The sequence below is a fragment of the Oncorhynchus kisutch genome, linkage group LG22, assembly GCF_002021735.2.
Source record: "Oncorhynchus kisutch isolate 150728-3 linkage group LG22, Okis_V2, whole genome shotgun sequence".
NCBI classification, from domain to species: domain Eukaryota; kingdom Metazoa; phylum Chordata; class Actinopteri; order Salmoniformes; family Salmonidae; genus Oncorhynchus; species Oncorhynchus kisutch.
Genome location: NC_034195.2, coordinates 45,561,460 through 45,633,548, shown reverse-complemented (window position 1 = coordinate 45,633,548; position 72,089 = coordinate 45,561,460). Strand labels below are relative to the sequence as shown.

The following is a 72,089-nucleotide window of genomic DNA, read 5'->3' as shown; positions in this document are numbered from 1 at the left end:
CAAACTGCCATGAATTACTTAGTAAAACAGATTGGATGAAGTCATATTTTATTACAATAGTTTTTATCGGTTTAATGAAGACGAAAGACATAACTTAATCAACTTTTTATTTAGTTTTGTCTTTTAGTTTTTTTAGGGGGGATTACAGGTACAAATAAAACAATCAAAGAAATGCATACAAAGATAACCCTAACCCACGTTGACATTCCTTCTGTCACTTTGCCCCAGGAGCATTTAACTGCAAGGCAGTCCGATGTCATATGAAGGAATGCGCCTACCTAAATCAGGGGACACAGTGAAGAGTTGGGTGTTGGGGCCAATTTCATTGTAAAATGTTTAGTTGGTGTTAAATACAGTCTGTGTACAAATTTCAAATGTATAAAATGATGGTTTGGATTACTGGATACCAAGGTCAGATTCTTCCATATTATGTTCTAGTTAAGACATGGTTCATATTAAATTAGATCTGTGGACCATACCTTTTTAATGACTAGCTCAGAATATGAGTTTTCCAAAAGTTGTTTTTGTATTATAGAGATCAGTCCTTTGGGGAGCCCAGATAATTTATAAATCCCATTATTGGATGTTTCGGTAGTTGTGTTTCCCAAGGAACTCCTTAGGCCAGCATAGCTGATCTAAATTGTAAATATAGAAAAAAAGGAATTACCTGGTAATGTGTATGTATCTTTAAAATCTTGGAAGATTCTCAAACCATTAATTTCCATGATATCGGTAAGGGTAAAGTTTCCACATTTCGACCATTAGGGAGATGAGAAAGTCCGCCCTCCAGATTGCAAGGCATTATTGGGAAATATTGTAGCATGGGCATGCCATTTTGATTCCCAATATATATTGTTTTTCAATTTTGTGCCAAATAGAAATTGTGTGAAGAATTATAGGCCCAAGGCGTAGTTGACATTGTTTAAAGTATACATCAGTAAACACCAACTCTTTCCAGAGCAATAGGAGTCACCATGTTTCTCTCTATACTCAGCCAGGGGGCAGAAGAATCAGGTCTAAACCAATATAGGATGGGCTGAAATGCTAGTCCCTGGAAATACAATTTAAAGTTTGGTACGGATGGTCCTCCTATGTGTTTCCCTCTTTGTAAATGTGTTCATTTCTATTGAGGTCGGCTTGAATTGATATGAGCGTTCTGTTAATGTTTCTGTTAAAATGGGAAATTATTTGTTTTCCATACATTGTCTAGATACTGTACTAGAATATCGTCTTCATATTATGAAATTATGTAATCAATAGATTTGAGGGAAATTGGTGTTATTTCCTTCAGTTGACAAATTGTCTGGGCCAGGGGTTCCATGGATAATAAAAATAGCAAAGGTGAATTGCCTTGGATTGCCTTGCACACTGCTTCTAGTGATTGTGAACCGAGCCTGTTATAACTATGGCTGAGGGATTGGCATGTAGTATTTGAATCATATTAATGAAATTGGAGACAATTCCCATATGTTCCAAGTCAGACCAGAGATATGACCATTCTAGCATATCAAAACGTGTTCTGCCTTGAGAGATAATACAGCCCAAGGAGCTGTTGTTTCTGATATGTAATTGTTGTCGGAGGTTATCCGAGGAAATACGCTATTTAACAAACCCTCTTTGGTCCGTGTGGACCAATTTAGGTAAGTAAGTCTCGAGATGGGACAACAGTGAGAGAACTGGGTGGTGTCCTTTCCTTTTTTTAAATAAAATAAAAGCGAAATTAGTCCTGTATTCACATCTCTCCCTGTATTAAAAATTTGGAGCAATAGTGAGCCTAATTGATTCCAAAATGTTTACTAAACCTCAGAAGGAATACCGTCCCATCCAGGTGATTTGTCTTTATTCATGCTATCCAATGCCCTTTTTAGATAATTAAGAGAGATTTGGGCTCCCAGTGAGGTGGCTTCCCCTGTTTTAGAAAGGACTTAGTCTGGCTTGGTGTGGATTTACAATCAGAGGTGTACAGTTTTTTACAGAAGCAGTTATAACCAGTTTTAGGAGGGCATGTCATTTTTTGAATAGTCACCCCCCATTGCCCCTCCTTCTCCTTCTCGCCATTCTATTGTATTGATTTATTCTAATTATAATCTCAAAATGGTATGTACCCGACAGTTGAAGTCAGAAGTTTACATACACCTTGGCAGCCAAATACATTTCAACTCAGTTTTTCACAATTCCTGACATTTAATCCTAGTAAAAATTCCCTGTCTTGGGTCAGTTAGGGTCACCACTTTATTTTAAGAATGTGAAATGTCAGAATAATAGTAGAGATAATGATTTCTTTCAGCTTTTATTTCTTTCATCACATTCCCAATGGGTCAGAAGTTTACATACACTCAATTAGTATTTGGTAGCATTGCCTTTAAATTGTTTAACCTGGGTCAAACGTTTCAGGTAGCCTTCCACAAGCTTCCCATAATAAGTTGGGTGAATTTTGGCCCATTCCTCCTGACAGAGCTGGTGTAACTGAGTCAGGTTTGTAGGCCTCCTTGCTCGCACACGCTTTTTCACTTCTGCCCACAAATTTTCTACAGGTTTGAGGTCAGGGCTTTGTGATGACCACTCCAATACCTTGACATTGTTGTCCTTAAGCCAATTTGCCACAACTTTGGAAATATGCTTGGGGTCATTGTCCATTTGGAAGACCCATTTGCGACCAAGTTTCAACTTCCTGACTGATGTCTTGAGATGTTGCTTCAATATATCCACATAATTTTCCTTCCCATGAAGCCATCTATTTTGTGAAGTGCACCAGTCCCTCCTGCAGCAAAGCACCCCTACAACATGATGCTGCCACCCCCGTTCTTCACGGTTGGGATGGTGTTCTTCGGCTTGTAAGCGTCCCCCTTTTTCCTCTAAACATAACAATGCTCATTATGGCCAAACAGTTCTATTTTTGTTTCATTAGACCAGAGGACATTTCCCCAAAAAGTACAATCTTTGTTCCCATGTGCAGTTGCAAACCGTAGTCTGGCTTTTCTATGGCGGTTTTGGAGCAGTGGCTTCTTCCTTGCTGAGTGGTCTTTCAGGTTATGTCGATATAGGACTCAATTTACTGTGGATATAGATACTTTTGTACCTGTTTCCTCCAGCATCTTCACAAGGTCCTTTGCTGTTGTTCTGGGATTGATTTGCACCAAAGTACATTCGCACCAAAGTACATTCATCTCCAGGAGACAGAACGTGTCTCCTTCCTCAGCGATATGATGGCTGCGTTGTTCCATGGTGTTTATACTGGCAGACTATTGTTTGTACAGATGAATGGGATACCTTCAGGCGTTTGGAAATTGCTCCCAAGGATGAACCAGACTTGTGGAGGTCTACAATTCTTATTTTTTTGATTTTCCCATGATGTCAAGCAAAGAGGCACTGAGTCTGAAGGTAGGCCTTGAAATACATCCACAGGTATACCTCCAATTGACTCAAATGATGTCAATTAGCCTATCAGAAGCTTCTAAAGCCATGACATAATTTTCTGGAATTTTCCAAGCTGTTTAAAGGCACAGTCAACAATTGATGGAACATTTACTTGTGTCATGCACAAAGTAGGTGTCTTAACCAACTTGCCAAAACATAGTTTGTTTACTAGAAATTTGTGGAATGGTTGAAAGACAAGTTTTAATGACTACAACCTAAGTGTATGTAAACTTCCAACATCAACTGTATATCAGTCCACTGAAACCAAGACATCTTATCAGTCTACTCTGGCCTACTTGGAGTAGGCTATACAGTGAACGTAATTTACAATGGCAAGAAGACAAAGTCGAATGGATGCACATGTTGCATTACCATTGTTACAAAATCTGAATGAAAAGGACTCCGATAGTGGGGAAGAAATTAATCATGACATCTCTGATGATTATTCTTCTGATTCGGAGCCTCAGTCTGAACCAACACGTCCGAGGCCTACACTCAAAAAGACAGAACAGTGCGCACTGAGCAGGTGCCTGCACCACCACCAAATTAAACGAACAAGCCAATGACAATGTAGATTATCAGCACAAAATTTAATCACTGAGAGAGATTCTACATCTCAAGAAAAATACGACATCAGCAACACACTCACCAGCTTAAGAAGTTTATGTGACATGGACATGCTCCAACTGATGCCAATGCGTGAGTAAGCACACCATGTAAGCACACCATGTAAGCACACCATGTAAGCACAAACTGATAATAATTGACATTTCTTTTACTGCTGTCATTTGTTTTTACATGGCCTATTGCCTCCAGTAACATAAACTCCTGAAAATGATATTGTGTTCTTTGAAGTATAGATTTTTTGGTGTTCCAAATGCTATCTAACACCTTCGGAAACACAGCCAAATAATTATTTTTGCGATAGGTCATGGTCGGCGGCGAGGGTGGACTATCCCAGGACGCAAGGGGGAGGAACTAAGATATTTATGGAGTGGGGTCCACGTCCCGAGCCGGAGCCGCCACCATGGACAGATGCCCACCCGGACCCTCCCTATGGTTTTGAGGTGCGTCCGGGAGTCCGCACCTTGGGGGGGGGGGGTGTGTTCTGTCACGCCTTGGTCTTAGTATTTTGTGTTTTCTTTAATTATTTGTTCAGGCCAGGGTGTGACATGGGTTTATTGTGTTGTCGTATTGGGGGTTTTGTAGGCATTGGGATTGTGGCTGATTAGGGGTGTGTCTAGCATAGGCTTGGCTGCCTGAGGCGGTTCTCAATCAGAGTCAGGTGATTCTCGTTGTCTCTGATTGGGAACCATATTTCGGTAGCCTGGATTTCACTGTGTGTTTGTGGGTGATTGTTCCTGTCTCTGTGTAGGTTCACCAGATAGGCTGTAATAGGTTTTCGCGTTCCGTTTGTTGTTTTGTTTATATATAGTTATTTCATGTATCGCTATTTTTTCATTAAAGAACATGAGTAACCACCACGCTGCATTTCGGTCCGACTCTCCTTCAACAGACGAACGCCGTTACAGAATCACCCACCACACCCGGACCGAGCGGCGTGGTAACAGGCAGCGACAGCAGGAGCAGCGAAAGGAGGAATGGACATGGGAGGACGTTATGGACAGCAGGAGTATGGAGTATACGACGTGGGAGGAAATAGACAGGTGGGCGGTCGACCCAGAGAGAGTGCCGGAGCCCGCCTGGGATTCGCTGGAGCAGTGCGAAGAGGGCTATAGGAGAATGGAGTCGAAGAGAAAGACACGGCGGCGCAGAAAGAAACCCGAAAGTCAGCCCCAGAAATGTATTAGGGGGGGGCTCAGGGAGAGAGTGGCAGAGTCAGGAGTCAGACCTGAGCCAACTCTCCCTGTTAATCGTGAGGAGCAGCGATCAAAGGACTTCTGGACTTGGGAAGAGATATTGGACGGAAAAGGACCCTGGGCACAGCCTGGTGAATATGGAGGCGGCTAAAGCGGAGAGGCGCTGGTATGAAGAGGCAGCACGGCGACGCGGATGGAAGCCTGAGCGTCACCCCCAAAAAATTATTGGGGGGGGGGCTCACAGGGAGTATGGCGATGCCAGGTAGGAGACCTGCGCAAACTCCCTGTGCTTACCGGGGGGCTAAAAAGACCGGGCAGGCACCATGTTATGCTGTGGAGCGCACGGTGTCTCCAGTGCGCCTGCACGGTCCGGTCTATCCAGAGCCACCTCCACACACCAGTCCTCCGGTAGCAGCTCCCCGCACCAGGCTTCCTGTGCGTGTCCTCGATCCAGTACCACCAGTTCCAGCACCACGCACCAGGCCTTCAGTGCGCCTCGCCTGTTCAGCACAGCCAGAGCCTTCCTTCCCTCTAGCGCTGCCGGAGCCTCCCGCCTGTTCAGCACAGCCAGAGCCATCCTTCTCTCTAGCGCTGTCAGAGCCTCCCGCCTGTTCAGCGCAGCCAGCGTTTTCCTCCTCTCCTGCGCTGTCGGAGTCTCCCGCCTGTTCAGCGCTTCCAGAGCCTTCCTCCTCTACAGCGCTGCCGGAGCCTCCTGCCTGTTCAACGCCAGTCTACATGGAGCAGCCAGAGCTGTCAGCCTGCATGGAGCAGCCTGAGCTGTCAGTCTGCATGGAGCAGCCAGAGCTGCCAGTCTGCATGGAGCAGCCAGAGTTGTCAGCCTGCATGGAGCAGCCTGAGCTGTCAGTCTGTATGGAGCAGCCAGAGCTGCCAGTCTGCATGGAGCAGCCTGAGATGTCAGTCTGCATGGAGCAGCCTGACCCGCCAGTTTGCATGGAGCAGCCAGAGAAGTCAGTCTGCACAAAGCTACCAGTCTGCATGGAGCAGCCAGAGCTGTCAATCTGCATGGAGCAGCCAGAGTTGCCAATCTACATGGATCAGCCAGAGCTGTCAGTCTGCATGGAGCAGCCAGAGCAGCTAGATCTGCTAGTCAGCCATGATCTTCCAGATCTGCCAGTCAACCAGACTCTTCCAGATCTGCCAGTCAACCAGACTCTTCCAGATCCGCCAGCCAGCCAGGATCTGCCGGAGCCAACTACCTGCCTGAGCTTCATCTCAGTACTGGGCTTCCTCTCAGTACTGGGCTTCCCCTCAGTACCGGGCTTCCCCTCAGTACCGGGCTTCCCCTCAGTCCTGGGCTTCCCCTCAGTCCCGGGCTTCCCCTCAGTCCCGGGCTGTCCCTCAGTCCCGAGCTGCCCCTCAGTCCCGAGCTTCCCCTCAGTCCCGAGCTGCCTCAGTCCCGAGCTGCCCCTCAGTCACGAGCTGCCCCTCAGTCCAGTGGGGTTCTGGGTGAGGACTACGAGGTCATGGTCGGCGGCGAGGGTGGACTATCCCAGGACGCAAGGGGGAGGAACTAAGATATTTATGGAGTGGGGTCCACGTCCCGAGCCGGAGCCGCCACCATGGACAGACGCCCACCCGGACCCTCCCTATGGTTTTGAGGTGCGCCCGGGAGTCCGCACCTACCGGAGGTTTTCGCGTTCCGTTTGTTGTTTTGTTTATATATAGTTATTTCATGTATCGCTATTTTTTCATTAAAGAACATGAGTAACCACCACGCTGCATTTCGGTCCGACTCTCCTTCAACAGACGAATGCCGTTACAGATAGCATATAGAAAATGTATTAATTACATTGTTAGAATGTTGCAGTCAGAATGACTGAAGGGCGGTTCCTCGAGGCCCAGCGGTTCTTGTGTTAACAACACTTCCAAATCTTCGTTAATTGTGATTTATTCAACCCAGATACAAATGCAGTTGGATTATTTTTTATAAAACCTTTGGTGGCATCCCATAGAATCCGGGGGTCATTGACTGAATATTTATTGATCATTATGAATGAATTTAGTTAAATTTCAAATTTATCACAGAATGTAGGATTTTTGTTGTAATGAAACATTGAAACACCATCTTGTGGCTCTTTTAGGGGATTCTGAAATTTGAAGCTGTCACTTAGGAAGCAGGGTGGTCAGAATCATATGTTGAATTCAAATGATTTATGCCTGTTTGAGTAGAGAGTGTACTCTTTCACTTTAGGATGTGCTCACCAGGCATCAATGAGGTTGTAATATGCTGTAATATGTATATGCTAGAGAGCCTTGGTTGTGTGTGTATTGTAGTTGGTCTTATTAGATGTGTCCCGCATGTCCAAAATGGCATTCATGTCTGTCCCAATACCCAGATGGAATTCAGTTCATTCTAACAGTATGCTGTTCAGAGAATCAAAAACACATAGGATCATATGAAGCGTATACATTAATAAAGGCAATTTTCTTTCCATTATGGATACATTTAAGGAAAGTGATTCTACCTTTTTGGTCTTTGCCTTTACCCAAGATGGTAATTTTGAGTTTCTTATTATGATTACACCTTTAGTTTTGTTTGGGGCTGATGAAAAAGCAGCCAGTTTGTACAAATGGTTCTCTATGCTATGTGAGCCTTTGTGGAGCAGGTGTGTTTCTTGGAGCATTGCTATATTAACATGGTTTCTTGATAGGATATCAAGACAGCTGGAACATTTAATAGGTTAGTTTAGGCCTTCCAAGAGAGAATAGCTAGCGTTGCCATTGTTTTTATTTTTTAACAATGTATTATTAATAATGTAATAATTATCTTTAGTGTTAATAAGCCCATGGATTAAGTAAGATGGAGCTGACAGACATGGCAGCAACTTTGCAGTATTTAAAAAAATGATTTTTTGTTATTTCTTACATTATTAGCCCAGAATGTTTTTTTTTGTTATATTACATACAGCCGGAAATAACTTTTGGATATCAGATCAGTGGTAATTCACCAGCATTCTGACCAGAAATACGACTTTCCCGAATTGTATCCTTTGTTCGTACCCCCAAGGCAATTGGACTTATCCCAGAGGCTGCTTCAAGATGCCGCCGGTGGAGAAGAGGTATTCTGAGTGGACTTCCACTGCTTCCGAGTATATTAACTGGCGTGGCAGGTAGCCTAGTGGTTAGAGTGTTGGACTAGTAACCGAAATGTTGCAAGATCAAATCTGTTGTTCTGTCCCTGAACAAGGCAGTTAATCCACTGTTCCTAGGTTGTCATTGAAAATAAGAATTAACTGACTTAGTTAAATACATAAAAAAAAATACTTTATGTTAATGTTAGTCTCTGGACAATAAAGTAGACAAGCTCAGCGCGAGGATCATGTTTCGGAGAACGCATGACTCCACCTTCGCCTCTCCCGAGCCCGTTGGGGAATTGTAGCGATAAGAGAAGATTGGAAATCAGGGAGAAAAAAGGGGGATAAAATACAAAAAGAAGAATATTAATAGATATACTGTCCCCATCCATACAGCCAGCTGGGTTCTTAGTACATTGTGCAGACAGGAATAAAGAAGAAATGCGGAGGTGTATGTTTCATGATTAACTACTCATGGTGTGATTGTGGTGTGATTGTGATAATGTACAGGAAGTCCATTCGTTCACCTGATCTAGAATACCTCACAATCAAATGCCGACCGTATTACCTCCCAAGATAATTCTCTTCGGTTATAGTCACAGCCTTCTATATTCCCCCTCAAGCCAATACCACGATGGCCCTCAATGAACTTTGTGCAAACTTGAAACCACATATAGAAACTTGCACCTGTTTGAACTTGTTACCTTTGCCTCTTATACAGGTAACAAGTTCAAACAGGTGCAGTTAATACAGGTAATGAGTGGAGAACAGGAGGGATTCTTAAACAAAAACTAACAGTTCTGTGAGAGCCGGAATTCTTACTGGTTGGTAGGTGATCAAATACTTATGTCATGCAATAAAATGCAAATTAATTACTTAAAAATCATATAATGGGATTTTCTGGATTATTGTTTTAGATTCAGTCTCTCACAGTTGAAGTGTACCTATGATAAAAATTACAGACCTCTACATGCTTTGTAATTAGGAAAACCTGCAAAATTGGCAGTGTATCAAATACTTGTTCTCCCCACTGTCTGTGGCAGGGAATCCAGACAATCACAGACTACAAAGGGAAAACCATCCACATCACAGACACCGACATCTTGCTCCAGGACAAGCTAAACACCTTCTTCGCCCACTTTGAGGATAACACAGTGCCACCAACGTGGCCCGCTCCCGAGGTCTTTGGGCTCTCGTTCTACATGGCCGATTTGAGAAAGACATTTAAGCGCGTCCTCAGAGCAAGAACAGACCAGCATGTTCAGACCAGCCGTCTGGAGTGTTAATGAACATATTACATCTCTCCCTATCCAAGTTTGCTTCAAGATGTCCACCATTGTTTCCTGTACCCAAGGAAGCAAAGGTAACTGAGCTAAATGACTATTGCCCCATAGCACTCACTTCTGTCATCATGAAGTGCTTTGAGAGGCTAATTACTAAGGATCATATCACCTCCACCTTACCTGATACCCTAGACCCACTTCGATTTGCATACCGCCCCAATAGATCCACAGACGATGTACATACATATGAACCACGCTGTTATGTTCCCTAAAGACAAACCTAATTAGAAATACTAGTTGCTAACCGCTAGCTAGCTTAGTGGTAGGTGATAGCTCGCCTTCCATTTCATCCAATTCTTTCCAATGTGTCAAGTAATTATCTTTTTGTTTTCTCATGATTTGGTTGGGTCTAATTGTATTGCTGTCCTGGGACTCTGTAGGGTGTGTTTGTGTTTGTGAACAGAGCCCCAGGACCAGCTTGCTTAGGGGACTCTTCTCCAGGTTCATCTCTCTGTAGGTGATGGCTTTGTTATGGAAGGTTTGGGAATCGTTTCTTTTTAGGTGGTTATAGAATTTAATGGCTCTTTCCTGGATTTTGATATTTAGTGGGTATCGGCCTAATTCTGCTCTGCATGCATTATTTGGTGTTCTACGTTGTACACAGAGGATATTTTTGCAGAATTCTGCATGCAGAGTCTCAATTAGGTGTTTGTCCCATTTTGTGAAGTCTTGGTTGGTGAGCGGACCCCAGACCTCACAACCATAAAGGGCAATGGGCTCTATGACCGATTCAATAATTTTTAGCCAGATCCTAATTGGCATGTTGAATTTTATGTTCCTTTTGATGGCATAGAATGCCCTTCTTGCCTTGTCTCTCAGATCGTTCACAGCTTTGTGGAAGTTTCCTGTGGCCCTGATGTTTAGGCCAAGGTATGTATAGTTTTTTGTGTGCTCTGTGTGCTTTGTATCTGTGGTCCTGGCGACTGGACCTTTTTTGGAACACCATTATTTTGGTCTTGAGATTTACTGTCAGGGCCCAGGTCTGACAGAATCTGTGCAGAAAATCTAGGTGCTGCTGTAGGCCCTCCTTGGTTGGTGACAGAAGCACCAGATCATCAGCAAACAGTAGACATTTGACTTCAGATTCTAGTAGGGTGAGGCCGGGTGCTGCAGACTTTTCTAGTGCCCGCGTCAATTCATTGATAAATATGTTGAAGAGGGTGGGGCTTAAGCTGCATCCCTGTCTCACCCCACGGCCCTGTGGGAAGAAATGTGTGTGTTTTTTGCCAATTTTAACTTGTTGTTTGTGTACATGGATTTTAGAATGTCGTATGTTTTACCTCCAACACCACTTTCCATCAATTTGTATAGCAGACCCTCATGCCAAATTGAGTCGAAGGCTTTTTTGAAGTTTGTTTTAGTTTGTTTAGTTGTCAATTAGGGTGTGCAGGGTGAATACATGGTCTGTTGTACGGTAATTTGGTAAAAAGCCAATTTGACATTTGCTCAGTACATTGTTTTCATTGAGGAAATGTACGAGTCTGCTGTTAATGATAATGCAGAGGATTTTCCCAAGGTTACTGTTGACACATATCCCACGGTAGTTATTGGGGTCAAATTTGTCTCCACTTTTGTGGATTGGGGTGATCAGTCCTTGGTTCCAAATATTGGGGAAGATGCCAGAGCTAAGGATGATGTTAAAGAGTTTTAGTATTGCCAATTGGAATTTGTTGTCTGTATATTTTATCATTTCATTGAGGATACCATCAACACCACAGGCCTTTTTGGGTTGGAGGTAATTGGAGAATCCAGTGGGTTCGGGTAGTCTTTAATATTTGATTCTAAGATTTGTATTTGATCATGTATATGTTTTTGCTCTTTATTCTTTGTTATAGAGCCAAAAAGATTGGAGAAGTGGTTTACCCATACATCTCCATTTTGGATAGATAATTATTTGTGTTTGTTTAGTGTTTTCCAATTTTCACAGAAGTGGTTAGAGTCTATGGATTCTTCAATTACATTGAGCTGATTTCTGACGTGCTGTTCCTTCTTTTTCCGTAGTGTATTTCTGTATTGTTTTAGTGATTCACCATAGTGAATGCGTAGACTCAGGTTTTCTGGGTCTCTATAATCTCTCTCTCTCTCTCTCTCTCTCTCTCTCTCTCTCTCTCTCTCTCTCTCTCTCTCTCTCTCTCTATCTATCTATCTATCTATCTATCTATGTTTTTAGTTAGCCTAGTTAGACAGAAATGATATGAAACATCTAACATTTTCTACAGTGAATGATGAATTTGGAATGTATAAATCTCAAGTGAGGTTTGGGTAAGACTATGGTTCCAATCATCATTTTGGTTCCAATCATCATTTTTAAGAGCAAATTAGGCTACCTGCTCAGGACATTACACACGTCTATGGATAAAAAAAAAGAAATCAATAGTTAACAACCTCATGACTCATAATACTGCTCAATGCCCAACATCCTGTTGTGAAACCAAATGTTCTTCATTTCTAGTGGTAATTTCTGATGGTGTGCTCAATCAAAAACGCGCTGCACATCTGTACAAGGTTGTAAAATCAGAAGATTATATTGTTAACTCTCCAGATAGGTCTACTAGCGTAGCCTAGCAAACGTGAGTAACAACATGTAAGACGTCACACAACAATGACACATTTGCATTACATGCTACTCTACAACTAGTGTTTGATAAGGTATTGTCTAGTTGTAGTAAATATTTTGCCACCAGATTGCTTTATCATTGTATGATACTCATGTTAAATCATATCTGGCATTCAGTCACAAGTTTTCCCTGTGAAAACACTCAAAAGGTAGCTTACTTAGAGAATAAGTGTTTTCTACGAGGCTAGACAATATGACAACACCCATCAAGTTACTTTTGTTTATAATTGTTTTGAATGAAGTACCTCTAGAGAGATCAGCTATCGTCACTACGCAAATTCATGTTAGTACGTTTTGCCAGTTCCACCTTATTTCAGTGCTCCAATTGATGGTGAGATCAAAGCACCTGATTGTTAAGGTGCTGAAGTCTAGTAAAACGTATCACTACATTACAATCACGCTGCTAAAGACGTGTCAAGACAAGGTGTGGTGTGTGGACCACTGTTTCTCAGTACAAGAACGAGGCCACTGGGAGTATGTAACCCACATCAGCAATAATAGGAGGTGAAAGTTCAATGATTCATGTTGGAATGACACTGAACTGTATTGAGTCATGTATTCAGATGGCGTTTAGTCACACGAAAGCCAGGCTGTCAGAGACAATAGGGCTGACCGTGGAGGGATCAGATGACTGGGGCGAGAGAGATCGCCATGTTCCCCTCAGACTCTCATCTTAGCGACATGATGCTTAACTCGGGGCCAGAGTACTGATGGCTCGCTTGTCATGTCATCCCACCTCCCCTCCCTTCCCTTCCCCTCTCTGTTCTCATCACGCCAACGCAGCCAGGGCCATCCATGCCTCTCCTCTCCACACAAGGTCTTCTCTTTCAAGAGCGATCCATCTCAGTCACACACACACTTTCTCTGTAGTCTATCCCTTCTTCTTTCACTTCTTCTCATCCTTTTCACAATGGGTCAGTTTCCCACTCTCCAGACTCTACCGTTACCCTCCCTCCCTTCCATCCCTCCCCCACCCTCTACCTGTCTCTTCCCTTCCCAGCACTTCCGAGGGGGGCCGCCGTAGTCTCCATTTCAGCCTCCTGCCCAGAAAAATAAATATTGGGAGGCGGTCTGAAAGGTCTTTCACAGGAGTATTACAGCACAGCCTGGCGCTCTGATAAGCCTCTGGTTACAACCTCTCGGGACGGGGCTGGCCAGGACCCTGCTCCCCACCTGGGGGCCAACGCATTCTCTCCTGGCCGCGGGGAAGGGCTCCATAAAGGGCAAGATGTGGAACACAAGTCTATTGGTGCAGGCTATTAGTAACCTTAAACCAGCTGACCTGTGACTAAGGACCTGTACTGATTCCCACACAAACAGAGGAGAGAGGGGGCGGAGGGATAAAAACAGTTTACATTTATAAAGACCTTTGTCACACATTCAGAGAGTGGATAATGCCTGTTTTGTTAATGTATGTGCTGTCATTGGAGCGAGGGAGCAGAGTATTCAAAACCTGGCTTTCAGGACTTTCTTTTACTCCCTCTCACTGCCTGCACTGACTCCTCGGCTGCCGACACACCCACACACACCTACACACCCCCGCCAAACACACGCCCACATACCTGGCTCAATGAATCAGTTGAGTGGGGACGAGGACTTGTAAGAGGGAGAGTTTCACACGCTTGTGCAAGAACCATCTCCATACAGTACATTCCAGGCTGTGAGAGAAAATGATCTTCTTTCCGATATGAACAGCCTTACTACTATAATATTAGTTTTGTATTGGAATGAATATAACGTTGTAAAGTCTCCACATTAAGTCTCCATGAGCCCGTTCCCCCTAATTAAGGTGCCACCAACCTCTTATGATGCCACTTGTTTGAAATTCTAGTGATTGGTCCAAATCATTCCTGTCACTTTAAGTATGTGGTCATGTGAGTAGGAAGTGGAGAGCGAAATGGCTTTGATGGGGGAATTAATGGATCTGTTATTATGATATATTATATTGACAAGATAGTCGAGTGACCGTTCTAACAAACAAAATACATGTCCTCTAAGATGGAAGGCAGGCAGGAGGAGTCGAGATCAGGTACACGTGTGAAAAACAGGCACAAATCCATTCATGTTTTTTTCAAAGTTGCCGAAATGTCACATGCGTGTAATTATATCAGTACATTCGTAACAACCTAAACATTACGAAACTTATATTAGATCAAATAAGCCTCACTTAGCAAATTAACAATTGCATTTTTTGTTGACCAAATTCAACACTCTCTCATTGACCTCCATACAAAATGTTCATGGTCAGATTTTGGGTGGAGTAACCCCTCTCGCTTTGCCTCTTCCACTCTGACTGCTCTCACATAAGTACTTCCTATCATCACCAATGGTAAGATTGGTGGTAAGTGGTAAGATTGATTTCTCCCCTGGACAATTCCATACGAGATTGGCCTAAAGACATTCATGTTTTGGATCTTCCTGAAATGGAATCTATAGAATGATCCTTTGGGGGAAGGATGTTTGGCATACCTTTGAAATCTGTATTCAAAATTATTATTGAGAAATACCTACTGTAATTCAAGTTAGGAATTTTGTGACATTTTGGCCTTACGCAGGATTTCTTTAAGACAATACAACAATGTACATGCTATAAAGTCAGTCTTCTCATTTGAAACCTTACCGTGTGCTCTGAAATATGAATAGTGCTTAGAATGAAGGTACAATTTCCGTACATTCATTTATGGATAATAACAAATATAAACTGTAAATATCTCAAAACATACCCTTTTAGATTTGGTTCATTTTTAGACATATTGTTTTAAACAATACATCACTTCCTGAAAATACAGTATCATTTTTGGGTTGGAAACGACAGCTTATGTCGCTTATGCCCAGGGCTTGTGACATCCGAAAAGTGTAATTAATAGTCAATAAATGAGAAATATATATTTTTAAATTGTCTCATGAACATGCCATAGTGTTGAACATGGGCCCAATCTCACTGCTTTGACTTTGAGATATGTGTGTTGTTATAGTTGTTCTTTCACTAACTTCTTTCTCCTCTGTTTTATCCCACTATTGATTCAGTGGAACATGTGACCTGTCTTCTCTTATGAAAATGTCTCACTCAACCTGCCGAAGGGCCTTCTTCGCCATGATATGGCACCACCGCACTATACAGGTTATGCCACACCCTTTGTGTGCGTGTTGTTCTAGTTGTGTGTATCTCTACGGCTTCTACTTCCAACACCGTGTACACCCAGGGTGTTAAGGTGGACATAGTCGAGTCGTTTATGTTCCTGGGGGTCCATATAAAAAGCTGGACTAGGGCACGAATACACTTCCTTACATGTTTTATGTGGGTTAAAGTAAAATCAAATCCAAGTCAAATTTTCTTGGTCACATACACATGGTTAGCAGATGTTAATGTGAGTGTAGCGGAATTCTTGTGCTTCTAGATCAGACTATGCAGTAATATCTAACAAGTAATCTAACAAATTCATAACAACTATCTTATACACACAAATACACAGAAATGTAAAGGGATGAATAGAATATGTACATACAAATATATGGATGAACGATGGTCGTGCAGCATAGGCAAGATGCAGTAGGTGGTATAGAGTACAGTATATACATATGAGATGAGTAATGTATGGTATGTAAACATGATATAAAGTGGCATTGTTTAAAGTGGCTAGTGATACATTTATTAAGTCCATTTATTTCAGTGAACAGAGATTTGAGTCTGTATATTGGCAGCAGCCTCTCTATGTTAATTATGGCTGTTTAACAGTCTGATGGCCTTGAGATAGAAGATGTTTTTCAGTCTTTCGGTCCCAGCTTTGATGCACCAGTACTGACCTCGCCTTCTGGATGATAGTGGGGTGAACAGAGTGGCTCGGGTGGTTGTTGTCCTTGATGATCTTTTTGGCCTTCCTGTGACATTGGGTGCTGTAGGTGTCCTGGAGGGCAGGTAGTTTGCCCACGGTAATGCGTTGTGCAGACCTCACTACCCTCTGGAAAGCCTTACGGTTGTGGGCGGAGCAGTTGCTCTACCAGGCGGTGATACAGTCCGACAGGATGCTCTCTATTGTGCATCTGTAAAGGAGTGTTTTAGATGACAAGCCAAATTTCTTCAGCCTCATGCGGTTGAACTTACTTTTATTTGTGACCTTATTTAATGTTTGATTTTTGAGGCATCAAATCTGGCTCACATCCAACAGTCTTTCTCTAAGACATGAAAAGCTGGCAGCACTATAACCAAAAGCAAGTCTGTAAGCATTTTGAAAAGGTTAATCTTGTCAGCTGGAGTTCACCCTATATTCACATTAGCTATTAGAGCAGACATCATTTACGGAATGTCTTTACAATTATTAGCCATTATTGGAGCAGGTCAGGACGAGTCCCTCAAGTAAATTATCCATCAATTCTCAGCAGTTACAATGGACATTAAGAATTGAAGAATAAATCGAAGTTATACTTCATTTCTTCACCCCCAGTCTCTATGGGGGTGCCACAGGGTTCAATTCTTGGACCGACTCTCTTCTCTGTATACATCAATGAGGTCGCTCTTGCTGCTGGTGAGTCCCTGATCCACCTCTACGCAGACGACACCATTCTGTATACTTCCGGCCCTTCTTTGGACACTGTGTTAACAACCCTCCAGGCAAGCTTCAATGCCATACAACTCTCCTTCCGTGGCCTCCAATTGCTCTTAAATACAAGTAAAACTAAATGCATGCTCTTCAACCGATCGCTACCTGCACCTACCCGCCTGTCCAACATCACTACTCTGGACGGCTCTGACTTAGAATACGTGGACAACTACAAATACTTAGGTGTCTGGTTAGATTGTAAACTCTCCTTCCAGACCCATATCAAACATCTCCAATCCAAAGTTAAATCTAGAATTGGCTTCCTATTTCGCAACAAAGCATCCTTCACTCATGCTGCCAAACATACCCTTGTAAAACTGACCATCCTACCAATCCTCGACTTTGGCGATGTCATTTACAAAATAGCCTCCAATACCCTACTCAACAAATTGGATGCAGTCTATCACAGTGCAATCCGTTTTATCACCAAAGCCCCATATACTACCCACCATTGCGACCTGTACGCTCTCGTTGGCTGGCCCTCGCTTCATACTCGTCGCCAAACCCACTGGCTCCATGTCATCTACAAGACCCTGCTAGGTAAAGTCCCCCCTTATCTCAGCTCGCTGGTCACCATAGCATCTCCCACCTGTAGCACACGCTCCAGCAGGTATATCTCTCTAGTCACCCCCAAAACCAATTCTTTCTTTGGCCGCCTCTCCTTCCAGTTCTCTGCTGCCAATGACTGGAACGAACTACAAAAATCTCTGAAACTGGAAACACTTATCTCCCTCACTAGCTTTAAGCACCAACTGTCAGAGCAGCTCACAGATTACTGCACCTGTACATAGCCCACCTATAATTTAGCCCAAACAACTACCTCTTTCCCAACTGTATTTAATTTTAATTTATTTATTTATTTTGCTCCTTTGCACCCCATTATTTTTTATTTCTACTTTGCTCATTCTTCCATTGCTAAACTACCATTCCAGTATTTTACTTGCTATATTGTATTTACTTTGCCATCATGGCCTTTTTTGCCTTTACCTCCCTTCTCACCTCATTTGCTCACATTGTATATAGACTTGTTTATACTGCATTATTGACTGTATGTTTGTTTTTACTCCATGTGTAACTCTGTGTCGTTTTATCTGTCGAACTGCTTTGCTTTATCTTGGCCAGGTCGCAATTGTAAATGAGAACTTGTTCTCAACTTGCCTACCTGGTTAAATAAAGGTAAAATAAATAAAAAAAACGTGCTGGCTGTCTCCATACGTATTAATGTAATTTTCTCAAGTACAGTGAAAGGCCTTTCTTGCAAGCTTTAAACCCAACAATGCAGTAATCAATATCAATATGGTAAAATAACATAAGGTAGAACAAAAACATATAAGAAATAACAACACAAGAAGTGAGTAAGCTATATACAGGGTCAGTTCCAATACCATATTTACAATGTGCAGGAATACTGTAGGGATAGGGATAAATAGGTGTGCATGTTAAGTGTATGTGTGTAGAGTCCTGTGAGCGTGCGCAGAGGGAGTGCAAAAATAAAATACAACGGGCCATCTCAGAAAGTCCATGTACAAATGTTAGCTATTTAGCAGTCTTATGGCTTGGGGATGGAAGCTGTTCAGGAGCCTGTTGGTGTTAGACTTGATGCACCTGTACCGCTTGATGTACGGAAGCAGAGAGAACAGTCTATGGCTTGGTTGACTGGAGTCTTTAACGGTTTTCCGGGTCTTCCTTTTACACCGCCTGATTTCGAGGTCCAGGGAGCTCGGCCCCAATGATGTACTAGGCTGTCCGCACCACCCTCTGTAGTAGAGGTCGACCGATTAACCGGAATGGCCGATTAATTAGGGCCGATTTCAAGTTTTCATAACAATCGGAAATCGGTATTTTTGGACCCTTTGCCGATATTTATTATTATAATAATTTTTTTACACCTTTATTTAATCTTTATTTAACTAGGCAAGTCAGTTAAGGACACATTCTTATTTTCAATGACGGCCTGGGAACGGTGGGTTAACTGCCTCGTTCAGGGGCAGAACGACAGATTTTCACCTTGTCAGCTCAGGGGATCCAATCTTGCAACCTTACAGTTAACTAGTCCAACGCAATAACGACCTGCCTCTTGTTGCACTCCACAAGGAGTGACTGCCTGTTACGTGAATGCAGTAAGTCAAGGTAAGTTGCTAGCTAGCATTAAACTTATCTTATAAAAAACAACCAATCAATCATAATCACGAGTTAACTACACATGGTTGATGATATTACAAGGTATTATCTAGCGTGTCATACGTTGAATATAATCTGACTGAGCATACAAGCATCTAAGTATCTGACTGAGCGGTGGTAGGCAGAAGCAGGCGAGTAAACATCCATTCAATCAGCACTTTCGTGCATTTTGCCAGCAGCTCTTTGTTGTGCGTCAAGCATTGCGCTGTTTATGACTTCAAGCCAATCAACTCCGGAGATGAGGCTGGTGTAACCGAAGTGAAATGGCTAGCTAGTTAGTGCGCGCTAATAGCGTTTCAAACTTCACTCGCTCTGAGCCTTGGTGTGGTTGTTTCCCTTGCTCTGCATGGGTAACGCTGCTTCGAGGGTGGTTGTTGTCGTTGTGTTGCTGGTTCGAGCCCAGGGAGGATCGAGGAGAGGGACGGAAGCTATACTGTTACACTGGCAATACTAAAGTGCCTATAAGAACATCCAATCGTCAAAGGTTAATGAAATACAAATGGTATAGAGAGAAATAGTCCTATAATTCCTATAATAATTACAACCTAAAACTTATTACCTGGGAATATTGAAGACTCATGTTAAAAGGAACCACCAGCTTTCATATGTTCTCATATTCTGAGCAAGGAACTTAAACGTTAGCTTTGTTACATGGCTGAAATTGCACTTTTACTTTCTTCTCCAACACTTTGTTTTTGCATTATTTAAACCAAATTGAACATGTTTCATTATTTATTTGAAGCTACATTGATTTTATTGATGTATTATATTAAGTTAAAATAAGTGTTCATTCAGTATTGTTGTAATTGTCATTATTACAAAAAAAAAATAAAAAAATTGGCCGATTAATCGGTATCGGCTTTTTTGGTCCTTCAATAATCGGTATTGGTATCGACGTTGAAAAATCATAATCGATCGACCTCTACTCTGTAGCGCCATGTGATCTAGGGCGATGCTGTTTCTATACCAAGCATCGATACAGCCAGTCAAGATGCTCTCAATGGTGCAGCTGTAGAACAATTTCAGGATTTGAGGTCCCATACCAAACCTTTTCAACCTCCTGAGGGGGATGTGGCGCTGTGGCACCTTCTTCACAACTATGCATGTTTTTGGACCATTTATAGTGATTTGCACATGGAGGAACTTGAAGCTCTCGATCCACTCCACTGCAGCCCCCCCAATCCTGTTTCCTGTTTCCTGTAGTCCACAATCAGCTTGTTGGTCTTACTGAAGTTGAGGGAGAGGTTGTTAAGATTACTGCTGTGTTTCAGCCCCTACAGACCATACGCTAGAATTTAGTAAGAGTTGAGCTCGTATTATTGTGCATTTTGTATTGATTTCTTCATCTGCAATCAGGTTCATACAGTACACTACATGTTACTCCATAAAGAGTGAACCATCCATCCCTATGTCCTCCTAACCAGCCTTAATAAAAACAGTAGAAAATTCATGGTTCCTTCCTGCAGCGATTTGTGCAGCTGGTGTCGGTCTGTCTGTGTGTGTGTTTGTTCCATCTGTATGTTTGTGCGTCCATGCCGTCCATGTATGTCCGTGTGCATAGAGTGTGGGAAAGCAGCAGCTCCTACCCTGACTGTGTAGTATAATACTGCACAGAGCCCTATAGGTCGAAGTGGATCCTCCAGTCATGTTTACTGAACCCAGGGGGAGTCTTCTTCCTCCCAGGGTATTTATGGAGGTATGGTCCCCTGTCTGGGAGCTTCTGCTGGGTCAACTCATATCCTGTACAGAAGTGACCTGGCCCTCGCATTCACCAGGGTGACTGGGCTACGGTCAGATCCTATAGCAGATCCCAGACACAAGCTAGTCTACTGTAGCAGTCTACTCACATTCATTTCTGTATAGCAGTTCAAGCCCCACTGCGGTGCTACATATATTTACAGTAGAAGTGCCCATCCAAGAAGGCTCAAGGTCATTGGCCACAGATAAAATTATGGTAAATCACGTTATATCCCCCATAGCTTTGATTGGACTGATCATGTCATCGTCATATTTTCTAAATCTTAGCTAGCAAGCTAAATAAGCAGTCATCATGACTTACGTCAACAATCTACTGGCAAATCCTTTTCTATCCTTGTCATAGTTTACAATTGGCTCATTTATCCCCCTCCTCTCCCCTGTAACTATTCCCCAGGTTGTTGCTGTAAATGAGAAAGTGTTCTCAGTCAACTTACCTGGTAAAATAACAGATAAAAATAATAATAAAAATATATATATTCTATAGCTAGAGGACTCCTGATATCTCCAGGAGTGATAAGTATATATTTTTTGGTCCTAATCTGTTGTAGCTTTGGTAACTGTGTGTTTTCTATACCTGTTTGCACCTCTCCTTTTAGGCTTTACAGATTCTCCCCACCCCTTGGCTGCAATCCTTCTAATTTAGTGAACCCTGCGTGCATAACCCATATGGAATTCCGGGTCTCTGGGCAGCGTATGGAACTACCGATCTGCAGTCAAGAACGCCAAGTACATCTCAGCATATGCTGCCCTTCAGTCTCTTGACTTTTTGGCCCTGACAGAGACATGAATCACTCCAGAAAACACTGCTACTCCAGCTGCTCTCTCTTCATCTGACTATGTTATTCTCTCATAGTCCAAGAGCATTTGGTTGTTGGGGTGGTGGTACAGGGCTACACATTAAAGCTTAACATTGTTGTCATGTTTCACCCACCAGGTGCCCTTGGAAAATTCCACAATATGCTTGACACCTTGATAAGCTAATTTCCTGACGATGGCTCACCGCTCTTCGTACTTGGCAACTTCAACCTCCCTATGTCTGCCTTCAATAATTTCTTTTCAACTCTATTCCCCTCCTTGCATCTTTCGACCGCACCCTTTCCCAATCCCCTCCAACTCACAAGGCAGAGGCTGTTCACCTACTCATCTCACTGCAACCCCCCCTCCAGGTTTCTGATAACTTTGTTTCCTTTTCTGTGTCCCTCTCCTCCAACCCTAGCCACTCAACCCCTCCCCAGATGGTCATGCGCCGTCACAATTTATCGATTTCTTCCACTTCTCTTTCCTCTTAAATCCTATCTCTCCCTTCTGCTAAATCCTTCTTCCTCCTGTCTCCTGATTCTGCCTCTTCGACCCTACTCCCCTCCCTTTCTGCATCCTATGACTCGCACTGTCCCCTTTCCTCCCGGCCATCTCGGCCCTCCCCTCCTGCTCCGTGGCTGAGTGACTCATTACAAGCTTACAGAACAGGGCTTCCTCTGTGTCTGCTGTTAAAGCCACTTTCTATCACTCTAAACATAAACTCTTTTCCACCTTCTCCTCCCTCCTTAATGCTGCCCCCCCTTCTCCCTCTCTACGGATTACTTTGTCAACCACTTGTAAAGAAGGTTGATGGCATCCGCTCCTCATTCACTCAGCGTATTGAGTCCACTGGTCCCACTCACACATCAATGGTTGATTTAAGGTTAGGGAGAAGTGCAGAGAATAGTGCCACTTTTTAGGATGCCAATATAAATGAATGTATTTATGGTTGTTTGTAATTTTGTCTTGTTTTTAATCATTATGTGTGTTTTTGTTTTTACCATCGAGGACCACTTTGGAAACAAGCGTTTTAATTAATATTTTCAAGTGATATACTCTGGGTCCACATGGTGCATTTTGTTGTATATGTCTGTTACCCAAAATAAGCTCAAATCAATACACAGAACTACCATATGCCTTGACCTCTCTCTCCTTCTCTCACCAGATGAAATCCTGCGACTATTGAGGTATTGTCGCCCAACAACCTGCCCGCTTGATCCCAGCCTCCTCCCTTCTCCAGTCCATCTCTAAAGAACTTCTCACTTCCCTCACCAACTCACCAACTCATCCCTGACCCCTGGCTGTGTCCCCTCAGACTTAAAAATGTCCCGAGTTGCTTCACTCCTCAATTAACCAACATTAGACTAATCTGACATCAAACTATGGACCTGTATCCCCCTCTCCTCTTTCCAAAACACTTGAGCGTGCCGTCTCTCAACTCTCTTATTTCTCTCAGAACGATCTTTACCCTAACCAGTCAGGCTTTAAGACTGTCACTCAACCGAGACTGCTCTTCTGTGCATGGAGGTTCTCTGCACTACCAAAGCTTACACTCCTCTGTTCTCATCCTCCTAGATCTATCTGCTGTTTTTGACACTGTTAACCATCAGATCCTCCTGTCCACCCTCTCAGGGCTGGGAGTCTCAGGCTCTGCACACTCTTGGATTGCATTCTACCTGACAGGCCGCTCCTACCAGGCGCCGTGGAGTGTCTGCACCACGAACACTCACTTCTGGTGTCCCCCAGGGCTCGGTTATAGGCCCTCTTTTCTCAATACACCAAGTCACTCGGCAAACAAGACGGAGCAGCTCTTCCTCCCAGGGAAGGCCTGCCCGCTCAGCTCTCCATCACGGTTGACAACTCCAGTGTTGCCCTCCCGGAGTGCAAAGTACCTTGGCGTGATCCTGGACAACATGCTGTCGTTCTCTGCAGACATCAAGCTGTGACTGGCTCCTGCAGGTTCATGCTTTACAACCTCCCTAGAGTACGACCCTTCCTCACACAGGAAGTGCCGCAGGTGCTAATCCAGGCACTTGTCATCTTCCGTCTGGACAACTACAACTTGCTGTTGGCAAGACTTCCTGCTTGTGCCATCAAACCCCTGTACTCCAGAACGCTGCAGAACTCCAGAACGCTGCAGCCCGCCAGGTTTTCAACCTTCCCAAGTTCTCTCATGTCACACTGCTCCTCCACACACTCACTGGCTTCCAGTTGAAGCTCGCATCCACTGCAAGACCATAGTGCTTGCCTACGGAGCGGCAAGAGGAACTGCCCCTCCCAACCTTCAGGCTATGCAAAAACCCTACACCCCAACCTCTGGTCTTGGTGGAGGGAGAAGTTTAGTCAGTCAGCCACCTGACCATAGAACTGTTTTTTCTAAGAGTGTATCTAAAATTTTAAAGGGTTCTACCGCTGTCATTATAGGATAACCCTTTTTGGGTCTAGGTATAACTATTTTGAGTTCCATGTATAACCCTTACCACAGAGCATTCTATTTAGAACCAAAAAAGGGTTCTCTTATGGGGACAGCCAAATAATATTTGTTTCTAAGTGTGTTAACCTTAGCTGAGGTCACTTAGGTCAATCCTTTCTTCTATAGTCATTGTCAGAAAAGGTACAGTTCTGTATTGCTGTTCACAGCAGCACAATAGTGTATTCATACTGACATGTTTGTTGGCTCTATTTACTCATGATGAAAACAATGGTATGAGTTCAGATGCTTTAAATTAGATGATGGCATCACCCCTCAAATGAACAGTTGTTTAAATCAAATACTTTTTTAGAGGAAGGGAAGTCAGACCCTTTTTTGAATCATTTTCTGTGTCGTATTTGTTTCTGTTACAAGGTATTTGTTTCCATCAACTTTTGTATAATTATCACAAAACACAGCTCTGCCACGCTGAATATTTGGATATGTGTACTTTATTCATATCTCATCATATACATTTGTTTACATTTATACAAAAATACAGTAGTGTTGCCCAGCGTTTGCCTGGGTCGGAATGATGTTTTCTTTTGGCACCCAGATTAACTTCCTGCCTACAAGCCTATTTGTTGCCCCTATAAGAGTGGAACACAGAATTCCAATTCTATAATTAGAAATATGGAATTCTATTTTTATAGTGGGACACTAAGCTAGAGACCAAAACCACTGTTCAGGGATCAACTAATTTCAACCAAAATGAGTAAAATAACATATAACTGATACCAGAACAGTGCTTCAGGGCTCTTGCTCTTTTCAACATGGTAGCACCCTATTATTCCATATATAGTTCATTACTCTTGGCCAGAGCCCTATGGGCCCTGGTCAAAATTAGTGAATTATATAGGGTAATGGGATGCCATTTGGGACAATGACTATCTCTGTGTGTTCATAGGCTCTAAGACAGACAGGAAAATGGGGGATGCCACCACATTTCTGTTCACAGCTTAAACCATGTTTCAACTCATCACAACATTCATACAATATGTAAAACACCCGCAAAACTTCTGAAGTTGACTCTTTAGAAGCTTACATACTGTTTTTGTTGTGGCAATAAAAAATGTTTAATTTTTCAATGTATCACGATGCTTATTACAAAGTCGGGCTGTCAAACGATAAAAAAAAAAATCAAGTTAATCGCTGGATTTGCTGTGATTAATCGTAAATTCAAAATTTGCTCAATTGTTATACAAAAAGCATTGTCGTCTTGATTTTGTCCAAAATAACGGTTAGCAAAATCAAGTAACTTGATAAAGCACACTTTCCTTAACCTCATTGTCAACTTGTTTTGACATTGCATTGCGATTAATCATGATTTAAAAACAAATTGTGCATACATTTTTTTTTTTACTCAAGTCAAGTGATTAACTCTGACAGCCCTAATACAAAGTCATTTATTTTGGGGATAAAATAATTATCTTAAAGCTTTAATACAACAAAACAACAGTTAATCACACTAAGCGTTTTCAGCTACTCATGCTGAAATTGACACTTTTGCTCAGAATTATATGAACACCAATGTGGTATTTGTTTTACATTCACTCCATTTTGCACTATAAATACTCTTCTAAGAGAAAAGTCCAATAGGCAAATGACCCAAATACACTTGATGAAATTAACAGGTTTTACCAGTGGAACCGTTTCCTATACAAGGTACAACACCTAAAACATTACATGCAGACAAGATTGCAATTTGGAGTTTGAATGCATTCTTCTGTCACATGTTATTTAGTGTAGAATTGATTTATAAGAGCTTAGTGTTGTGGAGTATTAGTGTTCAAATGAAAAGGGTTATTGCTCTAACTAATGTGTGTCCTGATATTTAAAATGGCTTTCACTTAGGCTTAGGGTCCATTTGTTTGAATTAGAGTGACAATTATGTATTGGAATAAGGGTAATGGGTTAACGTAGTGGTGCCACAAAGCCAATATGAGTACCAGGTCATTTCCATTGGTGGGAGATGATTATAACCTGTTGGGCAATGATGCAACACTCTTCTCTAGGTTTTGTCTACAACACTTTTTAGCAGACTGGTCTATCTATCCCATTGGTTCATGGTCACTGAGAGACAACCAACACCTATTGATGAGATGGTCTCTTGTTCTCCATGTTGTTTTTTTAGTCAGTGGTTTGTCGCCCTTACTTTGTTGTCTCCTGGTGAGTTTGTGAAATGTCATACACAAAATACTGTGCATAAAATGATGATCCAACTGCACAATGATCCAACTGCACTTGGATCAAACAGCATAATGATATATTTTAATGTATCACCTGTATTCATGATGGAGTCAACAACATAAATCCAAACAAGGCACAAAACCAGGATTGTACAAGGTACAAGGGGTAAGAACGCCAAATGGCGAAAGTGAGGGAATGCATGTATTGGTACAAGTACGGTTAAGCTTGCATTGGCTAACTTAATACACAAGGTTTAAGTTCTCTCTCTTTGCCAATGTATGTCAACAATAGCAGTCCATGCTTATTTGAGAGCTTGCATTTATGCAATTGCATAATGTCATGGATTGGGCAATTTTCATCATGCCTAAGATGGCAACTGAATTGTGCAAAAATGCCAATAATTTCCTACGTACTCTTCTAATTTATATAATAGTTACAGTGATACATCTCTGAATCATCGAATGCATCCTCTCTGGATTAATTGCTAGACACTCTCCTCACAGATCATATCACTTTTCTAAATCATGGTACATTTTAGATGCTGGTCCTCTCAAAAAACGTTGTTATATTCAGGGTTTTGTATTTAGACTTGTTTGAGAAATGAATCTCTTAGTTCACTTGCTGTATAGGCTACTGACAACTATTTGAAACACAATTCAATAGGTTGCTCTATATTTTCGTAGCTGTAACATTTGATTTGGAGTGAAAAGTAGAAACTTATTTTTTTAAACTCACCTTGAATTCATAGCTTTGAGCCACCTTAACATGTTGTTGAACTGTAATACAGTTGTTTACATGCAACATACAGAATATACCTTATGGGTGGTTAAGCTGCAATATACCAGAGCCGAGTTATACTGTAATTGATGATACATGTGGTTAATCTCAGTCTCCAGAATCTGATACCGTGCTGGTTTACTTAATGCTAGTCCACCTCTTTCTTGTGCATTGAGAGCATAGAAACACCTAGAGTTATCAGACCCCTTAAACTTTTTATCTAAATCAATATGGATATGTAGTATCTACCCTTGCTTGACCATTGATTGCTATAGGGAGAATTCTTAATGTATATAATGGGTAAAATGTAAGTTAGTCAAAGCAGCAATTTTTTTGTACATTTACACCTCCAACCAAAGCCTTTTGTACGACCCATTCATAAGCAATTAACCACACCATCATACATACATATGTACATCCCTCTATGGCTGTCTTAATAATGTAGATAATGCATGTGTTCATACATGCTTATGTGCTGCTTATGAGGACGTAATGCATGGCAGAAGAATGGGTTATAATGCGCCCTTGTAGACCTTTTCCTGCTCATTAAGTATTTTTATAGATAGGCTGAATCATTGTCTGTTTAGTTTTTTTCAACCGAAGCAACACGGTGCTGTCAGCATTCTGAGTAAATAAATAAATATATCACACAACCTCATCCATTCGGTACATACACGGCCAAAAACATGAAACAAAACAGATGCTTAGATCTGAGAATATTTCTAGCTAACTAATTTCAACATTTGTTCTCAGGGAATGTCCAATGGAGACCCAGATGAAGATAGAAATGGAGTAGAATGCTGCTGAGAAGAAGATTAGGAAGGTGAGGGCGACTAGAGGTAGTCATTAATTTTTCAGTCCTCTGTGGAAAGGGTTCTACATGGAACCCCAAAGAGTTCTACCTGGAATCAAAAAGGGTTCTTCGAAAAAAAGAAAGCCATTTGTAGGGGTTTGTTTTCTGGCCCATTCTTGAGTAGATCTGGTATCTACACTCCAGCCAAACCCACACAAAGTGCAAATGGGAGTGCTTGTGAAACCAACTTTGTCCCGTAAAGTTTACTGTGTTTTCAGCAGTTATGGGTGATTTGAGTCATATTTTGACTGTTATTGGCGCCTCTAGATGTTTCCATGACAATCCGGTCTCCTTTTCAGCTTCTTCTGACAAAATGTGATAGTAGACGACGGGTTAATATTCTTGTAAGAAAAACAAAGATGTTCTATACAATGTCATTCTCTGGTTCTAGTATGTGAGGACTGGCAGTTTCTAGACAGGAAGCAAGTCTTTCGCCTCAAAAATCCATAAGAAATGCAGTTTTATGTTTGCTTGTTTCCTTTCTCTTTCTCAGAAGATTCCTCTGTACACCTAAGAGAGACAAAGAAAGAAGAAGTACATTTTTGTTACGCTTTTGAGGCGGCAGGGTAGCCTAGTGGTTAGAGCATTGGACTAGTGACTGGAAGGTTGCAAGTTCAAACCCCCCAGCTGACAAGGTACAAATCTGTCGTTCTGCCCTTGAACAGGCAGTTAACCCACTGTTCCTAGGCCATCATTGAAAATAAGAATTTGTTCTTAACTGACTTGCCTGGTTAAATAAAGGTTAAATAAATAAAAATAAATGTACATACAGGTAGCTAAAACAATGTGTCCTTGTTCCATACTCTTCATTGTCAAACCATAAATATTAGGAATTGGCTAAGATGGGTCTCTGTCCGAGGTCACAAATTATATGAAGAAAAATATCAATCTCACCAATTTCCAAGGATTTGAAGAATTACACTGTCTCAACGATGTTCAATCTGTTCCTGTAATGTACAAAACCATTATAATTACAAACCTATTCAAAAAAATGTATACAAATTCACTTCACCTTCATGATTATTTTCAGACACGTGGTTTGATACATTTTTGTGTCTAATATTAAGATGAATGATTTTATAATATTCATATGCAGGAATTGATAGATTAAATTCAACTAAATATGAGTGAATCCCTTTACTTTTCGGATGGTTCCTCTAGTGGAGGTGCCAAAGTCCCTTCTGGTCCTGTGAAAAGGCCTCCTTCCACTGAGCTCCGTTCATCTGACTGATGTTGGTTCCTCCTGGATTTCACCTGTAAGATCCGAGAGTAACACTGTTAAACACCAAGGGAACCCATGTCAACCAACAAGTACAAAGTTAAATTCTCTAACAAGCCGAAAGAACCCTCTCTAGCCGAAAGAACCCTTTTAGGTTGTAGATAGAACACTTTAAGGTTGTAGATTGGGTCAAAGGACAGCTCACCTTCCACGCAAACAGAAATACAACGGCTGCAATAGGAATGACAAGTAGTGACAGGAGGCTTCTCTCCACTACTTCTGGCAGGAATCTCAGAGGCTCGTTCCCTGTGTGGACAGACAGGTTTCTAGTCAGTAAGAATAATGGGTGTGTTCGTAAAATTCAATCTGGAGTGCCGGAGTGCACTCAGAGTGCCCTCTGGGCATTTGTAAATTCAGAGCGTTTCGCTCTCGGAGTGTTCAGAGCTCACCCTGGACGCTCTGGCCGAGGAGTAGGGTTGATCAGAGTGTTCTGGCCTCAACGGCAGTCAAGCACCCGAGCTAATTGGTTAACGTTGGCTAGCTACTTCCAAACACAAATGAGAGAACACCTCAATCTGACCATTTTACTCGCCCTAGCAGAGCTGGTTAGACTGTTTTCATGTTATCCAGTGTGTTGATGACTGTAACTGTGTTGCTGGCAACAATATCTTTCTGATTGTTGGTGACGTTAACTGACACTCAGACAAGAGTGCTCTGAAATTGGAGTAGATAGCCAGAGCGAATTTGTGAACGCACCCAATATTGAAATGGTGCAAACTAAGAAATCATATGTAATTCAGGTAATTCAAATTGTTTGTATAACAAGTTTTTGTATTTGAATGCTGACTATTAATTGTAATACTTTTTCCACTTTTTACTGACTCAGTCTGGGACTTTGCCCTGAACTAGACATTTATGTCATAGATATTTGCCTGACCGGGATGTTTTTTCCCCACATGTTAAAGGAAAATATAAACATGATTTTCTTGTGTTTTATATGGAATGAAACCATGCAAATGATGATAATGCCCTGTTAGTATAAGAGCTGCTTGAAAATACTGCCTGAAATTCCAGCCTGTTTTGATGGGATTGAGTTTTGTCCTGGCTGGTGACAACACCAGGCGGTAAATAAGTTAATAGACCAACAAGAAAGACCGTTCCAAACCTCTCTGTCAATAACAGCTAGTTTTCAGTTTTCCCCTCCTCACTCAGACCACTTACAGACAGTCCTAGCAAAATTCTTGTTTGAGAAATTGATCTTCGCTAAGAAGCTATTTTTGTTTCTTTTTGTTTACCATTTGAATTTATCACAATCACAGCAAGGTACTTCATTGTTACCCAGAAATGATTTGATATTGAGATAAAAACGGCTGCATTGATTCAATGTAGCCGTTTTTTTTAATCTCAATATCAAAACATGTCTCCTATCCATCACGTCTCATACTGTAGCTATGATTGATGCATGGAAAATGATTGGATACAGTAGATCGTGTTGGTCAGTGATAGGGGAAACACATAACAGCTCTGGTAGAACAACAAGACATGAGTTTAAACCCAAACTGTCATGTGGAGGAATGCAATTTGCCCTGCAGCCTCTTCATAAATCAAGTGACAAAGGCTTTTAACCAATTAGCAAATTAAGGCCAGGCACCACACCCGTATAGATATTGTTTTTCTCTTAATCATTTCACAATCAACTTTTGCCTGTTTAAAGTAGACACAAATATAATACTTTTTTGCATTACACATTTTCTTAAATGTAATGCCACATGCACAAGCATAGTCAAATATGTTTTTTGCAAGCTCCAAACCCAACAATGCAGTAATCAATATAACAAAAAATAACATTAGGTGGAAATATTGTATAAAAATATGCAAATGAGGTGATAACTCATTAAATACAGTATGTGCATATTTGCATATCCCGCAAATACATTTTTCGGGACACTTAATTAAGTCATCCTAAATATTTTGGTTTCATTTAGTTAAGACACTCCAGGACCAGACTTGCTCAGAGCAGATTGTGGATAAATATTCTTTTTCACCTTTCTATCTGTAAAATACAAACAATATTTTGGACAATTTTTCTAAAGAAAATGTTATATAGAATATAAAATGTATAACATATCAACAATTCCCTCATGGCAAGTCTCAATAATATATCTCAGGATAACCACACAACATTTGGTGAATTTTGATGATTCTGAAGCTGAGGAAAATTAGTTGGCTTGTGGGAAGAGTCTGACTTTCCAGAATTGGCAGTTAAAGACAAGTACACTGAATTTAGACTACCAAACATCTATTTACACCCAATTACAATCTCTTCAAAGTATGTTACTACATATAGTCCAAGGGGCTTTTAAATAATTCATGAAATGTTGATGATGGTAGTATGATAAATAAAAATATACATTTTCATTGAGATTTTTGTTTCCTTTTTGAAAATACTAAAATGAAAGGACCAAATGTAATTCCAGCCTGTGGTGGCCTTAAGGGAATGCTCTCTCTCCAGGCTATTCTGCAGTTGAGCAACAGTCAAGAATAGTAGCCATGCAGCTAGTAGGCCTACACCAGTTTGACTGGTTGCATTACATTGCTACTATTTGGACACTTTCAGCAACTAAATCTGTGCCACAGTTTCTTTCTTTATTTACTTACAGGTTTCGGAGTCTGGTGCTGACATGTTGAATTCTGTTCCTATGGCAGGATAGTTGACTGGATAGAGATAGAGAGAGAGAGAGAGAGAGAGTTAATGCCCAATGATGAAAACAGTTCATTGTTGACGCCTATAAAGTCACATCACAGCCACCTTTTCTTTCCTTCGGACAAAAGATCAGATCTGTCTGCATCAGGAAAGAAAGGCCTAGCGCTTGGGAAGATCTGAAGATTGCTCTGTAATCAACACTTCCACAATTGGGGTTTCAGTCCTTTTCTTCCTTTCATGGGGTCCATCAGGGGACATCTTTCTTTGGTTCTGTGACTCAGCTGCATCACTAATGTCACAATGGACCTTCCAAACACCTGGTACATTCCATGTTTTGTCATGTGAAGTTCTTTGAACAAAAAAATTGATAGAAGATTCTGTGTAGGACAGAGATAAAAAGACACGCAACTGAAACCGACACAAGATCTCACCTATAAAAAAAAGACTGTTCACAAGAGGAATAGTTTAATGGAGAGGTACCGGTGCCCATACACCAAACGAGACAGATCATAATTTTCTACTAGGCGTAGCATATGAGCACCACAGGATATTCCACAGTAGCTAACAACGTTTAAACTGAGCACCGACTCCTATGGCGCATCAGAATTGACCACTATCAAATTAAATCTAAATGTTATTGGTCACATACACATGGTTAGCTTATGTTAATGCAAGTGTAGCGAAATGCTTGTGCTTCTAGTTCCGACAGTACAGTAATATCTAACAAGTAATCTAACAATTCCCCAACAGTTACCTAATACACACAGATCTAAAGGGATGGAATAAGAATATGTACATATAAATATATGGATGAGCGATGGCCGAGCGGCATAGGCAAGGTGCAATAGATGGTATAAGGTACAGTATATACATACGAGATGAGTAATGTAAGATATGTTAACATTATTAAAGTGGCATTGTTTAAAGTGACTAGTGATCCATTTATTAAAGTGGCCAGTCAATTGAGTCTCAATGTTGGCAGCAGCCTCTCTGAGTTAGTGATTGCTGTTTAGCAGCCTGATGGCGTTGAGATAGAAGCTGTTTTCAGCTTGACGTTGAGTGAGAGGTTATTTTCCTGACACCACACTCCGAGGGCCCTCACCTCCTCCCTGTAGGCTGTCTCGTCGTTGTTGGTAATCAAGCCCACTACTGTTGTGTCATCTGCAAACCTGATGATTGAGTTGGAGGCGTACATGGCCACGTAGTCATGGGTGAACAGGGAGTACAGGAGGGGGCTGAGCATGCACCCTTGTGGGGCCCCAGTGTTGAGGGTCAGCGAAGTGGAGATGATGTTTCCTACCTTCAACACTTGGACCCAGTTGCAAAGGGCGGGGTCGAGACCCAGGGCCCCCAGCTTAATGATTTTGGAGGGTACTATGGTGTTGAATGCTGAGCTGTAGTCAATAAACAGCATTCTTACATAGGTATTCCTCTTGTCCAAATGGTATAGGCAGTGTGCAGTGTGATGGCGACTGCATCGTCTGTGGACCAGTTGGGGCGGTAAGCAAACTGAAGTGGGTCTAGGGTGGCAGGTAAGGTGGAGGTGATATGATCCTTGACTAGTCTCTCAAAGCACTTCATGATGACAGAAGAGAGTGCTACGGGGCGGTAGTCATTTAGTTCCATTATCTTTGCCTTCTTGAGTACAGGAGCAATGGTGGCCATCTTGAAGCATGTGGGGACAGCAGACTGGGATAGGGAGCGATTGAATATGTTCGTAAACACACCAGCCAGTTGGTCTGCGTATGCTCTGAGGACGCGGCTAGGAATGCCATCTGGGCAAGCAGCCTTGCGAGGGTTAACACATTTAAATGTCTTAATCACGTCGGCCACAGGGGAAAGAGAGGGGGGGGGTGCAGTCCTTGTTAGTGGGCCGCGATGGTGGCACTGTGCTGTCCTCAAAGCTGGCAAAGAAGGTTTAGTTTGTCTGTAGACCCTGCCACATGCGCCTCGTGTCTGAGCCATTGTGACTCTACTTTGTCCCTATAATGACATTTCCATTGTTTTATTGCCTTGCAGAGGGAAGGACTACACTGTTTATATTCAGCCATATTCCCAGTCCTCTTTCAAAGGTTAAATGAGGTGGTTCGTGCTTATAGTTTTGCGCGACTGCTGCCATCCATCCATGGTTTCTGGTTAGGGTAGGTTTTAATAGTCACAGTGGGTACAACATCTCCAATGCACTTCCTTATAAACTCATTGACTGAGTCAGCGTATAGATAGATGTTATTCTCTGAGGCTGCCCGGGACATTTCGCAGTCCGCGTGATCATAACATTCTTGATGCATGGATTACGATTGGTTAGACCAGCATTGAATGGTTCTAGTCACGGGTACATCCTGATTGAGTTTCTGCCTATATAACGGTAGGAGCAAGATGGAGTCGTGGTCGGATTTACCAGAGGGAGGGCGAGGGAGGGCATTGTGTGCATCGCAGAAGTTAGAGTAGCAATGATTGAGTGTATTGCACGCGCGAGTACTGCAATCAATATGCTGATAACATTTGGGTAGCCTTGTTCTCAAATTTGCTGTGTTAAAATCCCCAGCTACTATAAATGCAGCCTCAGGATATATGGTTTCCAGTTTACAAAGTCCAGGGAAGTTTCTTAAGGGCCGTCGGGGTGTCTGCTTGAAGGGGTATAAACACATCTGTGACGATAACTGATGAGAATTCTCTTGAGAGATAATATGGCAGGCATTTGATTGTAAGGAATTCTAGGTCAGTGGAGCAGAAGGACTTGAGTTCCTGTGTGTTGTTATGATTACACTATGAGTCGTTAATCATGAGGCATACACCCCCGCCCTTCTTCTTCCCAGAGAGGTGTTTATCTCTGTCAGCGCGACGCATGAAGAAGCCCGGTGGCTGAACCAACTCCGACAACATATCCTGAGAGAGCCATGTTTCTGTGAAACAGAGAATGTTACAATCTCTGATGTCTCTCTGGAAGGCAACCCTTGCTCTATTTTCGCCTACCTTGTTGTCAAGAGACTGGACATTGGCGAGTAATATACTCAGAAGCGGTGGGCTGTGTGCACGCCTATGGATCCTGACCCGGAGGCCGCTCCATCTACCTCTTATGGGGCAACGTTGTTTTGGGTCGGCTTTTGGGATTAGATCCACTGTCCTGGGTGGTGGTCCGAACAAAGGATCCGCTTCTGGAAAGTTGTATTCTGGTCGTAATGTTGGTAAGTTGACATCGCTCTTATATCCAATAGTTCTTCCCGGCTGTATGTAATAACACTTAAGATTTTCTGGGCTAACAATGTAAGAAATAATACATAAAAAAAATGAAATACTGCATAGTTTCCTTAGGACTTGAAGCGAAGTGACCATCTCTGTTGGCGCTATCTTGCATTTGAATATGAGCGAATGCAACAATGACGCTAGATAGGCTGTATCACATCCAGCGTCGTCTGGGTTTGGCCAGGGTAGACGGTCATTGTAAATAAGAATTTGTTCTAAACTAACTTGCCTAGTTAAATGAAGGATACATTTAAAAAAAATAATACAAATATATAACATTTACACTTTAAAAAACACCTCAACATTTACCTGATGTGGGGTATTGTGTTGTTATTGTTGTATCCATTGTTGCTGTGGGACAGGGAGGTGGATCACATTCTTCTGGCAAATCTCTATTCAAACGGGCCGTTTTTAAAAAATCTTCCACAAAATGAAAATAGTGTCCTGTCTGCCATTGCTCATTTCTGTAGTGGCACTCAAAATCATATGTGATCGCCTCCTGCGGAGACAAAAGGGGAATAATTATCTCAATGATGTGAAATTCAAAACATAAATGATAATGGTTTATAGCTGTTGATAGACCATTTAACGTTAGCTTTAGCTTTTATACCCCCATGGCTTTAGTCATGCAGCAAATAGTTCAAAGAACACAGATATGTTTGAGCCCAGATTTAAGACGTTATAAGTAGTAACTTCGGTCTTGTCTCTTTATTCAGGACAAGGGGGACCTCATTAACCCTGTTGGATTCAGAAAAGTTAGCCAGAATAATACAAGTAATATGCTTTAAGAAGTTATTAGGTCTACATTATGAATGTACAGTGACTTGCGAAAATATTCACCCCCTTGGCACTTTTCCTATTTTGTTGCCTTACAACCTGGAATTGAAATAGATTTTGGGGGGAGTTGTATCATTTGATTTACACAACATGCCTACCACTTTGAATATGCAAAATCTTTTTTATTGTGAAACAAACAAGAAATAAAACAGACAACTTAAGTGATCATAACTATTCACCCCCACAAAGTCAATACTTTGTAGAGACACCTTTTGCAGCAATTAACACTGCAAGTCTATTGTGGTATGTCTCTATAAACTTGGCACATCTAGCCACTGGGATTTTGCCCATTCTTCAAGGCAAAACTGCTCCAGCTCCTTCAAGTTGGATGATTCCGCTGATGTACAGCAATCTTTAAGTCATACCACAGATTCTCAATTGTATTGAGGTCTGGGCTTTGACTAAGCCATTCCAAGACATTTAAATGTTTCCCCTTAAAGCACTTAAGTGTTGCTTTAGCAGTATGCTTAGGGTCATTGTCCTGCTGGAAGGTGAACCTCCGTCCCAGTCTTAAATCTCTGGAAGAATGAAACAGGTTTCCCTCAAGAATTTCCCTGTGTTTAGTGCCATCCATCATTCCTTCAATTCTGCCACCACCACGCTTCACTGTGGGGATGATATTCTTGGGGTGATAAGAGGTGTTGGGTTTGTGCCAGACATAGCGTTTTCCTTGATGGCCAAAAAGCTACATTTTAGTCTCATCTGACCAGATTCTTTCATATGTTTGGGGATTTTCCCACATGCCTTCTGGCAAACACCAAACGTGTTTGCTTATTTTTTTCTTTAAGCAATGCCTTTTTCTGGCCACTCTTCTGTAAAGCCCAACTCTATGGAGTGTATGGCTTAAAGTGGTCCTATGGACAGATACTCCAATCTCCGCTGTGGAGCTTTGCAGCTCTTTCAGGGTTATCTTTGGTCTCTTTGTTGCCTCTCTCATTAATGCCCTCCTTGCCTGGTCCGTGAGTTTTGGTGGGTGGTACTCTCTTGGCAGGTTTATTGTGGTGCCATATTCTTTCCATTTTTTAATAATAGATTTAATGGTGCTCCATGGGATGTTCAAAGTTTCTGATATTTTTTTATAACCCAACCTTGATCTGTACTTCTCCACAACTTTGTCCCTGACCTGTTTGGAGAGCTCTTTGGTCCTCATAGTGCTGCTTTCTTGGTGGTGCCCCTTGCTTAGTGGTGTTGCAGACTATGGGGCCTTTCAGAAGAGGTGTATATATACTGAGATCATGTGACAGATCATGTGGCACTTAGATTGCACACAGGTGGGCTTTATTTAACTATTTATGTGACTTGAAGGTAATTGGTTGCACAGATCTTATTTAGGGGCTTCATAGCAAAGGGGGTGAATACATATGCATGCACCACTTTTTTTCCATTTTTTTATTTATTTCACTTCACCAATTTGGACTATTTTGTGTATGTCCATTACATGAAATCCAACAAAATAGGAAAAACACCAAGGGGGATGAATGAGTACTTCTTCACTCTCATGAGACTAAGAGAGGTCCCTTTATGAATACCTGATCTACCTGATAGATGATCCAAGTCCTCACAAGACATCATTGAAGACAACTCAGATGTGAAATGATGCGGTCACTGGTCTATTTGTGCTCAGGACTTGTGTACCATGTTCATTATTTTATTATAGTATCTTGTTTTATTCTATTTCATGTAATTGAGCCAGAAAGGATTGCATGAATGGATGTGTTATTGACCACCTCCACCAGAGGCAGCTAGGTAGTACTCCCAATCAAAGACTCTATCCAACAAGACTTTTGCCAATTCAGCCTTCAATGTTTTGAAGCAGTTGAGGCCTTTAACTGCCATGTTGCACTGTGGGTGGTATTGTTATTGTCATAATTGTCATTGGTAATGACATATTGGTATGATAAAAAAATATATGTATATTTGAGTCATGTGTCCTCCGAAACATGACCCGCCAAACTGCGCTTCTTAACACACGCGCTCTTAACCCGGAAGCCAGCCGCACCAATGTGTTGGAGGAAATTCCGTTCAACTGCCGCGCAAGAGCAGCCTGCAGGCACCCGTCCCGCCATAAGGAGTCACTAGAGCACGATGAGCCAAGTAAAGCCACCCCGGCTAAACCCTCCCCTTACCAGGACGACCCTAAACCCTCCACTTGTGCGCCGCCCTATTGGACTCCCGGTCACAGCCAGTTGTGATACAGACTGAGATCGAACCCGGGTCTGTTGTGACGCCTCTAGCCCTGCAATGCAGTGCCTTAGACCACTGCGCCACTCGGGAGGCCCCATATGATAAATATTCTATGTACAGTAATGCATTTCAAAGGTGCATTTTTTAATGTATTTTTTTTACATGTGTCCTCATCAAAAGAAACCTGTCATAAGAGCTATCACAGTTACAATATTAGTATTAGAACCAAAGGTGCAAACGTACCAAGTTCTTCATGTGATATCTTGTCTCTTTCAGCATTTCGATCAATATGCTGATATTATATTTGTTGGACGAAATGCTTCCAAATTTGTCTGCTAATCCTCGTAAACTGAGTTCCAAGTGGAAAACGTTTAGCGCTACCCAACACATTCCACCCTGAAAAAGAAAATACATCTGGAAATAACAATCATGGGTAATGGACAGTTATGATATACACTACGGTTCTAAAGTTTGGGGTCACTTTGAAATGTCCTTGTTTTTGAAAGAAAAGCAATTTTTTTGTCCATTAAAATAACATCAAATTGATCAGAAATACAGTGTAGACACTGTTAATGTTGTAAATGACTATTGTAGCTGGAAACGGATGATTTTCAATGGAATATGTACGTAGACGTACAGAGGCCCATTATCAGCAACCATCACTCCTGTGTTCCAATGGCACGTTATGTTTGAAAATGATCAACTTGGATTAGCTAAGGCAAATTGATCATTAGAAAAGCCTTTTGCAATTATGTTAGCACAGCTGAAAACCGTTGTCCTGATTAAAAGCAATACAAATGGCCTTCTTTAGACTAGTTGAGTATCTGGAACATCAACATTTGTGGGTTTGATTAAAGGCTCAAAATGGCCAGAAACAAAGAACTTTCTTCTGAAACTCGTCAGTCTATTCTTGTTCTGAGAAATGAAGGCTATACCATGTGAGAAATTGCCAAGAAACTGAAGATTTCGTACAATGCTGTGTACTACTCCTTCACAGAACAGCGCGAACTGGCCCTAACCAGAATAGAAAGAGGAGTGGGAGGCCCCAGTGCACAACTGAGCAAGAGGACAAGTACATTAGAGTGTCTAGTTTGTGTAACAGATGCCTTGAGGACTTGTGAGGCGTCTGTTTCTCAAACTAGACACTCTAATGTACTTGTCCTCTTTATCAGTTGTGCACCGGGGACTCCCACTACTCTTTTTACTCTGGTTAGATACAGTTTGCACTGTTCTGTGATGGGGGTAGTACACAGCGTTCACAGAGATCTTCCGTTTCTTTGCAATTTCTCGCTTGGAATAGCCTTCATTTCTCAGAACAAGAATAGACTGACGAGTTTCAGAAGAAAGCACTTTTGTTTCTGGTCATTTTGAGCCTGAAATCAAAACCATAAATGCTGATGTTCCAGACACTCAACTAGTCTAAAAAAGGTCCAGTTTTATTGCTTCCTTAATCACAACAACATTTTTCAGCTGTGCTAACATAATTGCAAGAGCTTTTTCTAATGATCAATTTGCCTTTTAAAATTATAAACTTGGATTAGCTAACACAATGTGCCATTGGAACTCAGGAGTGATGGTTGCTAATAATGGGCCTCTGTACACCTATGTTGATATTCCATAAAAAATCTGCTGTTTCACGCTACAATAATCATTTACAACATTAACAATGGCTTCACTGTATTTCTGATCAATTTGATGTTATTTTAATAGACAAAAAATGATATTTTCTTTAAAAAACAAGGACATTTCTAAGTGACCACAAATTTTAGAACCGTAGTGTATACCGTTTTGAAATTCATCACAACAGAAAAATTATAGTCCACCCTCTAAAAAAGTCAGGCAACATAGACATTCAATAATATTTTGTATGGAACACAAACATATTAAGTTATAATAATAGTGTAATCATGAGAAGAAGAAAACATCTTCTCACCACTTCTTTCGGAACGTATGTCACAGGAATCTTGTAATCTTTAGGTATATTTTGTTTCTGTTAAAAACCAGACAATATCATGAAATGTTAGCAGAAAGGGTTTGGGAACATTTGAGTTTGTTACCAGAACAAATCTCAGAGATTCAGCTACTGGTTTACACTAATGGTAATGCAGGATGTCCTACTGTGTGAGAGTCTCATGACAATCCCGGTCAGTGGTATTAGAAAACAATGACTGATTCTAGATGCATCAATGTATCAAAGTATACTTTCAAGTCTACAAATGTAATTGTTTGCAACTGGCATTGCAGCAATGTTCCGCATAAGCATAATGGTTGATTTTGAGAGGATTACAATTAATTGGATTGGATTGTGCAATCCACCTTTCTAAGAACTGGATAAGAATGAAACACCATGCTGCTAGTAACTGGATCGAGACAGTTAAATACAGTAAGAGCATTTGCCAAAGAGCTTTGATTTGCAGTTTTGGTGGCTTGAAGAAATAAGTACTTCCAAGGACTTTACCAATAGTGAAATTCTTGTGATGTCATCTGTTACAGTGTTTCCAAATTCACTTGACTGGACTCCAAGTGTGATGCACAGCAATAAATGGACACAGACGCGTATCCAAATCTGAAAACCAAGAAAAGACAAACACACAACATTATGAGAAATTTCTACAGATTAATATTCCATTAGAGTAACTATCTGTAGCCTACAATTATACATAATCCCTTAAAGTTGACCCCTTAGGCCTGTCTTGGTTGATCAAAGGTAGCAACCTGACACTTGAATAGCATCCTAGAGCACATATCCAGACAACTTTAATTTCACCATGATGATGACACTGTTCCCTTAGAAAAAGTCTGTCTTCAAACACCAGGGTCCGTAAAATAGACGGTGACAGACCCTTAGTGCTCCAGTCCTTTCTAGACACAGTTTGGGATTACGTGGAGGTCATTAATCAACTGGGTTGCTCCTCTTTTGTTATCATTTAATTGGCTACTTCAATCAGCTGAATTGCAGCCTTGGTATCAAGACCAGGCCTTTCATGGTCTAATGACTAATGCCTGTAGTGTCTCAGGGAGGCCTGTGTGACTAATGTCTGCCTGCCCCTCTGCAGCCATTCCCTCGCCCCTGTCACCCCCTCCACCCCATTCCCATGCCAGTCTGAGCATGTTATGCAACAGTCCGACCCGACCCACACCTTCCCCCAAACTTCCCTCCCTCTTAGCCCAGATTAGGAACAGGAACAAAAGTGGATTCCACAAAAAAAGGTTGCAAGGTGGTTTATGTTGAAGATTGAAATTAGGAAGATGAAAAACATTAGAGAAGAGCTTACTGACTGGCAGCCACTGAGCGCTGGGGGCAATTCAGACACTCTGTTAACCATGAGTGCTGTGTAAAGGAGCTCAACGACACATTGGTTGCATCCCAAATTCACCCTATTATCTATATAGTGCACTATACCTTTGACCAGGACACATAGGGCTCTGGTCAAAAGAAATGCACTATGTATGAAAGAGGGTGCCATTCGGGACTCTGCCATAGATAATATCCTCTGTGCCCCTGCACTGTCGTCTCTTTCCTCATACGACAGCTGGAAGAGGTACAGAATACAATGAACAACCAATGAGACAAGGGGGAAAATTAAGATAAACCTAAATTAAAGAGCGAACGGAGCCTAATTCAATTCCACATAACTCTGTTTAATTAATCTAAACAAAATCATCTTTATATGAGTGGAGATGTCCGTGACGGACACAAGACTGAAGTCAGATGGAGGTTACAGGGGAGGAAGTGAGGTGGGAGATAGGCAGGGATGGAAGGAGGTGATAGATAATAGGTCCACGTAAGATGGTATTGAATTTACAATGTCACGTTTATTCCCTCGTCATCAGAGTCCAAAATGGTCATGCAGGTAATAGTCTGGTATGGTCACGGTGTGGCTAAAATTGCATGATATGAATAGGTCCAAATCAAATCACAGAGACAGATTAAATGCATGCAGAATACATTACACATCTGTGTATCTGTCAAACTTTTAACTTATTTAAACTATTGATGCATGTACCTAACAAATTACGCTCAGTCGAAAAACCATTTTACAGTTTTTGTCGGATAGACTCAAAAGGTTTGTCCGGCAGGGGCGCGAGCCACAATAACACCTCCAAATGTCAACATTTGACATCTGAAAGTCAATTCAGTCAATGACAAAATAGTACACTTTGACTGGGCTGCACTGCTATGCTTTAAATAAATTAAGAGAATGACTAGCTAGACCACAATTCAGCACAAGTTCAAATTGGTCACATTGGTGTCCTACTTGGTTTTAAAACATGCAGTGTGAGGCAGATAAAAATGCTAGGCCCTGGTGGACCAGCCATTGTTTCATAGATCCCTGGGGACTATTCACAGGGGCACGTTTGGACAGTGGTAAACTGTCACTGGTAAACAATTGAAACATTTGGAAACGGGTTTAACACCATTATACAGTGGTTTTGACAGATGTCTTTGGAATCGGTCTTTAGAATCTGTATTTGGAATCTGTCTTTGGTTAAACCGAGATAACATAATTATGTCAGGGTCTTGTAAGGAATGTTATGAGGGCTACAGATTTATGATCTTAATTTGTTTCTGGTAATTGTTGGGTTGAAGTGGCCTTAGGTGATCGGAACCCTAATTAGCATTTTCTGGTGATGATGCACTTAGCAACATAGACAGATGTAGTATAATTACAGTGTAAGTCTACCACACTTGACTACATTTACCATTTCTTTAATGAGTTTGTAATGACACCTCACATTCAATTCTGCAAACACCTCTATGACATTTATGACTAATTTGTGTGCAATGGAAAGTACTGCAACAGACATGGTAAAACATAATTCACCTCACTCCCTACATAAAATGGGATCCCATTATGTTAAATAATTTACTAATTTCAAATTCAATTAAACTTAAATTCAATTTCCTTTTCAACTTACATTCTTGTTTAATCACTTTTAGAACTATTCTTATTCCCTCAACTTAGAGTGAGCATCAAGTCCACATAAATACGGTCTAAATTCAATTCTGATTTGACATGATTCTTTCTATGTAATGTATCTATGAAACATTACATTACATTATAACATGTATCAAAGGTAAAGGAGCTTAATTCACATGAAGTGTGCACTTCACACACACACACACACACACACACACACACACACACACACACACACACACACACACACACACGCACACGCACACGCACACACACACACACAAACAAAGCACTGCCTTGGAATTTAACATGGTCAAACTGGCAAAGTAATAAGCATGGCAGGTGAGGAGAAACTAACGTGCAACCATGGAAAGAAGCTGTGCTTCCTAGCTCTTTATGAGACAGAATCATGACCCCTGAAATCAAAGAAGTGGTTGGAGAGCGGCTACAATATGTCTGGCCAAATGCCAGTCAAACTCAGGTCATATTTTCTTCAATAAATATGAGAAAAAGGGAAAACTATAAATAAATGAATATGCTCCAGTTGTATCTAACATATCGGATATTCATGTTATAATCTAATTCTGTCTGGTAATAATATAAATGATTGCAGTGAGCTACCACGTACGACATACATTTAGAAATATTACAGTGCGTGTTGTATGTTGGCTGTGTTTACTGTGTTTGTTCATCAATAACATTGGTTATAAAAAATACTTGTATATGGTACTGTATGACCAATCTATAACAACTTAGAAATAACTTGTTATTAACAAATATGGTTAGAAGTGGATGTTATCATGCTGTCAGACCTACAGTACAGTAGCAGACTAAAGCCAGATCAGTTCACTGAGACTGTTCTCCTGGTGATGTCACAGCTGGGATAGTTACCAATTGCCATGGGAATCTGGAAAATAGCAGTGTAGTTCTGTCCACAGTAAAGGAGACAAAACACAGCAGTACCAGAGGCACTTTCCTGAACTATATATGTATTTGAACTCTAAACATTGCGGTTCCATTATGAAAATAAGATACAATGTGCTCTAACATGGATGGATATCCATAGATCTTTTCACGGATAACGTCAAGGTTTTTGTTCATTATTCCCCACATGTTAGTCTCCGTTAACGCAATACTAAAATCTCACGGAATTTGCTCGTAGTCTGTCCACAAGAGATTACCCACATGTTTGAAACATCAAGCTGACCTTAAAGTCCAACGATATCCCTGCATTTTTCATACTTCTAGAAGAAATAAAAATAAAATTAAACTCTTGTAAAATGCAGCAACAGTTGGAGAGATATAGCAGGTATATTTAGGTAATAGAGGTACAGTATATCCTGTTTAGAATATTAAATCAATGAGACAGCGGGCTGTTAAAATTGCAAATATTTTATGCAAAATAATTGGACAATTAGTTTTTCCTGAGGACATTTGCATATTATGTGTAATACGTCAAGTTTATGCCCAATGCCAGCTTGTCAAACAGCCAATACATCTGCCATAGCAAAGCAAGGTTGTTTTGAGTGATGGCATTAACCCGTTTTGGTTGCAAATCTCGCAGCACTTATGTATCTTATGACCTAGCTGGCATCCAAGAACAATGGTTAAATAAACTAACAACATTTATACAGTAATAAACCAAAATTGTGCCAGGAAGTAGTTCATAGTATTGCCCCAGCTGGTTGAGCTCTGCCACTGAATCTGGACTCAAGGTTCTGTCTTCCCCCCCCACTTAGTATCATAAAAGCTATAAATATTTTAGGACAGAACATTGGAAAGCAGTCACTATAGACATTGCTAAAAGTAAAGACATTTATATAGTATTGTACATTTTGATCAGTTCACTGCCACCTTTTACAGGCCTTTCCTTTGATCAAAAGTAAAGCAAGGAAAAGAGGGAAGTAATAGTAATTAGAGATTCAATTACATTTGAATTTGCATTAAAATAAAATCTAATCAAACACCCATTTTCATGAAGAACTCAAAGCAGTGCTTCCTGGTTTCTCTCAGTAAATCATAGCACATTTTAGTGGAAAATGAACAAATAACTTAAAAGGCCTGTGTTCCCTCTTTGTTGGATGCATTACTGCTCTTGAGGTATGTTGTGTTGGTCCCACTGCACTGCCTGAAAATGATGATTACCATGTCCTCCTCCTCTACAGCTTGATCCTGACATATCATTAACCAATCAGACCCAACAGGCCCTCTAGAAAACCAGACCAGTGCCCTCCTCTCTAGCCGTCTTCAGCACATACAGTAATCTCATTGTACAAAAACACAACGCCGTGCATAACATTAGTGCCACATGGCATCTTTTAGGCCATCAGTTTTGCACAGGCAAGAACCTGTTCCTAATCTCATCAAAATAATTTTGGTCGAATGACAATGCATCATCTCTGCCAGTGCGCTTTCTGTTTTAATAAACACGTTCCATTATGAAGGAATAAAAAATAGACTGGATTGCAGATCAAATCTGTTTTCAAAGCCTAATTGCTGTCTCATATTAGATGGAAGAAATTACTATTGTTTTCCAGTGGACTTAAGGTCTATGACCAAGGCTGTAGAGACTAGTGCATTGTTTACTGGCTGGAAAGGAACAACAATGACTTGATCTTTGTAGGCTTCTGGCTTCTACTAGGTATAGTAACCTGTCTGATAAACAAACAAAAACATTCTGGGCAGTTTTCCCAGGTATTGCTGAAATCATACTTAATGGAAATCCAAAACACTTTTGATCTAAGAATGGCAGTGTAAACATAGAATTTAGAACATTTGTTTAAAATAATAATTCCATCATATCTGACGATAACCAAAAATAGAACACGGGCCTACAACTGACAGTGGGTAAAAGTGGAAGCATCAGGAAAAGGAAAAACAGGAAACGCGATTGATCTATTCCCGGAGTGATTCAGAAAACGGACCAGTGACTACTCAAAACATGTATTCATTTAATTTGCATCTATAAATGACATTCTGCGTTCCTCTGTCCACTCAAGTGCACTTACAGAGGCCCATGTTAAAGAAGTAAACACTGAAACAAATACCATGGGGATTATAAAGATATAGAGGCTCATTCAATGTCATGTGGTCAACTGAAGAGCACATAGGTTGAGTGCCGGGAAAAAACATTGCTTGATAACTACATTGAGTAGTACATCTTGGGATCAATAAAGTACTTATATTACTACTACTATTACTACTACGGTGTTGACACGGAGAGACTACTTCAAATCAGTCAATCATTGATGACCTCAAGACTCCATCGATCTGTCCTGATGAGGGTGCATGGTGATTCATGTTATCTTTATGGTTCTATATCACTTAGGATCATGATCAAGTTGTTAGCTCTGCCCTATGGTTTGACGTTAGCATGAGTGTAACACAAAACTTAAAAAGCTGTTGTAAAGGTTGTTGTAGTGTTTTGGGGTCAATTTAAGGGCCATGTAATACCACAACGTACACCAGAGTAACGAGGTCAGCCTTGGCAGAATAGCAGATTTTCGAAACTGGTTGAAACGGTATCAGCAGACATTTGTTTTACTTGGAGAAGAAGAACATTCCTTAATTATTCCCATATCATCCCTTCAAGACATAAAATTAAAAAAATAACTGGAAGTGCACCAAACTTTAAGGAATCCAATTTGGGTGAACTTGGAAGAGACTTGTGATATTAACAGTATGAGGTCATGTACATCCACGATTGACCCAACATACTACTGACCAATAAAAACATTTGTTTTCCCTCTGCGTTACGTTCCCTCCAGAGATCAACCAGTTCAGTTAAAGATAATAGAAAGCACAGAGATGGTGAAAGACTGAATAACATATCAGGGGTTGTAAAGTCTTTTGAAGCTTGTGAAGGAAAAGTGCGTGTTAAAGAAACAAGGGAGCGGACTAACGCTTCATTTAACATGTCAAAATATCAGTATCTCACTTGCATTCAATGACAAACCAGACATGTGTCTGTGACTAAGTGTGTGAGGGGTTAAAACAGGTCTGTTTGTGTGTGGGGGACAGGGGTAGTCTGATCATGGTACATTGCACTCATATCTTCTCAACAGTCTCAATGTTATGATATGATAGCACATGTTGCGAGTTGATCAACATCATGGTAATGCCTAAAATGAGCTGTACTTTTGGACATGTGAACAGTTAAAATATGGTTTTTCACAAATCTGATCACTAAGCCAATTCAGTTGTATCTGTGTTGAACACTGCCAAGGACAGATACGTTGGACATGGTTCTGGAGGGGGGGGGGGGGGGTTCTGGCTCTCTCTCCCTAACAAAAAACTGCTTGTGAGGCCCAGCCTTCTCCAAAGTCTTAATAATGCTGACTAACTATAAACATCTCAAGGCTCCATATATATATATATGTTTTAAGAAAATGCAGTATTTTCAGTTAATAGGAATATACTTTCCCAAGAGCATCTATGTACTAAGAGGGTACCTCTGAGCAAGACAAATTAGTCGTGAAACTGCTTATAGGTTTAAAAAAAAGCATATTGCTGAGTTGCTGCCTTGTTATCACATTGGCCAGGTTTCACCTTCACACTTTTATAGCCTTGAAGTCTGTCAACTGTTAATTTGCACCATTTGTGTTCCCATCATACTGTTTTATGCCTCTTGGTGTCTTCAGTTCTGGCTCATCCTCAGAAAACCCAACACATGGAACATCCTCCAACATTTCCTTGAAAATCTAAATTCACGAATTAGCTGTGTCATAGACAGTGGGGGACTTCGTTTTTGCGTCCTTTGCTTTCGGTTTTGTACACCAGCTTCAAACAGATGAAAATACAATATTTTTGGCGAACTATTAGAATTTTACCAACCAGGAAATGGTGGAGCAATTTCAGCGTATTGCATCTTTAAGTTTAGCTCTTGCGTCTTTTAATTGTGGTTTTGTACATCAGCTTCAAACCAGTGGTGTTAAGTAGTTAAGTAAAAATAATTGAGAGTGCTACTTAAATAGTTTTTCAGGTATTTTTGACAACTTTTACTTTTACTTCACTACATTCCTGAAGAGAATAATGTACTTTTTACTCAATACATTTACCCTGACACCGAAAAGTACTTGTTACATTTTGAATGCTTAGCAGGACAGGAAAATGGTCCAATTCATGCACTTACCAAGTAAACATCCCTGGTCATCCTACTGCCTCTGATCTGGCAGACTCACTAAAAACACATGCTTCGTTTGTAAATTATTATGAGTGTTGGAGTGTGCCCCTGGCTATCCATACATTAAAATAACAAGAAAATGGTGCCATCTGGATTGCTTAATATAAGATTTCAATTATTTATATTTTTACTTTTGATACTTAAGTATATTTAAAACCAAACACTTTTAGACTTTTATTCAAGTAGTATTTTACTGGGTGACTTTCACTTTCACTTTAGTCATTTTATTAAGGTATCTTTACTTTTACTCAAGTATGACAATTGGGTACTTTCCAAGACTGTTTCAAACAGCTGAAAATACTATAATTTTTTTGTTATGGAAAAGGTATTTCACAGTGGCTTAAATGATTTTCTACACTATACTTGCTTGTTTTGTCACATAAATGTTAATTAGGCAAACTATTAGAATGTTAGCGACCAGGAAATGACAGAGTGATTTCTGCATAGTTTATCTTTAATGCAGATAACAAAATGTAAATTAAATACAGTAGGCCTACTATACATGACGAGTATATACATGTTTAAGCATCACTCATGCATTGAAGCTATAGTTTTGTTTGGGTATGCAAACTTCGTATCTGTGCTACTGTAAGTACCTCTCAATGTGCCGACCAGCTTTCACTTATTCAGATAGCTTACACTCGGCAGACTCACTGACATGTCTGTCCATCCACAGTAGGAGCTGATTCCCATTGGTTAAACACTTAATTTACTGCTCTTCTTAATAACCCTGTAAATACAGTATACTGTACCTATATGTCTCTGGGCACTGCCTTCTAAATTCCACTTCCAGGTGAAAGCAGCTAATTTTAGCCTTTTTAAACCAGTCAGTGAGTCAAGACAGATATTTCTCGCTGTTGTCACTTCACAACAGCAAATTAGAAGGTAGCTCTAACTTTATGTAGTGTTGTGGTGTCTCTCTTGTCGTGATGTGTATTTTGTAAATTTCTAATCCCAGCCCCCGTCCCCGCAGGAGGCCTTTTGCCTTCTGGTAGGCAGGCATTGTAAATAAGAATCTGTTCTTAACTGACTTGCCTAGTTAAATAAAGGTTCAATAAAATAAAAATAATAAGTGCTAACAATGTGAGCAAGGTAAAGGAAAGGATTGGATCATCCCAGTTAATCAGATAATCCCAACCCAGCTAATCCCAACCCAGCTAATCCCAACCCAGCTAATCCCAACCCAGAGACTGTTTAGAAAACCCTTTAAGGTGTCTCGTTGATGACACTTCTTCCCTAGACTAAAAGGGGTAGCTCCAGCCCAATATGGCGACCGGAGTATGGGCGAGTGGGCATGTCGAAAGGAAAGTAGTGGGCATATGGAAAGGAGTGGGTGTGTCAAAAGGAAAGTAGTGGGCATATGGAAAGAAGTGGGTGTGTCGAAAGGAAAGTAGTGGGCATGTGGAAAGGAAAGTAGTGGGCATGTGGAAAGAAGTGGGTGTGTCGAAAGGAAAGTAGTGGGCATGTGGAAAGGAGTGGGTGTGTCGAAAGGAAAGTAGTGGGCATGTGGAAAGGAAAGTAGTGGGCATGTGGAAAGGAAAGTAGTGGGCATATGGAAAGGAGTGGGTGTGTCGAAAGGAAAGTAGTGGGCATGTGGAAAGTAGTGGGTGTGTCGAAAGGAAAGTAGTGGGCATGTGGAAAGTAGTGGGCGTGTGGAAAGGAAAGTAGTGGGCATGTGGAAAGGAAAGTAGTGGGCATATGGAAAGAAGTGGGTGTGTCGAAAGGAAAGTAGTGGGCATGTGGAAAGTAGTGGGCGTGTGGAAAGGAAAGTAGTGGGCATGTGGAAAGGAAAGTAGTGGGCATATGGAAAGGAGTGGGTGTGTCGAAAGGAAAGTAGTAGGCATATGGAAAGAAGTGGGTGTGTCGAAAGGAGTGGGTGTGTCGAAAGGAAAGTTGTGGGCATGTGGAAAGGAAAGTAGTGGGCATGTGGAAAGAAGTGGGTGTGTCGAAAGGAAAGTAGTGGGCATGTGGAAAGGAGTGGGTGTGTCGAAAGGAAAGTAGTGGGCATGTGGAAAGGAAAGTAGTGGGCATGTGGAAAGGAAAGTAGTGGGCATATGGAAAGGAGTGGGTGTGTCGAAAGGAAAGTAGTGGGCATGTGGAAAGTAGTGGGTGTGTCGAAAGGAAAGTACTGGGCATGTGGAAAGTACTGGGCGTGTGGAAAGGAAAGTAGTGGGCATGTGGAAAGGAAAGTAGTGGGCATATGGAAAGAAGTGGGTGTGTCGAAAGGAAAGTAGTGGGCATGTGGAAAGTAGTGGGCGTGTGGAAAGGAAAGTAGTGGGCATGTGGAAAGGAAAGTAGTGGGCATATGGAAAGAAGTGGGTGTGTCGAAAGGAAAGTAGTGGGCATGTGGAAAGGAAAGTAGTGGGCATGTGGAAAGGAAAGTAGTGGGCATATGGAAAGAAGTGGGTGTGTCGAAAGGAGTGGGTGTGTCGAAAGGAAAGTTGTGGGTGAGTCAAGTGCTCTGCTATAGGTTAGACATTTTGGATTGAGCTGTGTTTTTTTTATTCCATTTGTTACCACGTAAATACTTGTGTTTTTAAGCCAGAGGAGAAGTCAGTCGTATTTTACTGTTAGTTTTACCCAAATAATTGTATATTGTCAGTTATAAAACTGACAATTGTTTTATTTAAAAGTACTGATGATGGGTGTACTCTTGCTTCTTGCGTTATATACGAGTGCTTACTGTGACTGTCACCCTTCCCATGCCATTGTCGGACAGTAGTCCCACCGGGCACACACTGGTTGTATCAATGTTGTTTCCACGTCATTTCAATGAAATTACATTGAACCAATGTGGAATTGATGTCCGTGCCCAGTGGGGTGCTTGGCAAGCTAGAGCGAAGTGGACTGTGTCCCAGTGTTGTTGCCTTTCATGCCCTCCTCATTGAGTAGTAGACTGTATGTATTGTATGCATCAAGGTGACATCTAGATGGTTACCAATATTAGTTATTTCATGTTTAGGCTGCTATCATGCTTGAAATAAAATAATAGTCGCCGGCTTATTGACTTGTCCTGCAGCCCAATCAGCCAAAACAGTCTTGCCCAATTAGCTGATTTGTTTCCATACACCCACAGCTTTTGACACACCCACTCAGACATACTCCTGTTGCCATATTGGGCTGCAGTTACCCATACTTGCCCTAGACTGCAGTGCATCCTGCATACAGACAGGCCGTGTGCTCAAATCAAATCAAATTTTATTGGTCACATACACATGGTTAGCAGATGTTAATGTGAGTGTAGCAAAATGCTTGTGCTTCTAGTTCCGACAATGCAATAATATCTATCATGTAATCTAACAATTTCACAACAGCTACCTTATACACACAAGTGTAAAGGAAGGAATAAGAATATGTACATATTCATATGGATGAGCGATGGCTGAACGGCATAGGCACGATGCAGTAGATGGTATAGAGTACAGTATATACATATGAGATGAGTAATGTAGGGTATGTAAACATTATATAAAGTGGCACTGTTTAAAGTGACTAGTGATACATTTATTACATCCAATTTTTAATTATTAAAGTGGCTAGAGATTTGAGTTCGTATGTTGACAGCAGCCACTCAATGTTAGTGGTGGCTGTTTAATAGTCTGATGGCCTGAGATAGAAGCTATTTTTCAGTCTCTCGGTCCCAGCTTTGATGCAAATGTACTGACCTCGCCTTCTGGATGATAGCGGGGTGAACAGGCAGTGGCTAGGGTGGTTGCTGTCCTTGATGATTGTTTTGGCCTTCCTGTGACATCGGGTGGTGTAGGTGTCCTGGAGGGCAGGTAGTTTGCTCCCTGTGATGCGTTGTGCAGACCACACTACCCTCTGGAGAGACTTGCGGGTTGTGGATGGAGCAGTTGCCATACCAGGTGGTGATACAGCCTGACAGGATGCTCTCGATTGTGCATCTGTAAAATTTTGTGAGTGTTTTTGGTGACAAGCCAAATTTCTTCAGCCTCCTGAGGTTGAAGAGGCGCTGTTGCACCTTCTTCACCACGCTGTCTGTGTGGGTGGACCATTTCAGTTTGTCCGGGATGTGTACGCCGAGGAACTTAAAACTTTCTCCACTACTGTCCCGTCGATGTGGATAGGGGGGTGCTCCCTCTGCTGTTTCCTGAAGTCCACAATCATCTCCTTTGATTTGTTGACGTTGCGTGTGAGGTTATTTTCCTGACACCACACTCCGAGGGCCCTCACCTCCTCCCTAAAGGCCGTCTCGTCATTGTTGGTAATCCTTGGCATTCCTCATAACAAGACTTTTTGCTGTGACTGACAATGTTGTTTTTCCTTCCTGAAAACAGAGGCAGCCCAACCCAGTGCTAAAAGATTGTAAGAGATATGGATCTCAAATATATTGGACAAACGCAAAACTCAATGAGGCAGAGCACTACTGTATTGCTCTTAGGTAACCCTTGCGTAAGATATCTGCAGCTGCAGCAATAAACAAACTACTATCAGGAAGTTCATAAAAACTTTGATAACCATGCTACTCTCATGGTACAATATTACGCATAATTCAGAGTTCAAAGTCGTGGAGCCGCGATACACAGCTCTGAGACCACCGTACACCCCAACCGCGCACCAACCAATGCCGCTCCATTCATTTGAATGTGGTGACAGTTGGAGAAATTGCTTGAGTTGTGCTGCAAATTCTTAAAGTATGAAAGCCAATGGTCCAATATTCTAGAACACTGCTGTGTGGATGCTTACCAATTTTGGACTCTGATAAGCGCTTTAGCCTTTAGTCTGAGCTACTGCATTACTGCCAACAGCCAACGAGGTTGTCTGAGTATGGACTTAGTGCTATAAACAACGCCAAAATAAGTTCACAGTGATCAGAGCGCTACTGGTAAGAGGATGTAAAAAATAACTAAACCAAGCAAACCTACTGTATTCTACACAGGTAGGACCTATGTATAGCACTGAGGACGGTGGTGAGAGGAGCTATAGGTGGACGGGCTCATTGTAATGGCTGGAATATAATAAATGGAACATGTGAGTCAAACGTGGTTTCCATATGTTTCATCTGTTCCATACTGTTTCATTAATTCCATTCCAGTATTTACAATGAGCCTGTCCTTCTATAGCTCCTCCCACCAGCCTCCTCTGATGTAACACTAACACAATAGGAGATTCTTAGAGGCTGTCCCCCTGGCTTTGGCAGGGCATTACAGGCTCCTACAAACCTGTTGCTTGGTCAGTCAAGTTTTTGTTTTGCCTTAAGAAACAACTCATATTTAACTTAGTGCCGGTGCTTCACACGTACTTCAAGTCTGGTCGAAGAGTTACTTTAGCACAATAAGCCTCTCTAACACCAGTCTATATAGGTTTAAAGTATGGTCAAAAGTCATGACAATAATGCTATTAGTCTCAGCAGGGCCACAGGTTGAATTAGCATACCTGAGCTGCTTACAGATCATCCAGTCTAACCTATTTGACTAGCATTCTCAGGCATGTGGCGTCTAGAGCTCAGGGGATGTTGACTTCGTCCAAAATGGCACCCTGCTCCCTTTAACAGTGCACTACTTTTGACATATCTCACTCAATTCATTGCCTCGTTAACTCTCTCGCTGGACTACTAACTCTTCCTGAATGTGCCCACCCGGCTCTCTTCAGAGGGCGCATCGTAAAGCAGAGATGTGAACGGACTGTCAGCATGTGACCTCTCTATGCACCCCCAGTGTCTCCACAGGCCCCCAGGGCACCAACTTCTAAGGAAGCGTGTAAGCTGGGAGAATGGGTATGGATCTGGGGGTTAGGAGCACGAAAGAAAGTAAACTGATATACCCAGCCTTTTTTGTGGTCTGGGAAACCTTGACTGCTGAGGCATTGGGGACCTTTGAGGAGGTTTCATAGCACACATAAAAACAACCTAGGATGTATGTGTAGCATTTACAGTGTCTGTCGAATGTCAATGGTGCTTTTTTTCATGGGAAACGCTCAAATTTATGCACCTTACCTCACACCACATTCTTTTCTTGACAGCCAAACAGAATAATATGCACATTGCACAAATCCTGCATCTTATTAACAAGTGATTATTAGTTGACGTGATAAAAAACAAGGAAGAAGGCAATGAAAGAGTGGAATGGTTCCTGTTTTCTGTCAGGTACCATACATCTGCCAAAACTATGAGTGACTCACTGTAGTCATTAAAGTTTTGTTACAATATATTCCCAGGATTTATTTAATGATTTAATTTAACCATGTAAGTTATTGAGAAACACTGGGTACTGTATGCTGTATATCACAGGCATACCAAAGGGTGCACATTTTCACAGATAGTATGCAGAATGTATTTATCAGTTGCTGAGCAGAATTTTCTATGTGCAGAAACAGGTAGGCTTGTCTATATGTAAGAACTTCAATTATACTAACTGGGTTAGGGAAAAGTTGTACTGGCTCAAAGAAAGATTAGGCTACAGTTAAGTCCACACTAAGTCCACATTGTAGACCAGTGGCGATTGGTGCCGTTTAAGATGAGGGAGGATAATTATTTATTTTATGAGCATGGCCTTATTTCTTTTTTCTTCACAGTCATTCATATTCCATTCACCCAGTTCAATGTAACATCAATAGGTTTAAGCCACTACATGATACTCAAATTTTCCTATACCAATCACAAGGTTGCTTTCTATGAATGAAAGTTTACAACGTAGGTGTAAAGTCGAGAGAAATTTGAGTAATCAAGGTGACGGGGTGGATCGGCTTTAATATTGCAGACAGATTGTAGTTTCCATCAATGTAATTGTCTGCATCATTTCCAATCACCCATATATTTTTGGGGTAAATATATATATTTATATATATATGCATACATACATACATATAAACATGCATACATATACACATGCACTACCATTCAAAAGTTTAGGGTCACTTAGAAATGTCCTTGTTTTTTTTTGAAAGAAAAGCACATTTTTTCCCCATTAAAATAACATCAAATTGATCAGAAATACAGTGTAGACATTGTTAATGTTGTAAATGACTATTGTAGTGTGAAATGGCAGATTTTTTATGGATTATCTACATAGGCTTACAGAAATCCATTATCAGCAACCATCACTCCTGTGTTCCAATGGCACGTTGCGTTAGCTAATCCAAGTTTATCATTTTAATAGGCTAGTTGATCATTAGAAACCCCTTTTGCAATTATGTTAGCACAGCTGAAAACTGTTTTCCTGATTCAAAAAGCAATAAAACTGGTCTTCTTTAGATTAGTTGAGTATCTGGAGCATCAGCATTTGTGGGTTTGATTACAGGCTCAAAACAAAGAACTTTCTTCTGAAACTCATCAGTCTATTCTTGTTCTGAGAAATGAAGGCTATTCCAAGCGAGAAATTGCCAAGGAACTGAAGATCTCGTACAATGCTGTGTACTACTCCTTTCACAGAACAGCGCAAACTGGACCTAACCAGAATAAAAAGAGGAGTGGTAGGCCCCAGGTGCACAACTGAGCAAGAGGTCAAGTACATTAGAGTGTCTAGTTTGAGAAACAGACGTCTCACAAGTCCTCAACTGGCAGCTTCATTAAATAGTATCCGCAAAACACCAGTCTCAACGTCAACAGTGAAGAGGCGACTCTGGAATGCTGGCCTTCTCGACAGAGTTCCTCTGTCCAGTGTTTGTGTTCTTTTGCCCATCTTAATACTTTATTTTTATTGGCCAGTCTGAGATATGGCTTTTTCTTTGCAACTCAGCCTAGAAGACCAGCATCCCGGAGTCGCCTCTTCACTGTTGACGTTCTGGTTAGATCCAGTTTGCGCTGTTCTGTGAAGGGAGTAGTACACAGCATTGTACGAGATCTTCAGTTTCTATTTAATGTACTGTTTAATGAAGCTGCCAGTTGTTCCTTCTCGCATCTAAGTGCTCTCTTCCTCTCATCTTTTCCCTGTGCTTGTGGACTTCAGTACAAAACACATCAGCTGTCTGTGACCAGGCGAAAAAAAGGTTCCAAGCCAAACCTTCATATCATAACCGTTAACCGCTACACACAGCCTACAGCCTACGGTGTCACCATAATAATGTCAAAGTCAACATAGCTACTAGAACTAACGGGTTAGTAAACCAACTACAATCATCCAGTACAGTGTACAGTTAGAGCAAGTAGTTTAGCAGTTACATGGGTGGGCCCTGGTGGAAATAAATTAATAAAACCAAAAGCTTACCTTGACATGGAAGAGTTCCAGTGTTGGATAGCCATAGCCAGCTAGCTAACATAGCATCCCTTTCTGTTTGAGCCGGGGGTTTGAGTAGGCTAAACTAGCTAGCTGCATTCACTAGCTAAGTAAGTGAAAATTTTTAAAAAATACTACAAAATATAGCCAGCACTCTATCTCTCTCTTGGTTCTCCTTCATTTTTTTAGAAATTAATTTGCGCGAAACTGTTCAACTATTGTCTTTCTCTCTCTTTCAGTCAACTACTCACCACATTGTATGCACTGCAGTGCTAGCTAGCTGTAGTTTAGGCTTTCAGTACTAAATTAATTATCTGATCCTTTGATTGGGTGGACAACATGTCAGTTCATGCTGCAAGAGCTCTAAAGGTAGGAGGACGACCTCTGTAAGTTGTCATAATAACTGTGTAAGTCTATGGAAGGGGGTAAGAACCATGAGCCTCCTAGGTTTTGAAGTCAATGTACCCAGAGGAGGATGGAAACTAGCTGTCCTCCGGCTACACCATGGTGCTACCTTACAGAGTGCTGTTGAGGCTACTGTAGATCTTCATTGCAAAACATTGTCTTTTAATCAATTATTTGGTGACGTGAATATATTTAGTATAGTTTTATCTAAATATTATAACTTTTTCAGTGTTTCACAATAAAAAAAGAAAGGAAATGAACTGAGGGGGATGGGCCTCCCCTTCCTTCTCTGAGGAGCCTCCACTGGTGTAGGCTATGGGGCTCCCGAGTTGCGCAGTGGTCTATGGCACTGCATTCTCAGTGCAAGAGGTGCCACTACAGTCCATGGTTCAAATAATTGGTTGTATCACATCAGGCCGTGATTGGGACGAATTTGTTCATAACTGACTTGCCGAGTTAAATAAAGGTTCAATTAAAAATAAAAATTTAAAAAGTGAGAAACACCTGATTTCAGTTAAGCTGATATCCGAAAGTCTGAATAAAAGGAAAATAGGATAGGATAAGATAAGATAGGATAAGATAATATAAGATGGGATAATATAAGATAGGATGGGATAAGATATGATGGGATAGGATCAACTTTAATGTCCCCAAGGGGAAGTGTCTTAGACACACAGTACTGCTGTATACAAAATATACACATGTACATTGCACACTCAGTTTAATACATAAATTGCACATTACACATGTTATACATCGACCTAGCCTACATACACAAATAAACGAACTTAACATGCTATTCAAAATTACATCTTAAGATGCTGTGTACTACTGAAGCTTTAAGATTTTCCCCATAATTTGTTTCCAAAACCTATTCCCCTTTCATTTTTCAGTATCCAAATCCCCGTATACCAATAGGCATACACATCAAAATACATGTACTAACAGCATCCTATGTTTATCACTGTTTATGATTTAATGAACAACCATGTCAAAGCACTTTTCATGACGAAAAGAAAACGATTAGGCGCGAAAATATTTTGTATTATTGGACATAATTGGGACGTACTGTCATTAGTCAACATGGGCAAATAGAACAGCCACAAAATGTCCATCGTGTCTTAATAATTATGATACAGTATGTCAGAAAACATAGGATGACACCCACACACAATTCCCGGTGGTTGGCATATTCTGTTTGACCGTATTGGAAAATGGTGATGAAGGTGCGTAACTTGACAAGCGTTTCCAAAGAAGCTGAGCGGTAAAGGATAGTGCTCCGGCATCATGTCAATGATATTGAATGCAATGTACCCTACGGTTAGACATCAATCATGGTGTTTGGCATTAAAAGAGGGATAATGTAAGTCGTGAATGACTTTCCTCATGTATGCATACTTTTCAAAAAATCTGCGGACAGAAATAAGCAAATTCACACCATTCGTTTTATTCTGATTTGCCACTGGAATACGCACACCGCGCCAGGCGTAATAGGCGTTTATCCAAGAAAGACATGCAAATAATAGACAGCCTATAACAAGAAAGTGAGTAAGAAAATATGCAATTCCGATGATAACTTACTTTTGGCTTCTTCATATGGAATGAGAGGAGTAAATCCAATGTAAGTGAAACCCTATTTTATCTTACTTCTGCGGGGAGGAAAGGGGTTTTCATCATCCCGTGTGCACATATCCAATGCCCTAGTCAGTAGCCTGGTATCCAAGCAGGGAAAATAATCTTAAACCTTATAAAACTGCTGCAATGAGCTTTGTTGATGATAGGTATGGTATCCAAATATACACATCATAGGGAGCGCATTAACGGGTACTGCGAGATCATAGTGAGCTGTTTTTTTTTTTTTTTACAGGGAAACCCATTTTTATAGTTGCTTCAAGTACCGCCCACAAGAACCGTTCCGGTCAGTCTGCTGAGCTCCAACGTCCATCATACAGTCCTCATCGACAGCTCCGATGAAAATATTGAGATAAACTCCGCTTTACGTTGTGAATGAAACCAATATTACTATATGTAACATATACCTACAGTAGCCTTATTATGATAACTTCAATTTGTCTGAAAATACCTGTCCACGCCTCATGTTAGACTGCCCCGTTGGCACATCGCTATGTCATTTATCGTTGGAACTTGACAGACCGACATTCGAGATGACTTTGAGCGTCAGGCATGGAAGCATATCGATTTATTGTAGAGGAGTTAAAGTCGTAAAGTCAAACTGGTCCAAATGTACAATAAAAGTCTATAGGAAATGCAGTGGTTGAGCAAGTCATGGTCATATAGCCGGTGAGTAGGCGGTTCTGACCGATCACAATTTATAAGTATGACCATATCAAAAGTTGTATAATATATATGTTTTTCTCATATTACTCACCTTGGCAAAGTAATCTTAGGGCTCACATGAACAAACAAAAAAATCATTCAGTTTAGAAAATGTTCATTTGAAAAACAATACACATTTCTTTAAAAACTTCAGTAGGTTATATGTGGCACCCAGCACAGTTCACTTATTGGCACCATACGATTTATATAATCATAACTGTTTTATTGCAACAATATCCTTTAGAAAGCTTTGTCAATATTGTAGCGACTTTACTACACCTTGTGACCTCTGAGAGGTTCAGATCACTTGGAGCAATGGCTAAACTGTTGGACTGGTAGTCACAGCAACCCAGGTCTGAGTGCTGGTCGGGCTTTTCCTCCCAAATTTGCTGCACTAGTGTCAGAAGTGGGATTGCCGCCATAGATATAGAACAGATGATTGGTTTCCACTAAGCAGCGCTTCGTGTTCGCTCCGACTAGTTCCATTCAACCAAATGTCAGCAATTTAGCTGCCGATTTAAATACTCCCAACTGATGTTAATTGTTGCTCGGGGTCTTTCATTGGATGAGAATGTAGACCAGCTGCATATAACACACGTTTATAGAGGTGCCAAAGAACTGCAGAATGTAAGGTAATTGCATGGAGCAGTGTTTGTTAATCCTGAATTACAATTAAGAAATAAAGGGGTGCACATTTTTGTTTTCACCTGAGCGCTGCACACCTGATTCACATCAAATGTAACGATGAGTTAAAGAGGTAATCCTTAGTTGAAACCACAACAAATAGACGCCTTTGTTCTGGTGCTGACCGAGACATGGATAATCCCAAAGAACACTGACACTCCAGCTGCTCTCTCTTCATCTGACTATGTGTTCTCTCATAGTCTGGGAGCATCTGGTTGTCGCATTGGCGGCACAGGGATACTAATTTCTCCTAACTGGAGATTTTCTCTTTTCTCCCTCAATCACTTGTCCATTTCCTCATTTGAATTCCATACTGTTACTTTCACTTGTCCACTCAAGCTTAACATTGTTGTCTTCCACGTCTTTCTTTCTTTCTTTCCACTCCTTTCCTCTTTTGACCTCACCCTTTCCCAGTCACCAAACACTTACAAGACAGGCAATATGCTTGACATCTTTACTAGAGACTGTTCACCTACTAATCTCACTGCAACCTTCCTTCAGGTCTCTGATCACTACTTTGTTTCCTTTTCTGTCTCCTCCAACTCTAACCACTCAACCCCTACCCAGATGGTCATGTGCCGTCACAATCTTCGCTTTCTCTCTCTCCCATTACTTTCTCCTCTTCTATTCTATCATCTCTTCCTTCTGCTAAATCCTTCTTCCTCCTGTCTCCTGATTCTGCCTCTTTGACCCTACTTTCCTACCTTTCCACATCCTATGATTCTCACTGTCCCCTTTCCTACCGGCCTGCCCCGACTGCTTTGTGGCGGAATGACTCATTGCGAGCTTACAGAAATGGGCTGCAGGTAGCTGTGAGAAAATGGAGGAAAAATTCAGGAGGACCTATCATCCTTTCTCTCCCTCATCTCTACCTTTTTCTGCCTCTGTACGCACTGCTAAAGCCACTTTCTATCACTTTAATTTTCAATATTCTGCCTCTAACCCTCTCTGTGGATGACTTTGTCAACCACTTTGAAAATAAGGTTGACGTCATCCTCTCCTCATTCACTCAGCCCATTGAGTACAATGGTCCCACTCCCACAGAACTACCCTACGTCTTGGCCTCTTTCTCGCTTATCTCTCTAGATTAAATCCTGCCACTAGGGATGTCCAGCCGCTCGACAACCTGCCCGCTTGACCCTATCCCCTCCTCCCTTCTCCAGACCATCTCTAGAGACCTTCTCCCATTCCTCACTTCCCTCATCAACTCATCCCTGACCACTGGTAGTGTTCTCTCTTACTTCAAAATGGACAGAGTCGCTCCCCTCCTCAAGAAACTAACACCTGACCCCTCTGATGTCAAAAACGACAGTCCGGTATCCCTTCTTTCTTTTCTTTCCAAAACAATTGAGTGTGCTTTCTCTGACCAACTCTTTCGCTATCTCTTTCAGAACTATCGTCTTGACCCTAACCAGTCAGGCTTCAAGACGGGTCACTCAACCGAGACTGCTCTTCTCTGTGTCACGGAGGTTCTTTGCACTGCCAAAGCTGACTCTCTCTATCTGCTGCCTTCGACACCGTGAACAATCAGATCCTCCTTTCCATCCTCTCAGGGCTGGGTGTCTCAGGCTCTGCATACTCTTGGATTGCATCCTATCTGGCAGGCCACTCCTACCAGGTGACGTGGAGAGGATCTGTGTCAGGACCACATTCTCTCACTACTGGTGTCCCCCAGGGCTCGGTTCTAGGCCCTCTCCTCTTCTCTCTATACACCAAGTCACGCAGCTCTGTCATATCCTCACATGGTCTCTCCTATCATTTCTATGTGGATGACACTCAACTACTTTTATCCTACCCCTCTTCTGACACCCAGGTGGCGGCACGCATATCTGCGTTCCTGGAAGATATCTCAGCTTGGATGTCGGCCACCACAACACGATCAACCTCGACAAGACGGAGCTGCTCTTCCTACCGGGAAAGGCTTACCCGCTCCAAGACCTTTCCATCTAGATTGATAACGCCCAGAGTGCAAAGATCCCTGGCGTGACCCTGGACAACACCCTGTCGTTCTCTGCAAACATCAAAGCACTGACTTGTCCCTGCAGGTTCATGCTCAACAACATACACAAAGTACGCCCTACCTCACAAAGCAAGTGGCACAGCTCCTAATCCAGGCACTTGTCATTGCCGTCTAGACTACTGCAACCTGCTGTTGGCTGGGCTCCCTGCTTGTGCCATCAAACCCCTGCAGCCCGCCTGGTGTTCAATCTTTCCAAGTTCACCTATTTCACCCCACTCCTCTGCACACTCCACTGGCTTCCAGTCAAAGTTCACATCCACTACAAGACCATGGTACTTGCCTACGGAGCAGAAGTAGGAAATGCCCATCTCTACCTTTCAGGTTACGCTCAAACTCTACAACCAAACCAGAGTACTCCGTTCGGCCACCTCTGGTCTCTTGGCCTACGGCAGCTCCCGCTCAGCTCAGCCCAGCCAAAGCTCTTCTCTGTCCTGGCACCCCAATAGTGGAACCAGATTCCCCCTGAAGATAGGACAGCAGATTCCCTTACCATCTCTCGAAAACATCTCAAAACCTACCTCTTCAAAGAGTATCTTAAACAATCCCACAGTCTGTAGAGAATCTACAGATGGACTATCCAAATAAACTCGCCCTTGACTTTCCCCCCACTACTGGCACTGACTTGGCTGATAGCTACTTTACTGAGGAGAAATATACTTACAATGGCTGAGATATGTGACCGTCCCATCTAGCGATCTTAAGACATAACTGTAAGTCGCTCTGGATAAGAGCGTATGCTAAATGACTAACATGTAAATGTTTTGGTAAAACACTGAGGGATGGGCCTGGAGAAATGTAACCACTCTCAAATTCAAAGACAGCTATAGATGCAAGGACTGACCATGCAAAATATAATAATTATAATTTTAACAATGTTTTGAGGCTCTACAATGTTTGTTTATATTTAGAATAATTACAAGCACTGGAGTAAAACAAGCAAATATTTGGGGTTTTGATGGTGTTTGACAGTTTAACTAAACTCATGAGACATTTCTAAGTTATATTCTTCAAGAATCAATTAGTATATATAATTCATTTATAAGTAAAACAATGATTGTAGCAACTGCATATTGCATCTTTTCTAATGAAATCCACCCCATCAAGTGGAGGAGATTGAGTATTGCAGAGTGTGTGACTCAGTTATATAGGAGACACAGAAAATAAATCGATACATCTGAGGGCTGTATAGACTCCCTTCCTCATAGAGGGACAATTCTTGAAAACATTATGTTGCAGGTTCTGGAAAACATTATGTTACAGGTTCTGTAAAACATTATGTTACAGGTTCTGTAAAACATTATGTTACAGGTTCTGTAAAACATTATGTTACAGGTTCTGGAAAACATTATGTTGCAGGTTCTGGAAAACAATATGTTACAGGTTCTGTAAAACATTATGTTACAGGTTCTGTAAAACATTATGTTACAGGTTCTGGAAAACATTATGTTACAGGTTCTGGAAAACATTATGTTACAGGTTCTGGAAAACATTATGTTGCAGGTTCTGGAAAACATTATGTTGCAGGTTCTGGAAAACATTATGTTGCAGGTTCTGGAAAACATTATGTTGCAGGTTCTGGAAAACATTATGTTGCAGGTTCTGGAAAACATTATGTTACAGGTTCTGGAAAACATTATGTTACAGGTTCTGGAAAACATTATGTTACAGGTTCTGGAAAACATTATGTTGCAGGTTCTGGAAAACATTATGTTACAGGTTCTGGAAAACATTATGTTACAGGTTCTGGAAAACATTATGTTACAGGTTCTGGAAAACATTATGTTACAGGTTCTGGAAAACATGATGTTACAGGTTCTGGAAAACATTATGTTACAGGTTCTGTAAAACATTATGTTACAGGTTCTGTAAAACATTATGTTACAGGTTCTGGAAAACATTATGCTACAGGTTCTGGAAAACATTATGTTACAGGTTCTGGAATACATTATGTTGCAGTCCTGCAGCTGAGGCACTAAGGCATTAGCCTTGGCATTAGCTCTGAGAACTACCGCAAGTCTTCAGGTCTCAGGCACTGTTAGTCATCACACAAGCATGATTCACCAAACCACCCATTTGACATTATCGTTGGTAGATTGTCTTTCTCCATAATGGCAAAGTAGTGAGCCTTGGGCACTGAGGGACATGTAACTCTATTTATCACATTGATTGATGGAGAGAATTAAAAATACATTTAGTACAACATTTATCATCAAATAAAGTATAATTGTTGTTGTCTGCTTAACGTCACATGATGTTTTTATCTTTAGATTTACAGTAATTAATAGTAATTAATATATTGTTTATAAGGAAGAGAGTGTCACGCCTCAACTTCTGATGCTTATGGCAAAAGTAAATGAGTCACTACTATAGTAAGATGTCTTTGTCAATTTTATCACTAAAACCCCAGGTTAAGACATCCATGGTATTCATGTGACATGCTTGTTGTGGCCTTGTGTTACCGCACAGCATATTGATTTTATTTTATTAATAAAAGTTGATGCCAAGTGTTTGACGTTGCACCGGTGTGGTGCCAGTGTTGACATTGCTGTGTAGCCTGTGTTTGCAAGGGGCTCTAAGAACCCTGATTGCATAGAGAACAACTGTTTCTGGTCATGAAGTGAAAGTAGGCTACAAAGCTTATTACAAACCACAGTGGTTTCAGCACAAGACTTCTCCGTCTGAAGTTTCTACATAAAAACGGTCTGCAATGCATGAATCCCTCTCCTTGGCATTGTAATAGACAGAAACACATACTTGGTCTACCCATAATCAGGGTTGGAGCTTGTTTTGATTATGCAATAATAGTGGTTGGGTAATCACTCTAACATAATAGTTTCATGGAGGTTTCAAACACATCAAAGACATTAGAAAAGATTTCTCACGCTCAAAGCCAACTGGGGGAATTAAAACATTTGACACTAGATAATATACAATTTGACACTGCGTATTAATATGTAAACTATAGTAGTACTTTGCTAACATTCAGTAAAAAAGTACATAGGCTACTGTTGGCTACTGTCGCTGCCTGGCTGGCTCCCCTAACTCTACTGAGATTCTCTGCCTTCTGACCCCATTACGGGGGCTGAGTCACTGGCTTACTAGTGCTCTTCCATAACTTCCCTAGGAGGGGTGCGTCACTTGAGTAGTTTGAGTCACTGACATGGTCTTCCTGTCCGGTTTTACTTCCCCTCAGGCTTGTGCAGTGGAGGAGATCTTTGTGGTCTATACTCAGCCTTGTCTCAGGGTAGTAAGTTGGTAGTCTGTGGATATCCTTCTAGTGGTGAGGGCTGTGCTTTGGCAAAGTGGGTGGGGTTTTATCCTGCCTGGTCCTGCCTGGTTGGCCCTGTCCGGGGGTATCGGACCATGACTCCGGACTACCTGGCCTGATGACTCCTGGCTGTCCCCAGTCCACCTGGTTGTGCTGCTGCTCCAGTTGCAACTGTCCCCAGTCCCCCTCCCAGTTAGGGGGAGTGATGAGCTCTACAGCAGAGTCTCACAACTCAATCGCTGGTTGAAAACTGTTTTCTGCCCCTCCCAAAAGTTAGAATTTGTAGATAATTGGCCCTCTTTCTGGGACTCACCCACAAACAGGACCAAGCCTGACCTGCTGAGGAGTGACGGACTCCATCCTAGCTGGAGGGGTGCTCTCATCTTATCTACCAACATAGACAGGGCTCTAACTCCTCTAGCTCCACAATGAAATAGGGTGCAGGCCAGGCAGCCATTAGCACAGTCAGTGTAGTCAGCTCAGCCATCACCATTGAGACCGTGTCTGTGCCTCGACCTAGGTTGGGCAAAACTAAACATGGCGGTGTTCGCCTTAGCAATCTCACTAGGATAAAGACCACCTCCATTCCTGTCATTACTGAAAGAGATCATGATACCTCACATCTCAAAATAGGGCTACTTAATGTTAGATCCCTTACTTCAAAGGCAATTATAGTCAATGAACTAATCACTGATCATAATCTTGATGTGATTGGCCTGACTGAAACATGGCTTAAGCCTGATGAATTTACTGTTTTAAATGAGGCCTCACCTCCTGGCTACACTAGTGACCATATCCCCCGTGCATCCCGCAAAGGCGGAGGTGTTGCTAACATTTACGATAGCAAATTTCAATTTACCAAAAAAAAATGACATTTTCGTCTTTTGAGCTTCTAGTCATGAAATCTATGCAGCCTACTCAATCACTTTTTATAGCTACTGTTTACAGGCCTCCTGGGCCATATACAGCGTTTCTCACTGAGTTCCCTGAATTCCTATCGGACCTTGTAGTCATAGCAGATAATATTCTAATCTTTGGTGACTTTAATATTCACATGGAAAAGTCCACAGACCCACTCCAAAAGGCTTTCGGAGCCATCATCGACTCAGTGGGTTTTGTCCAACATGTCTCTGGACCCACTCACTGTCACAGTCATACGCTGGACCTAGTTTTGTCCCATGGAATAAATGTGGTGGATCTTAATGTTTTTCCTCATAATCCTGGACTATCGGACCACCATTTTATTACGTTTGCAATTGCAACAAATAATCTGCTTAGACCCCAACCAAGGAACATCAAAAGTCGTGCTATAAATTCACAGACAACACAAAGATTCCTTGATGCCCTTCCAGACTCCCTCTGCCTACCCAAGGACGCCAGAGGACAAAAATCAGTTAACCACCTAACTGAGGATCTCAATCTAACCTTGCGCAATACCCTAGATGCAGTTGCACCCCTAAAAACTAAAAAAATGTCTCATAAGAAACTAGCTCCCTGGTACACAGAAAATACCCGAGCTCTGAAGCAAGCTTCCAGAAAATTGGAACGGAAATGGCGCCACACCAAACTGGAAGTCTTCCGACTAGCTTGGAAGGACGGCACCGTGCAGTACCGTAGAGCCCTTACTGCTGCTCGATCATCCTATTTTTCTAACTTAATTGAGGAAAATAAGAACAATCCGAAATTCCTTTTTAATACTGTCGCAAAGCTAACTAAAAAGCAGCATTCCCCAAGAGAGGATGACTTTCACTTTAGCAGTGATAAATTCATGAACTTCTTTGAGGAAAAGATTATGATTATTAGAAAGCAAATTACGGACTCCTCTTTAAACCTGCGTATTCCTCCAAACCTCAGTTGTCCTGAGTCTGCACAACTCTGCCAGGACCTAGGATCAAGAGAGACGCTCAAGTGTTTTAGTACTATATCTCTTGACACAATGATGAAAATAATCATGGCCTCTAAACCTTCAAGCTGCATACTGGACCCTATTCCAACTAAACTACTGAAAGAGCTGCTTCCTGTGCTTGGCCCTCCTATGTTGAACATAATAAACGGCTCTCTATCCACTGGATGTGTACCAAACTCACTAAAAGTGGCAGTAATAAAGCCTCTCTTGAAAAAGCCAAACCTTGACCCAGAAAATATAAAAAACTATCGGCCTATATCGAATCTTCCATTCCTCTCAAAAATTTTAGAGAAGGCTGTTGCGCAGCAACTCACTGCCTTCCTGAAGACAAACAATGTATACGAAATGCTTCAGTCTGGTTTTAGACCCCATCATAGCACTGAGACGGCACTTGTGAAGGTGGTAAATGACATTTTAATGGCATCGGACCGAGGCTCTGCATCTGTCCTCGTGCTCCTAGACCTTAGTGCTGCTTTTGATACCATCGATCACCACATTCTTTTGGAGAGATTGGAAACCCAAATTGGTCTACACGGACATGTTCTGGCCTGGTTTAGATCTTATCTGTCGGAAAGATATCAGTTTGTCTCTGTGAATGGTTTGTCCTCTGACAAATCAACTGTAAATTTTGGTGTTCCTCAAGGTTCCGTTTTAGGACCACTATTGTTTTCACTATATATTTTACCTCTTGGGGATGTTATTCGAAAACATAATGTAAACTTTCACTGCTATGCGGATGACACACAGCTGTACATTTCAATGAAACATGGTGAAGCCCCAAAATTGCCCTCGCTAGAAGCATGTGTTTCAGACATAAGGAAGTGGATGGCTGCAAACTTTCTACTATTAAACTCAGACAAAACAGAGATGCTTGTTCTAGGTCCCAAGAAACAAAGAGATCTTCTGTTGAATCTGACAATTAATCTTAATGGTTGTACAGTCGTCTCAAATAAAACTGTGAAGGACCTCGGCGTTACTCTGGACCCTGATCTCTCTTTTGAAGAACATATCAAGACCATTTCGAGGACAGCTTTTTTCCATCTACGTAACATTGCAAAAATCAGAAACTTTCTGTCCAAAAATGATGCAGAAAAATTAATCCATGCTTTTGTCACTTCTAGGTTAGACTACTGCAATGCTCTATTTTCCGGCTACCCGGATAAAGCACTAAATAAACTTCAGTTAGTGCTAAATACGGCTGCTAGAATCCTGACTAGAACCAAAAAATTTGATCATATTACTCCAGTGCTAGCCTCTCTACACTGGCTTCCTGTCAAAGCAAGGGCTGATTTCAAGGTTTTACTGCTAACCTACAAAGCATTACATGGGCTTGCTCCTACCTATCTCTCTGATTTGGTCCTGCCGTACATACCTACACGTACGCTACGGTCACAAGACGCAGGCCTCCTAATTGTCCCTAGAATTTCTAAGCAAACAGCTGGAGGCAGGGCTTTCTCCTATAGAGCTCCATTTTTATGGAACGGTCTGCCTACCCATGTCAGAGACGCAAACTCGGTCTCAACCTTTAAGTCTTTACTGAAGACTCATCTCTTCAGTGGGTCATATGATTGAGTGTAGTCTGGCCCAGGAGTGGGAAGGTGAACGGAAAGGCTCTGGAGCAACGAACCGCCCTTGCTGTCTCTGCCTGGCCGGTTCCCCTCTTTCCACTGGGATTCTCTGCCTCTAACCCTATTACAGGGGCTGAGTCACTGGCTTGCTGGGGCTCTCTCATGCCGTCCCTGGAGGGGGTGCGTCACCTGAGTGGGTTGATTCACTGTTGTGGTCATCCTGTCTGGGTTGGCGCCCCCCCCCTTGGGTTGTGCCGTGGCGGAGATCTTTGTGGGCTATACTCAGCCTTGTCTCAGGATGGTAAGTTGGTGGTTGAAGATATCCCTCTAGTGGTGTGGGGGCTGTGCTTTGGCAAAGTGGGTGGGGTTATATCCTTCCTGTTTGACCCTGTCCGGGGGTGTCCTCGGATGGGGCCACAGTGTCTCCTGACCCCTCCTGTCTCAGCCTCCAGTATTTATGCTGCAGTAGTTTATGTGTCGGGGGGCTGGGGTCAGTTTGTTATATCTGGAGTACTTCTCCTGTCCTATTCGGTGTCCTGTGTGAATCTAAGTGTGCGTTCTCTAATTCTCTCCTTCTCTCTTTCTTTCTCTCTCTCTCTCGGAGGACCTGAGCCCTAGGACCATGCCTCAGGACTACCTGACATGATGACTCCTTGCTGTCCCCAGTCCACCTGGCCATGCTGCTGCTCCAGTTTCAACTTCCACCTGACTGTGCTGCTGCTCTAGTTTCAACTGTTCTGCCTTATTATTATTCGACCATGCTGGTCATTTATGAACATTTGAACATCTTGGCCATGTTCTGTTATAATCTCCACCCGGCACAGCCAGAAGAGGACTGGCCACCCCACATAGCCTGGTTCCTCTCTAGGTTTCTTCCTAGGTATTGGCCTTTCTAGGGAGTTTTTCCTAGCCACCGTGCTTCTACACCTGCATTGCTTGCTGTTTGGGGTTTTAGGCTGGGTTTCTGTACAGCACTTTGAGATATCAGCTGATGTACGAAGGGCTATATAAATAAATTTGATTTGATTTGATTTGATTCTGCCTGCGGCTATGGAACCCTGACCTGTAAACCCGGACATGCTTACCCGGACATGCTTACCCAGACCTGCTGTTTAGACTCTTTCTCTCTCTACCGCACCTGCTGTCTCGACCGCTGAATGGTTGGCTATGAAAAGCCCAACTGACATTTAATCCTGAGGTACTGACCTGTGGCCCACTCTAAAACTATTGTGATTATTATTTGACCCTGCTGGTCAACTATGAACATTTGAACATCATGAAGAACTATCTGGCCTTAATGACCATGTACAGCCAGAAGAGAACTGGCTACCTCTCAGAGCCTGGTTCAGAGCCTGGTTCCTCTCTAGGTTTCTTCCTAGGTTCCTGCTTTTCTAGGGAGTTTTTCCTAGCCACCGTGCTTCTACATCAGCATTGTTTGCTGATTGGGGTTTTAGGCATGGTTTCTGTATAGCACTTTGTGATATGTTAAAGGGTCTTTATGAATACATTTGATTGATTGATTGATTGATCAATTGTTTACGGATTATATAACATGCCTCACAATTTTTTTCCTTATTATAAGTTATAATACATTATAATGCATTATGAATAGCTCAAGGCATTATACATGTGCTTATAATGTATTATGATGAGGATATTGATACTAGTAGGGCATTAGAAAAATGGCACATGCTCATGATGTCTTCCACATTATAACAACATAATTATGCATTATACCTGTTGAAACAAAATTAAACCATGCCAACCCAGTGTGAATGCACCCATAGTCAGAGTCTTGTGAACTCTCTCACAATCACAAACAGTCAAAACAAGATTAACATAGTTATACAACGCTGCACGGGCAGACTTAAGACAACCGACTCTTTGAGGATAACCTAAGAGGATAACCTGTAGCAGTCTGGTCTGTTTTTTTGGGGGTGGCTAAGGCATCGTACGTTGGCTTCTGTAGACCCAGCTGTTGTTTGAGAAAACAAATGTCAGGGCCTATAATCCGCATTACATAACATTATATAACCAAAGGTGTTACCACAGGACAATTCTTCGAAACTGTTTAGATTCTAACCCACCTTAGTTGGTGCCAACAGGAAACAATCTCATCTTGTTGCAGGCAGCTTAAAGGTTAACAGAGGAGACCCAGGAGATTAGACATATAGGAATACACTGAACTCACTGACTTGAATTTGGGTCTATTTTAATATAACAATAGCATTAAGCAGCGTCAGCCTCACCATTTCCAGTTAGTATTAGCCTTGCTAGCAGACTGACTGCAGCCGATAATTGGCACAATAGATTTACTCATAAGTAGGTTAATCAAAGCCCTGGACTGAAATGGAAACCTGACTTGCTCTCTCTCTGAGGCTCCTTTCAATGAACTTTGGCCAACTGGGTGGTGGATTTGCACCTATTATTAGTAACAAGTGATCCAGATCAACGTGAAAAGACTTGAATAAGTAGAGTGAGAGTGAATGGAGCCATTTGCTGTCAAAATCTAAAATGGGAATAAGACAAGCAGCTTAGCAGTTCGGTAGAATGGAGCTACACTACCGTTCAAAAGTTTGGGGTCACTTAGAAATGTCCTTGCTTGTGAAAGAAAAGCACATTTTTTGTCCATTAAAATAACATAAAATTGATCAGAAATACAGTGTATAAATTGTTAATGTTGTAAATGACTATTGTAGCTGGAAACTGATGATTTTCAATTGAATATCTACATAGGTGTACAGAAACCCATTATCAGCAACCATCACTCCTGTGTTCCAATGGCACGTTGTGTTAGCTAATCCAAGTTTATAATTTTAAAAGGCAAATTATAAAACTCTTTTGCATATATGTTAGCACAGCTGAAAACTGTTGTCCTGATTAAAGAAGCAATAAAACTGTCCTTCTTTAGATTAGTTGAGTATCTGGAACATCAACATTTGTGGATTTGATTACAGGCTCAAAATGGCCAGAAACAAAAAACCTTCTTCTGAATCTCATCAGTCTATTCTTGTTCTGAGAAATGAAGGCTATTCCATGCGAGAAATTGCAAAGAAACTGAAGATCTCGTACAATGCTGTGTACTACTCCCTTCACAGAACAGCGCAAACCGGTTCTAACCAGAATAGAAAGAATATTTGGAGGCCCTGGTGCACAACTGAGCAAGAGGACAAGTACATTAGAGTGTCTAGTTTGAGAAACAAACGCTTCACATGTCCTCAACTGGCATCTTCATTAAATAGTTCCCACAAAACACCAGTCTCAACGTCAACAGTGAAGAGGCGACTCAGGAATTATGGCCTTCTCGGCAGAGTTCCTCTGTCCAGTGTCTGTGTTCTTCTGTTCTTCTTTTATTTTTCTGTCCAGTCTGGCTTTTTCTTTGCAACTCAGCCTAGAAGGCCAGCCTCCCGGAGTTGCCTCTTCACTGTTGACATTAAGACGGGTGTATTGTGGGTACTATTTAATGAAGCTGCCAGTTGAGGCCATGTGAGGTGTCTGTTTTTCAAACCAGACACTCTA

At 41.6% G+C, this 72,089-nt stretch overlaps 1 protein-coding gene across 1 annotated transcript; it reads right to left on the bottom strand.

The window, feature by feature from the left end:
• Positions 1-24,531: 24,531 nt before the first annotated feature.
• On the bottom strand, positions 24,532-58,641 carry kitlga (kit ligand a). Its single transcript, XM_020457035.2, has 10 exons — positions 58,369-58,641; positions 40,563-40,670; positions 40,038-40,094; positions 38,348-38,500; positions 35,393-35,582; positions 31,795-31,851; positions 29,342-29,442; positions 29,059-29,171; positions 28,812-28,864; positions 24,532-28,427 (listed from the first exon to the last, which is right to left on the bottom strand). Exons 1-9 carry the CDS (start codon positions 58,381-58,383, stop codon positions 28,834-28,836), a joined length of 825 nt encoding a protein of 274 aa, XP_020312624.1. The 5' UTR covers positions 58,384-58,641; the 3' UTR covers positions 24,532-28,427; positions 28,812-28,833.
• Between the last annotated feature and the right edge of the window lie 13,448 nt (positions 58,642-72,089).

Excerpts from the sequence above, each read along its gene's own strand:
- kitlga (XM_020457035.2), bottom strand. Across the intron at positions 35,583-38,347 it reads GATATCACATGAAGAACTTG|GAGGCGATCACATATGATTT; the intron begins GTACGTTTGCAC and ends TTGTCTCCGCAG. Across the intron at positions 28,865-29,058 it reads CTAGAGGAACCATCCGAAAA|GAACAGATTGAACATCGTTG; the intron begins GTAAAGGGATTC and ends TGTACATTACAG.